General features: G+C 42.8%; 1 protein-coding gene across 3 annotated transcripts; it reads left to right on the top strand.

Annotated features, from left to right (window-relative positions):
* The first annotated feature begins 398 nt into the window (after positions 1 to 398).
* LOC134756386 (uncharacterized) lies at positions 399 to 9,190 on the top strand. Of its 3 annotated transcripts, none has more exons than XM_063695495.1 (3): positions 399 to 994; positions 1,348 to 1,433; positions 2,066 to 9,190. In XM_063695495.1, the coding sequence occupies exon 3, from the start codon at positions 7,776 to 7,778 to the stop codon at positions 9,090 to 9,092; it is 1,317 nt and encodes a 438-aa protein (XP_063551565.1). In that variant the 5' UTR covers positions 399 to 994; positions 1,348 to 1,433; positions 2,066 to 7,775; the 3' UTR covers positions 9,093 to 9,190. The 3 variants fall into 3 exon arrangements, with proteins under 3 accessions (XP_063551565.1, XP_063551563.1, XP_063551564.1); XM_063695493.1 differs by having other exon boundaries at positions 399 to 1,433; positions 2,066 to 2,188; positions 3,624 to 9,190; XM_063695494.1 differs by having other exon boundaries at positions 399 to 1,433.
* The last annotated feature ends 51,758 nt before the right edge of the window (positions 9,191 to 60,948 follow it).

Raw genomic sequence — 60,948 nt, 5'->3', positions numbered from 1 at the left:
AGGAGACACTCATGATGCGCCTTTTGGCCATAGGTAGTTATTTTCCACATGCATGGAGTGCCTTGTATTGAACCAGAACTAGTAATTATGATACCTTGCATTTATATAATGTTTTGCAGCTGTATTAATGTCTTCATATCAGTTCTCTCATTTGAGTCTCTGTTGTTTGCATGAGGTTGTATTACTAGCTCCATTTTGCCACTGAGGAAATTGAATTCAAAGAATTCAAAGGGCTTTAGAGATTTACTATGAGGAAATATTGGAGGCCAAGCTAAAACATAAGCTTCCAAACACTCAGCAAATCTTTCTTCCACCACACCACATTACTCTCAAGGAGGAGGGAGAGAAGAAATGAGTGAAAAAAGCCAAATTTTTTCCTTCAAAGGTAAGTAGTTAGAATCATCAGTTTTGGAATTTATTATCAGTAAATGAACCAAGGTGATCTTCCTGAGGCCAATTTAAAATCTAATTCAAATTATTTTAATTATTAAACAATAAGATGTCTTCCCTTTACGTTTAATTCAACAAGCATAAAGAACAGCATAAATTTTAATTATCTGAGAATAATTAGGAACACATTTCTTTCCTATCACTCTTAGGGCCAAATCACATTTCTAAAGTGAAACCTAATCTAAGAACTTTCCAATACAATATCATATAATTAGGTAATTTAAAAATATATTTTGAAAATGAAATCTCTAAGCATCATTCATTAACAGACTCTGATATTCCCTTCAGTCACTGTCATGGCTAAGAAAGCAACTCCAACCCACACACTGCAAATATGAAGGACCACGAAAGGCACGCAGGCTCTGGTTTGCGTAGTGAAGATGAGCGACCATGTTCCTAAGCATGAAGGACCACGAAAGGCACGCAGGCTCTGGTTTGCGTAGTGAAGATGAGCGTCCGTGTTCCTAAGCATGAAGGAGGACCACATGAGTATCCTGGACACCTACTGCATGAATGTATTCGCCCTTTCAGGTCTAGGGACCTGGTAACCATTTATTATTTGTACTCTGATTTTCTTCCATTTCTGTCTCCAGTCCATAAATGTAACTTAAGTGACTTATTAACACTGATGGTTTGATCACCAATAGCAAGTTCCAGTTTCAGTCTTAGTGTAGGTGCCCTTATTACAGACTTGAGATAAAGTCCAGGGCTAACCACTCTTACAAATTTACACTTTGCTAAAGGGTACCTTGGGACAGAGGGAGTGCAGAGCAGAGAAAACCTACCTGTGCAACTGAGAAGGCCGCTCAGGCCACGGGGACAGGGCAGGAATGCTCTCAGGAGTGTCCCCTGCACCTGAACTTGATTTCACGCCATCACCTTCCGCCTCTTAACCAGCATCTCCTGGACAGTCAGCCGAGTGTTTCCATGATACCAGCCATACCTGATGCCAGGAGACTCGCTACACTTGGAAGCTCTTCAAGGTGGGACTTTCTGTCTTGTTCAGTTTTTCATTCTCAGTAGTCAACACAGGACCTTATACTTAAAGGAAATAAGTATAATGTCCTAACAAGTGCTTCTGGAATAAATGATCGTGGCTGAAATGAGCATTTGAAATGACGATATATCTAGAAAGAACAGAAAATATACACTGGACGTATTTTAGGTGGCTGAGATTATTGAATGGGAAAATAGTGAGATCTTACAATTGAGTGGGTATCATAAATGCTTCCTGTATAATATCTGATTTTGCCCTTATCACAAAGAATTCATATAACCAAAACTATCTCCCTAAAAATGTCTTCCTAAACATGAAAACAAATTATTTGACTTCATAATGCCACTTTTTACCCCAAAGTGTCTGACCCTTTCACTAAACATTACTCGGTATTAAATAGTATAGATATAATTTATCTGAAATTCACTGAATATGATTTTCAAATGCTGTAATTCCTAAAAATAATATCTAGGCTGCCTTTAATTTCTCATGTCAGTAATAATTAATGTCCCTACAAAGCTTATGGGGAATCAGAAACATTTGTTTATAACATACTGAAGAATTTTTAAACAACCACAGAATATGAATATAATAAGATAAAATATTAAATATTTCCAGGCATGCTTATCTTTGTGAACTGAATCTTGGAGAAGGAGGATTGAAAATAAGAGCTATCTTTGAGGCTCTAACACCTACAAGAGACACCCTCCCTCTCCACCGTGGATCACCTGTCTCACCCATGTGAGTCTCCACACAGAAACCAGTCATGGCCCTGCCTTTGCCCCCCTTGAAATCACCCAAGAGGATGCTTCAAACTCAGGCAAGCACAACTGATACTCACTCTGCATGCGACAGCAGGGGAGTGACCTTACAAGAAACTAATGGGCCTCGCTTCCTGAGAATCACTGTCAGAGCCCGTAACATAAGATAAATCACAGCCAAGGATTTTTGAAAAGTTTCCTGATGAGAGAACCATGACCTTTTCAAGGGTAGTGATGGATTGATCAGGGCAAGCAATAGGTAGATTTTTTAAAACAAGCCTGGCAAAAAAACAATGATATATATCTACCAAAGTTGGCTAGAATACCTGGCTGATATCCCAGTCAGGAAACATAGGAAAAGGTTACATCCGTAGAAAAAAAACCAGCTTGTTAAGCAAAACAATGCAGTTAAAAACCAAGCTCACTGTAAGAAATGCCACGTGGGCCAGTGGGGACGGCCATGCCGAAAGCGCTAAGTGCTCCTGAAGCTGGGTGGCAGGTGTTTTCACACACAAAGGCCTTCCTTGCTGGGGCCATGGGATAAGCCTTTGAGTGGAGACTAGCAAGGAGCTTTGAAGTCTGCATTGGGGGTGGAAGGTGGCAATCCCATTAGACAGCTCTCCCTGGTGTGAATTTATGAAGCCCCATGCAGACTGTGACTTTTAAAATAATCACTTAGTTGGTTTTAGCACATATCGCAGGTTTCATTACAGGCTGCCCCTTAACGAGCATTGTAACCTGGAGGAAAGAATCCAAATTCTTTAGTCACCACCTAACTCCACATTCATTACCTTGTTGCCCAGGGTGGAGTCCAAAAGCAGCAACTATGTTTATTTCTCCATAGAAAACAAACGTTCACCAAGGCACGTCTGTTCTATTACTTTTTTATTCTTAACTAGACCGTTAATATAATTGTTGGTTGCATTGATTTCAACTTCCCCACACGATGCAATCGGCTTTCTGCCGTATTTCAATCACACTAACCAAGAGAGACATCAGACGTTCAAAATAGACTCTGGACCAAAACCGAGGGCAGGGGAGAGGTGAGCGGGCCAGGCACAGCTCTGCTGAAGCACTGGTTTGACATGTCGAGTTGAAGTGTTTCTACTCAAAACACCTGTCTCCCTGCCAAGGTGAAGGCTAGATGGTAAAAAAGAAAGTTCCCTTTTTTCTGATAAACTAGGCTCTCTCCATAGGAAGTGCCCTGAAGGCCCCCAGCTCCGACTCCGAGAGCAGAGCCCAGACTCTCCTACTTTGAACGGACATGAGCTCTATGCCTCTTGGGGTTTCTCTGCCTGCCCAGTCACCCTGGATAACGTGCTTGCCCTAGATTGTCTCCTAGGCCAAGTCCTCTCCAAGTTCTTGGCCCTTTGTCCTAAGGTTGTATCTCTTCCTCTCTCTTCCCTTGCTCCGAGGTGTGTCTCTGGATACACCCCCTGCAAACTACGCTTCCTGAGCTCGGCTGGCATCTGGCTGTGTTCAGCAAATGGGAAGCCCAGACAGGGGACCGGAGACCAGGAAGACGGGAGAACAAGGAGATTTCTCCTCCTTCAGCAGCCGCAGCAGCAACGGCGTGTCCTCCACAGTTAACTGGAAGAAAAAGCCTGAGTCCTGGTCTCCTCCTGGATTGCCAAAGGGTCTTCTTCTTAGACATGTAAATACACAAATATTCGCATTTTTTAGTAACCCTTTAAAGATTTAACTGCCGGAATTTAACACCAGTAAAAACAAATGTAGCAATATGAAATTGCAACTCACTGAGGGCATTACGATTCAGAAAGTGAAGAAATGCGGGGCCAGCTCCAGCCGCAGCGCGCCTGTCCCCGAGTCCGGCCGCAGCGCACCTGTCCCCAGATGTCCACCTCTAAGGCAGTGTTCTTCAACACGCACCACGCGCATCCTCAGCTGGGCATTTCCAGAGGGAGCAAGTCTCTGAGAGGCAGGTCTAGCGCTAAGCTTTCAACAAGTCGCAGGCTATACTTCCGAACACAAAGAAATGAGAATGACTTCACATCTCAGCAGAGCCAAAAGCAGTAGACAAATAAGCAACGATGAGATTTGTTTTTTTTTTTCTTCCCTCTTTCCGGACACTCACTCCTGCCTCCCATCGTACCGTCCTGGAAACAGGAAGAAGGTGTGTATCTTGGTACAAGCATCAACTATGCACAGGTCCACTTTAATAGGGGAAAGGACAGGGAGTGAGATAAAGAAATATGATGCGATGTCTCCAAAAGAGGAACATTACACTGGGAACATCCATACACGGTTCAAAATTGTATCCATATTTAGTTATTACTTAGAAATCATCAAGGAAATAAATGCTTTCTTTTTTTTTTTCTAGGACTTCTTTTAAGAGAGGTTAGGGAAAGCTTTCAGTTATATTTTCTGTCACCTTCTGCAATTTTAAATTGGATGAAATAGTGGGAGACTTTGTTTTTATGGCTTTCTTCTTTCAACTATTGTAACAAACAGCTACCTATGCTTAGCATGCTTAAAGGCTGGATGGGACCATCTCTATATTATGGCCCAAACAAAATTGGCTTCTGGAACAAGTGTGGCTGTTTTGAACTCGATCCTCTTGAGTCGGAGATGAGGTTGACAGAGGGAGGACCAACTGTGTATAAAGCTCCTTTAGGGAATATCCTGCTAATGTGATCTACATTTCAAAGTGGAAACCAAATATTCACTGCCACTGGAGTCTTGATATTTCTGGGATTATCAAAAGTACTTTCCTCTGACACAGGAGATATCATAACTTGACTTGGGGTTGAATTCAAATGCTGCCACAAAATAGCTGTGCATGACACCTCATCTTTTTTTCATCTTTAAGATGAAGTCCTGAAATTTCAGGACACTTCCAACTTCAAAACGTTCATTCCATGCAACAGAAAGGCAACACGTTGATGACTCCTGTCCTGAATCATATTCTATCTTGTACCTTTCTATCAGTCGGTAAAACTGCAGATGCTGACTTAGACAACAAGCTTTATATCATTGACTACCAAACAATGTCAGGTTGAACTTTGTACGGAGGGGTAGGTTGGTAAACACCTGGCCAGTGCGGTGAAGTGTGGCTGGTGTTGGAGGGAAAGGAAGAGGAGACGACAGTCACATTAGGAAGCTGCTCTGCCCTGAGATGAGCTCAGTGATTCACAAAACGCCATCGCCAAACCTGGCACCTACTGCCAGTCCCCAGTGACTCCCCGGGTAATAAAGAAATTCCAGGGCTCTTAAGAGTCATCGTCTGTTTGAGGGGTAGCTCTAATGTGCCTAGATCTAAACAGAACCACTTAAAATGCCGACAGAATAGAGAAACCTGTAGTGGAATCCCCTGACTTCCCAGCTTTCTAGGGCCTGCTCTGAAGATTCTGGTCCTGGTCCCCACCTACAGCTAAGAATAGATTTCAGAGGTCGAGGCAGGTGGATCACGAGGTCATGAGATCGAGACCATCCTGGCTAACACCGTGAAACCTCGTCTCTACTAAAAATACAAAACATTAGCTGGCTTGGTGGCGGGCGCCTGTATTCCCAGCTACTCGGGAGGCTGAGGCAGGAGAATGGCGTGAACCCAGGAGGCGGAGCTTGCAGTGAGCCCAGATCTCGCCACTGCACTCAAGACTGGGAGAGAGAGCAAGACTCCAACTCAAAAAAAGAATAGATGTCAGGTGGGCACAGGATCCAAACTGTGGACTAAAGTTGCCATTAGAAGCTTGCTCTGAAATTGCTTTACAATCCTGTACTCTTTCTATCCACCAATTTTGACACCAATGGAATATGAAACTTTACGTTTAAACTCAGTATCACCCTTTCATGTGAATTCAGAAATTCCAAGTTGGTGATCATTTTTATGTGACGTTAGCAACAATTAAACTAACGTCTCTTTGCCTGGACTTCTTTTCCAGAAAGTGTCCTATGTGGTGGAGGGTGGAGGAGTGAAAGGGGGCTAGGAAGAGAGTGTCTAATTTAGTCTTGAAATAATACAGTGGCTTCAATACTGTTGTGTACAGGGATCTTTACTGTTTTACATATTATTTCACATGTACATGGGCTCAATTACTTTTGAAACAAATTAGCCAAAAAAGACAACTGATGCTTAAGCCTATCACTTAGCTAAATACGTGTAAGAATAGCTGTAGCCAAAAAAGACAACTGATGCTTAAGCCTATCACTTAGCTAAATACATGTAAGAATAGCTGTATTTCAATAGGCATGAAGACAAGAATAAGGATGAGATCATGTCCTTGGGTGAAGCAAATTTTGGCTTAGTTCTCTATTGAATATTTTATCAGAGGAATCAAAAAGTTGAGAAGATTCTGTTCTGCCATGTAAACTAAAAGCCACCCAGTAGATGAGAAATTGAAAACCACAAAGCTTGGGGAAAAAAATGAATGCTTTAGAGCACAAATTTTTCCATTAAATTATGCCAATAAACTTAGGACCTTGAAAGTTACTATGCTTAAATATATTTCAAAAGGAAGAAAATGCTCTTTTCAAAGTAGGGACTAGAAATTGAATGTATAGAGTAGCAAGATTTTTTAATTCCACTAGCATAAATAAACCAATTTATTACTTCCTATTAATTCAATATCAATCTGTTTGAATTGAATGTACATTTATTAATATAGAAGATACCTTTGCAAATTACTCAAAATAAAAACAAGCCTAGGTATATGACTATCTCTATATTTTCTAAGCTTTCCAGATGCATACTTGTTTTCCCACTGGTTGTGTGAGAATACCAAACATTAATTGAGGGTTGTTATATCAAAAAGAGTAAGAACAACTCCTGAGATTCGAAAGCCATGGGAAGTTGCTGAGCTCAAGTATTCATCTCATACTAGTCAAAGTTAGGGATAGTAGAAGAGGAGGGGTTGGGTTAAAGTGTAGGACCCCATTTTGCTGCAATGATTGGAAGCTCCTAATTAACAGGAAGTATGGAGGGGAATAAAGTGAACTTATCATGGGGACCCTGGTGTTCCCTGTAGTGCTTTCTCCTCCTCTCTACTGGACACTCTTTTTCTTCTTTGTCTTTTTCCATTCAATAAAAGCAAGCCATTTATATGATTCAATAGACTGTGGATTGAGAATCAGAATTTTGGAGTTGTTAGTAATTAACAAAGTAATTATCCAAGCATTTAATTTCACTGGACATGATAGCAGTTGAAATGATGATTTCTTGTTATTTCTTGATTCTACATTTAAAGCACATTACTGTCCCATTTTATTTCAAGGAAGAATAAAATAGGAGAGAGAAATATAAAGCAAAGGGAAATGAAGAAAGAAGCTTAAAATGAAATGTGAGACATAATCCCAGGATTATCTTCAGAAAAATTCTTAAATCTTAGTTTGGTTGTGTACAGGTTAATCTATGTAGACCCTCCTTCTGGGATTTTCTTATCTGTAATAGAAATATTGATTCCACTATGACCTCTGTCTCTCTTGGCTGTTAGAACTCCAGATGCCAATAATGCAGGAAAAGGCACAAAGTGAACATCTTTGTCAAGAGCCATGGATACAGCAACCGCTCACTATATGGTGAAGGGAATACCCTTCTCTGTAGCTAAAAGATGACTCAATTTCTAAGTTGTTATTTCCACCCAAATATCACATTCTTCCAACTTTCCATCATCATCCACTCCTACCCCAGTGCAATTTATGCAAATGTCAGCACCCTACACCACCCCTTTCCTACACCAACCCTTTCCTACACCAAACCTTTCCTACACCAACCCTTTCCTACACCTCCCCTTTCCTACACCAACCCCTTCGTACACCAAATCTTTCCTACATCAACCCCTTCCTACACCACCCCTTTCCTACAACACCTCTTTCCTACACCAAACCTTTCCTACACCACGCCTTTCCTACACCAAACTTTTCCTATACCACCCCTTCCCTACACCACCCCTTTCCTACACCAACCCTTGCCTACACCAACACTTTCCTGCAACACCCTTTCCTACAACATCCCTTTCCTACACCACCCTTTCCTACACCACCCCTTTCCTACACCACCCTTTCCTACACCACCTCTTTCCTACACCACCCTTTCCTACACCACCCCTTTCCTACACCACCCTTTCCTACACCACCTTTTCCTACACCACCCCTTTCCTACACCACCCTTTCCTACACCACCCCTTTCCTACACCACCCTTTCCTACACCACCCCTTTCCTACACCACCTTTTCCTACACCACCTTTTCCTACACCACCCCTTTCCTATACCACCCTTTCCTACACCACCCCTTTCCTACACCACCCTTTCCTACACCACCTTTTCCTACACCACCCCTTTCCTATACCACCCTTTCCTACACCACCCCTTTCCTACACCACCCTTTCCTACACCACCTTTTCCTACACCACCCCTTTCCTATACCACCCTTTCCTACACCACCCCTTTCCTACACCACCCTTTCCTACACCACCCCTTTCCTACACCACCTTTTCCTACACCACCTTTTCCTACACTACCTCTTTCCTACACCACCCTTTCCTACACCACCCTTTCCTACACCACCCTTTCCTACACCACCTCTTTCCTACACCACCCCTTTCCTACACCACCCCTTTCCTACAACACCTCTTTACTACACCAAACCTTTCCTACACCACGCCTTTCTTACACCAAACTTTTCCTATACCATCCCTTCCCTACACCACCCCTTTCCTACACCAACCCTTGCCTACACCAACACTTTCCTGCAACACCCTTTCCTACAACATCCCTTTCCTACACCACCCCTTTCCTACACCACCCCTTTCCTGCACCAACCCTTTCCTACACCAACCCTCTTTTCCTGCCTGCTCATCATTCCCTCTTACACGTGTGTGGTCTCATTCACCCTGTGCTCCACTCCCTATCCCTATCCCTCACATGATCTAACTTACATACCAGGACTCCTTCTCTTTCACATGCCCCAATCCTTCCACCATCCCCACCCAAATCACCTCCCTCAATAAATACACAGAAGTTGGCCAGGCATGGCAGCTTACCCATGTAATCCCAGCACATTGGGAGGCAGAGGCAGGCAGATCACTTGAGGTCAGGAGCTCAAGACCAGCCTGGCCAACACGGTGAAACCCTGTCTCTACTAAATATACAAAAATAAGCTGGGCATGGTGGTGTGTGCCTGTAATCCCAGCTACTCGGGAGGCTGACATGAGAATCGTTTGAACCCAGGAGGTGGAGGTTGCAGTGAGCCGAGATCGCGCCACTTCACTTCAGCCTGGACAACAGAGCAAGAATCCATCTCAAAAAAATAAATTAAATAAATAAACAAATACACAGAAGTTATGCAGACAGCTGCACTATCATGAACAGATAACACATTAACTGACATTTTAGTAAGGACAAACCGGGAGTGAGTGTTCAGTGGCTGGAGCAAAGGAAGTCATGGAAATAAGTCAGTAGAAACGTTCCAGTTTTGGAAACATGGCATCATGCATGAGATGGGATTTCCAAGACTAGGAATCAGATTTAGTTTTCTTAGGCATGCTGGGACTAAGCATCCTTTCATAACACCAGTGTTTGTGGTATTGGGAATCCCAGTGACCTCACATTGCAATCCTTCATTACCATCATGTGCAAAGCAGCTTTGAAGATGTCTCTGCTCTGAATTGCATTGTCTTCACAGAAAAGTGTGGGGAAGATCCCACTTCTGAGGCTGCAGGACACACAGAATGAACTTTCCTCTGCCATTCCCTGTACGGTGCCATTGGTTGCTTTAAACACATTTTTATTAGAATTGAAACTTTAAACATAGCCTTGCCAGTAGCTTCAAAAAGACACCAGCTAATCTACAAGCATATATGGCCCACCATTTTCTCAAATAGCAATGAGAGTAAAATAAATAGGGTAATATGGTTTATCATTGCCTCAAGCAATGTGCAGAATTGTTAATAGTAGTAACTCCTCTCCCAGGAGGAAAAGAAAAATTTAAAATACGTGAAGCAGCCTTAACAACAACAACAAAAAAGCTAACAATGTATTTGTGTTTGAACACCTGCTAAATTCTCCCACTATTGCAGCCGGAAGCAATGCCACGCACAGCCAGATAATGTGGGCAGAGAGCACAGAGTCCAGGCACTGTTTAAATGCTGAGATAAGGGAACGTGAGTGCTTCTTTGCTTCAAATGTCCTAAATCAGCTTATTTTTAATTAGCAACAATCATCATACTCACACACATTGACATTGAAGCTTCCATAATAGTGTTCTTACATTTTCAATCTGGTTATTTGAATGAGAAAACAAATTCTCCTACTAGATATGTGCTCCAAAGTGAAATTTATGTTTTCTGTGGGATGAGGAATGCTTTCAAATGGAACATTTCTTGATTAAAGAGCCTGGACCATACAATTCATGTTGTGGGGAGGAAATGTGGCTTCAGAACATAATGAGAACTGGTTCCATCTGCAGCTTTTCCCGTTCTCATTACGATCTTCACTATGAGAACAGATTCATATTATGGCATTTTCAACTCCTATTGTCAGCTTCTGACACAATATGAGGTATTAGGACAGTAACTGGGGTGATGCCCAGTAAGTTCTGGCCACAAATCCTACACCAATATTACGGTATGCTTCTGGAAAGAGAAAGTACTTGGACCTATTGGCAAATCCCACCAGTCACAGAGCGATAAACAGGGAAGACTGGAATACCAGCCAATCAGATCAACAGATAGGATTTTAAAACACCAAGAGCGTATCACTTTGCATCTTGGAAAACAGTGACTATTTAAATTCTGATCTTGTATTCTCTAACAAATGAGAACAATGAATGTCGCACCCCAGGACATGCTCAGGACCAAAGCACAGTTCAAATTCTGGAAGGACATCACCATGATCCTAAAGTGGGAGGAAAAGCCTCCTCCCCAGTCCTCAGCACTGGACGTAGACAACAGCACACTGGAGTAGGTAGAAGGCAGCAAAATAGCTACTGAAGAGCCACACATGTTTTGGAAAGCAGGTGTATAGTTTACAACAGTTTTCTTTCCAGAGATACGATTTCTTTTTTCTATCAGAGTTTACAAATTTCAGACCCAATGTTGACTTCACTTGTTATTAGCTTCTGTGTGCCTTTTCCTCATTCATAAAGTGAAGATAACAGTACCTGCCTCGCATACCTAACAGAATCTTGGCAAGCATTAAATGAGATGGTATATATGCAAGCACTTCGATAAGTACAAAGTGTCTTTACAAACATGACACAGTCATTTAAAAATCATCCTTAAGTTAGGCACACACTGCAAAGTGAGGCCTTATTTGAGGATGTTGTTATAAAATTCATAACTGAGGCCTCCAATTTCAAGGCAAAGTGGTGACAGAAACCTGTGGTGTACAAAATCCCATCGAGGCAAGGGACAGGTATGGGACAGAAGGCTTCATGCACCCCTTCGGGCATGTCCTCTGCAAGCCTCCGGAGCAGGCCCAGAAGTCCTTCTTATGTGCTCTGTGATTTTCCTTCCAACCGCTTCCCTGACATGGTTGAAAGATGTGCACACCAAGGAAGATAATGCAAATGCTACGATGTAGTCACTTTGCAAATGCTGCAATGTTGTCACTTGCCACGTCAGCCAGCACTGGCTCTGGGAAAATGAAAAAGCCTCTGACACATTGAAACTTAGCAGCAACATTCTAATTGGGTTGAGGACAATATTCTTAATCCTCCCTAGAAAGATCAAATTAAATCAGCAGCAGGCTCTGCCTGACACAGCTCTGTGTCACTGACTGTTCCGAGGAAAAACCTAGAGAAGTCTGCAGCTCTTGACTTTGTAACTCGTGTCTTTCTATAGATATTCGGTGAGCAGTGATAAGACATCCCTGCATAAGGATTAGCTCAAGACAGGGAAACGCTGTTAGAGGAGAGACGTGGAGAACAGACACACATTTTGCCTGCCATTTAATTCAGCTAAAAGCCACCAAATTTCATGGCTAAACTTCAAACATGACTCAGTCGGAGCTTTGATTTTCCTTCCCTTTTCAGCAAGGCAACACATCTGTATATTTCAGCCCAAGCAGCTATGTATTTTAGTGAGTGTATAGTAAAAGCAGATTCTATTAATCATTAATAATTCAGAAATTAGGGCTGCATCCATTAAAAGTTCTACTTAATGGCAGTTAAAACTCGAGAGCAGTGGTTTGCAAACTTGACTGTGCATAAGAAACATCTGGAAAGCATAAAAAATGCAGATTCTAGGGGCCCACCTGCAGAGTCTCATTGAGTAGATCTGGAATGAAATCCCAGAAATTGCGTTTTTTAACAAGCACCCCAGGTGAAATGCATCCCACAGTCTCTCTATCTTAATGCGATTTTTATAATCCAAATTGCATTTAAATCATTTGAAGAAAATGGAAGTAGGGAGACAATCCAAAATGCATCTTGACAGTTTTGTAGATAGTCTTTCTCTGGCTTTTAGAGATTTTAAATCAAAATTTTATGGCATATCAAGCCATAATATGAATGCTTTTTTTTGAACCAAACAAATCAAACAAAGAAAAGATGTGTCCCCAGAAAATTATTCAGCTCCCCCAAAGCAAGCAACTTTTTAAGTGGGCTATTTCAAGGAGCTGAGTTTCATGTGCTCGTGTTAACAATCTTAGCCACATTATTTAATTTAAGCATAAAGCTTTAAGTTTTTGCATTCAGAATGGAAGTATAAAGGTCGTGCAACCAACTCAAGATGCTCACATATCCATGGCATATTCAATCAACAGTGAAATATGACTTCAACTGTTCTGCAATATGAACCTCAATATTTGCCATCATAGTACCTACATTTTTTTTATATTAAAAGTCCGAGACCCTAACTACTAACTTTACATAATAGTAACATTAAGCGCAGCAAATCTAACTAGACCAATGGTATATAACACTAGTCTGTATAGTAATTGCTCTTTTCAAATCAACTTCTTCTTGGTCTTGGGAGGAAATATTACATTGTCTTCAGCAACTTAGAAATCTGTGAGGTGTTGTTTTGTTTTGTTTTGTTTTGTTTTTTGTACTTGAAATTGGGTTTTACTTTCTACAGTTTTAAAATTTTTTTTTCTTTCTGCTTTTTCACTAGGCTTCATAGATCTCCCTTGCACATGTGCAATTTTGCTGTGAGCCAGAAATTTGCATAGTTCGTTCTTTGAATTTGGGTCTCATGCTTTCTGAGGTTGGCTTGTTGCCAAAACTTTCCGTTTAAATTTTTAGCTGCGTTTTAAGGTCTGAATTCTCATTTCTAGCACTTTTAATCAGGGACTTCATTTTTTTCTCCATTAACAAAAATTTTAATTTTCTACTGATACATAATGGATGTACATATTTTGGTAGTACATGTGATAATTTAATGCATTCATATAATTTGTAAAAATGAAACTAATGTATTTGAATATCAACACCTTAAATATTTGTCTGTTTTTTATGCTAGAAACACCTGAATGATTATCTTCTAACTATTCTGAACTGTACAGTAGCTTGTTGTAAACTATGATTTCTGGGCAAGACCAGCTCCACCGCTACATGATCAGTGTGGCTGCAGAGACAGGCACTTGGTTTTATTCTCTACTTCAAAGTCTTAGGATTCTTAATAATTTTTGAACAAGGTACCTCACATTTTCATCGAGCCTTGAAAATAGTGTATCCAGTTAGTTTCCTTAATAATATCGAGGTGTGATGTTTAATGTTTCTTTCAATAAACATTACCAGTGTGAATACGCTGCTCGGTGTGGCCATAATGCACTAACGCATTTTTGCTTTGTACCTATGTTATTGCCAACCACTGAACTAAAGAAGGGAATAAAGATATAATCCTTGCCCCCAAAGCATTGCAAACATAATGGAGGAACTTAGTGTCTCTGTATCAGATGGCATGCATTAAATATTCCCCATGAATACTCTTCCTGAATCCATAGTCACAATTTTATATGAATTTATTCATGCACTAACAGACACATTGTACCTATTATTCTAAATGCGTGGAGGTTGGGACGATGTCTAAAACTCAGGTCATATCAGGCATTTTGTATCATGGAAAAGAACAGAATGATTCACTATCTAGTTGATGATGGTGGAGTTGGGTGGACGTAGCTACAGCGGTTCACAGCGGCCCAAAGACTCTCTGGAAGTATTTTTCAGTAACACCAGGAGATGACCCTGAAGACACAAATAATTTTCTCTCCCTCCACTTGATACGGACACAGGTTTATCCATTAACAGGATTCCGGAGCTAACCAGAAGTACGTCTGATTTGGGTTTTACTCACACACGTGCTGGAAATCCGTGCATGAGCTTTGTGAGAAAGAGCACAAAGGAAACCAGCCTGAAATCTGCAGGGGCCACACAGTGCAAGCCAACAGCAGAGCTGACACAGATGCCAGAATGGTCAAAAAGGAACATTTACGAAGCAATTATTGCTATATCTCGCTTCTTCAAAAGGTTAAGTAGAGGCATGAGAGATTAAAAAGGCCCAAACTGAACTTTTAGGGAAGAAAACTACAGTTTCCTAAGGTCAAAAAATACACAAAGTGGAAATTACAGCAGATTAGACATTGCAGGAAAAAAATTGTAAATTTGAAAGTGTGACAATAAAAACTCCATAAGGTAACATAGAAAAAATAATAGTTAAAAAAACTGAGAGCATTAGTGGGGCTAATCACAGAATGTGAGACTACTCCAAGTAGTCCAATATACATGGAATTAAAATCCTCAAAGATGGAAAAAGCAGAAGTATTAAAACCACAGATCCCAGAAGTTGAGCCCCAAGCACAAGAACCAAGAAGAAAACGACACCAAGACATGTGAAAACCAAATTGCTCAAACCAGAAATAAAAAGAAGACGCTGAAAGCCAGGAGATGTGGGAGAGGGGAAGTCATGTACATATATATATATATATATATATATATTTTTTTTTTTTTTTTTTTTTTGAGGAGTCTTGCTCTGTCGCCAAGATGGGAGTGCATTGGTGCAATCTCCTCTCACTGCAACCTCTGCCTCCCAGGTTGAAGCAATTCTGCTGCCTCAGCCTCCCAAGTAGCTAGCACTACAGGCACCCGCCACCACGCCCAGCTGTATTTTTAGTAGAGACAGGGTTTCATCATGTTGGACAGGCTAGTCTTGAGCTCCTGACCTTGTGATCTGCCCGCCTCAGCCTCCCAAAGTATTGGGATTACAGGTGTGAGCCACCGCGCCTGCCTAGTTAGATTCTACACAGAGGAATGAAGATAAGGATGGCCGTCTATCTCTCATCTCAAACAAGGGAAGGGAAGAGACAGAGGAGCAAAATCTCTCCAGGATTGAAAGGAAAAAAGTCAACCTAAAATTCTCTACCAGAGAAAATATCTTTCAAAGATCAAGGTAAAATCGAGTTTTTCAGACATATAAATGAAGAAATAATTCGTTACCAGCAGAAGACACCACAAGAAATGTTGCAGATGGTGGATCCAGGAACACGGTTAGGACTGAATTGTCTTCAGGGATTATTGAACTAGTGTTTATCTTACTCCTAAATGAAGTGGTTCCAGTGGGCTGTTTTTCTTAATGTTTCAGTTTATGTTCCCAATGTTATAATTTTGTAGTTTTCACAAAACCACTAATAGCCTTTAGCCACCATTTCTCACACTTACCACTCTCCTTTTCTGTAACAGTCCCTCTTTTCTGTCCTAATTTGCTGCTTCTAATCAGTGGCCCTAGAAACCAGATAAGAACATGTATTCGAAATGCGAGTAAGTTAAAATAGCCCCATAAATTGTACCATAGATTTTGTGTGATATACTTAGTCACTCAGAAGTTTTTCCCAATCTATATTCTTAAAAATATGATATAACAATTATTATAAGGAAAACTATTACATACTGAATGGCCACTGTGTGTTAGTCATTATTCTAAATATTTCATTTATTATTTGTAATCTTTTTCATGGACTCTAGATTCTACTTCCAGAGTATATAATGTGTATGTAAAGAGACAGAATGATAAAGTGTTTTTTTTTCTTTTTTTGTTTTTTGAGATGGAGTCTCGCTCTGCCACCAGGCTGGAGTGTAGCGGCATGATCTCAGCTCACTGCAACCTCCACCTTCCTGGTTCAAGCGATTCTCCTGCCTCAACCTCCCAAGTAGCTGGGACTACAGGTGCACACCACCATGCCCAACTAATTTTTGTATTTTTAGTAGAGACGGGGTTTTACCATGTTGGCCAGGATGGTCTTGATCTCTTGACCTCGCGATCCACCTGCATCAGCCTCCCAAAGTGCTGGGATTACAGGAGTGAGCCACCATGCCCAGCTGGTAAATTGTTTTAAAGTACCAGCTTTGAACACAGATATCTCTGGTTAAAAATCACGGCTGTGTTGCTCCCGAGAACTAAACCTGTGAACAGGTTGCCCAGGCTCTGTTATTTATGTAGGCAACCCCAAGGCCAGTACATGACCCTGTGATTACTGGAAGCACAGTATATGACAGGGGATCCAAATGGTAAACTAAGGATGTTTAGAATTTATTTACCTAATGTCATAAAGTAAACACAGGAACACTAAAAATTACCACTGATTTAAAAGTTATCTCCCGACTGACTTGTCACTTTGATCTTATTTCACCAAATCATGAGGTCCAGGAAATAGAAAATTTCAAGTACATAAATCAGATTTCTCTGAGATACCTAGATTGATAATCGGCCTCTAATAATCTCCCAAGTATAGCAAGTGCCACACAGTTTCCTTAAGGAATCCCCAAAGTTGGCCAAGGAAATCAGAAAAGAAAATTGGGCCTAGCTGCATGATGGATGGGTTGGATTCCACCTGCCACTCCAAAGCATGCTGCTGGAATAATCTCCAGTGGCAGGGGCTTAGCAAGGAGCCATGACTCAAGTTCCACAACCAGCAGACATGCTGCTAAAATAACCCCTATTTTGGGCTGATCCTCAAGACAGTGAGAGGTGCACTGTGCAAGTTTGAAGGCACATTAATTTTATCAGTGTTCACTCAGCATTTTACTGGCAGCAGTCTGCAGGAATACCATGTCATTTTTGCTTTTCAGATGTGTATTGAATTTGCAGAAGGCCTCTTTTCCAAATGATCAATGAATTTCAACACCAGAGTCTTGGAGTCAGACAAGGAAACTTTCAGTACATAGGTAGACCTAACCCTTTGTTTGATTTCATTTGGACCTGAAATTAATATTGCTCTCATCACTGACACTGCAGTTCATGGAGTAATTTATACTCTGTGGGGTTATTATGACATCCCTTTCAGTGCAGCATCTCTGAAAGCTAAAAATGAAGAAGAGTGAAATATCTCTGAATACAAGCCAAAGAGTTACTCATTTCAATGTGTGTTGGGAGGATTTGTAATGGACTGAAGGCCAGGGACCAAGTCAACCCAAGAGGCCATTTCCTAACACCTCATACTGACTACTCATCATCTTCTTATGCCGATTCCCACATCTGTCTTGTACCTTCCTTTTTCTCTTCTTCTGTCTTTGTGTTTTTCTCTATTGATCTGTTATCACGCTCTATTCTTTTTTCTCTCTCCTTTTCTCTTTTCTTCCATTTCTTTGGCCCTTAGCACTTCTTTTTTTCTATCCTTCATTCTTTTTACTACTTTTCACATAATATAGAATTAAGTCTACATGTTGTATTCATCATGTTTTAGTGTCCTACTCTTCTGAAAATTGGAGCAAACGAAAAGGTTTGCCCATGTCTGAAAAATTAAGCAGTTTTTCATGTGGCCCATGATGCTTTTCTTTACAGTCAATGGCCACTTTATGAGGAAGCACAAATACAAAGCTGCTTTTCATTCAGGGCCCCCAGAAAGTCAAGACTAGTTGTATTAGTCCATTCTCATGCTGCTAATAAACACATACTAGAGACAGGGTAATTTAGAAAGAAAAGAGATTTAATTGACTCATAGTTCCTCAGGACTGGGGAGGATTCTGGAAACTTACTATCATGACAAAAGGGGAAGCAAACACTTCCTTCTTCACATGGTGGCAGGAAGGGGAAGTGCTGAGCAAAAGGGGAAAAGCCCCTTACAAAACCATCAGATCTCATGAAAACGTACTCACTGTCACAAGAAGTGTAGCATGGGGGTAACCACGCCCATGATTCAATTACCTCCCACCAGGTCACTTCCACAACACCTGGGGATTGTGGGAACTACAATTCAAGATGAGATTTGGATGGGGACACAGAGCCAAACCATATCACTAATCTTAGTCTCAATTTTCCCGTCATCAGAATACTGTCAGCACTTACTCTAATACCCTATGCGTTCATGTCCCTTTTGTAATTCACTCTTTCTAAAGAACATTCTTCTCTTTGGCTACACAGCCTATCTTTCCATCTTTTTTTTTTTTTTTAAGTATAACTTATGTAAAAACTTTAAGGCTTCTGTGTCTTTTCTAAATTTTCACTGGCTCTCTGAGGGGTCATCTCAGGTGCCAACGAAGGCAGTCTTCAGTCTGGATTCCTTTCAAGGATGTGAATATTATCTCTTCAAAATACATTAGGTAATGTCTGCCTACTTTGGATTTTGTGACGGCTTGAAACAATGCAGTCCACATTTTAACTGACAAGTTTAGAGGAGTCAGTGGTATTTGAGCTTTCTGTGCCTCAAAAACTCACCATCTCACACTGTTCATTGTCACCAGATCTAATTGTGTCTCAGGTGACTTCATAATGTTCTCAAGGCCATGTGCTGAGGCAGGAGGAAAGGACACACCCCAGAGGCAGGACTGTGAGTTTGAAGTCACTGCCAGCATCTGCCCATTGCACTGTGCCCAGGACTCCTGTTTCCATGGCCTGGGCTGGACCATGCTGTAGCCCTGGGCGCTGCCTGCACCTGAGAATTATCCAAAGCACCTGCAAAATGTGTGAATCCCTTGCCCTTAGCCTAAGGAATTTCAATTTATAAATTATTTCTGCCTGTGGGTCTCGAACATGGATAATTTAAAAATCTTCTTAAGAAATGCTGATGTGCAACCAGGGTTAAGGACCACAGAGCGAGAATGCCCAGAAGGCTTGGCAGAACTCAGATCCTTGGGCCCTGGGTTAAGGACCACAGAGCGAGAATGCCCAGAATGCTTGGCGGAACTCAGATCCCTGGACCCTGGGTTAAGGGCCACTGAGGGAGAATGCCCAGAAGGCTTGGTGGAACTCAGATCCCTGGACTCTGGACCATCATAGCAGTCACAGATCCAGGATGAGGCCACAGATGAATCCCCAGCTGAGGTGATGCTGCTGGCCTGGGACCACACGTCGAGGACCACTCAGCTAGAAGATGCTTAGCACTTCTCTGCCTCTTTTTAAAATTCCTTCTTCTGGGAAGAGAGACTGATCTTACCATTGAGTGTGGGAGAAGAAACGGCATGATTAGCAGAATGCCATCCCCTCTCTCTTTTCAAATGTGTGAGCCTGGAGAGAGTTCTCTTCAATGTGTGAGCCTGGAGAGAGTTCTCTTCAATGTGTGAGCCTGGAGAGAGGATGCTTTTTTATCCACTGTGAGGATGGTTTTTCAGGGCAAGCTCTGTCTGCATGTGCGGGGGGACAACCTCCAATTTTGTTCTGTTTTCCTTTGTTTTGTTTTGCTTTGCTCTTCTTTGCTTTGAGAAGCCTTAGCGTAGACCTAGGGGAAGTGTTAGACCATAGAGCTAAAGTCATCTTCTTTGGCATGATTAGAATTTTCAAAATACATAACAAATATTTTAAAATTTTGATCTCCATTTATCTGTTTCTGGGTCCTCTCTCAATATATTGTGAATGCAAGATGGAAAAAATTAGTGTTACATGTCAGCTTTCTAAAACCCCAACATAATCCTATCTCTTTTCAAATGGTTTCACTTCTTGGCCCTTTGAAAGCAATATAAACAATTTCACTGACTTAGTAAGCAGGGCTCTAAGAACTAAAGAGAAAACACGCCAATGCTGGATGGCATCAATTCTTTGAAAGAGGAAGGAGGCAAATAGACATGACACATCCACAATAAACAGTCACTAAAATGTATGAGAATGCTCCGTGCTGCGCCTCTCTGCAGGCTTTCACCTTATTTAGCTCCAATTTTCTAAGACTACTACAAGAAAATGTACAAGAGAGGTCCCCTGGACACTAGCTAGTAAGAGCACCAAATCACACATATTTATGGAACCCTAATTAATAATAATAATAGTTGTCTCTTCAAACCCCTGCTGTAAGCCATGTATTGTCTTAATTAACCACCTTCTGCTCTGTATCATTCTACTAAAGCACCTGCATAAGTAGGTATTACTTAGTAAGGAAACTGGGGTATAGCTAGCTGGATTAATACCTGGCAAGAAATAGGAAGTGAAGATGGGATTTGCTCCTTGTGTGTCTGGGTGGAAAGCAAAGGCTGTTTCCGCAGTGCACTGTGTATGGAAACTTGCAGCCAAACACCATTATAAAGGCTGTGAAAGATGCAGAGAAATGCAACACTTCTTATTAGTTTCCTAATCTCAAAATGCAGGTAGCCTAGTTAAGGAGATAAAATTACATATAAGAAAAATTAAGTAACAACACAAGATCTGAAGACTAATATAGTATCTTTGACTCCAATCTAAAAATATTCCAAAAATGGTGAAATGATTGGGAGAATTCCAAATGCAAACAATTGGAGTACTATAAAATGTGGTTGATCCCACAGAATCCAGTCTGCTTCAGGAAATACTTTTCCTAATTGGAGCCTCTGAGAGACTGAAATCCATTCTGTGAAGTGTATTCTAGCTCTTCCATAGTCTCCCAGTGACTCTTGCCTCAGAAGGCTCTGTTAATTTGGTTGATCGCTTCTGGTTTTTCTCTATATTTCATATATTGATCAAATTTTGTAATACAATCTTCAGATCCACACTACCCAAAAGAAAAACACGCTTCCTGCTATCATTTTTTTTATTTCCCTCTAAATAAGTAGGAGCATGGTACTTTGATCGATAAGAATGAAAAAAATTATTAGGGAACTTGCCATCATATTCCAGGAGAAATGGAGTATGGCATGCACCCAGCACTGACCTTCAATCAGAATTAAAACACATCAGAGAAAAGGAATTGTATAGAATTGCTGGGATCAAATGTAACACAAAAACATCGGAACTATAATAGGATCATGAAGCACAATCACCACTAAAGTCCATCTCATGATTCAGCAGCAGGAGCAGGGGAGCACAGCAGAAAGAAGCGTGGGTGAAGGGATCCGAGAGTCAATCCTACCTGGCAAACAGGAGTGTGATCCTGGCATCCAGTTTATATCTCAGAGTCTTTGTTCCCAGGTAGAACTGGGAGACTGAGCTAGATCAGGGGTTTTTAGAAATCAGTTGAAGGGATCGTGAACTTAATGAAAGAATGAATCTTTATTTCCTATAATCTTTAACTAAAATGTATAGCACTTCCTCCAATTATGAATGTAAGTCATAAACCACAATACTACTAACCGTACATGTGATACTGTTCCAATACAAATTACAGATATTTTCACATTAGTATAATTTTTAGTTATCTCAAAATATCATTTATGATCACTAGCTCTTCAAATTTACAAAGATCATCTCAGTCACAGCTGTTTCCCTTTACTTAATGCATTGGGAAAGAAGCACATGCATAACTGTATCATAACATCCTTAAAAATGAATTGATTAGTGTTTGAGCATAATTGGCTTCCTCTATAATCAAACGTGTGCTAGCTGACCCTTTCTGAAATGTTTTTCTTAGATGTGACTTTATCAGATTGCCTATATGGTCCCCTTAGACAGTGCCTAAGGGCCATTTCCTTGAACATGGTGGAATTCTCAGCCTCCTGTCTCAGAAGCAGAGATGCCTAACTGGCTGGGATGCATTTCAAGGATAAGCAAGAGCAGGAGACTGGAGTAACTGCCATATGGTGGGAGGTGACAACTGGAAACAACAGTGGTATTAAATTGATCCAAATGCAGCCTCAGGGCATGTTAGTAACTAGGAAATACTAAGAGGGAACAGAGTAAGATGGGACAACTCAGATCATCAGTAAGAAATGCCTGGCCAGGGCCAGGTGTGGTGGCTCATGCCTGTAATCCCAGCACTTTGGGACATCGAGGCGTGCGGATCATTTGAGGTCAGGAGTTCAAGACCAGTCTGGCCAATATGGTCAAACTCCATCTCTACTAAACATACAAAAGTTGAACCCGGGAGGCAGAGGTTGCAGTGAGCTGAGATCATGCCACTGCACTCCAGCCTGGGCCACAGAGTGAGACTCCATCTCAGAAACAAAAAAGAAAGAAAAAAAGAAAACAAAAACAGAAATGCTCAGCCAGCAAATGCACCAGGCAGCCAGACCGATACAGGTTCCAGAGCAGCCTACTCTGTCAAAAAGTACAACAGTGTGGTACTCCCAGCACTCATTGACAATCATTTCCTCACATGGGCTGTTAAGTAATAGAAAGTAACAGGTGAAAAAGCACAAGAAACGCTATGGTTACACAGATTACAACTTTGGTGGAAGCGTATGTATGATGAGAGCTAGAACTGCATGCTCGGTTATGTTAAATCCGTGGCCATTGTCTAAGTGCTTATGGTAAAACCACAGTGTGCTAGAGGTATGAGCCTACTGAAATGAGACGTGTGAACTTCTCAGAAAATCTATCCCAGCTTCTGCTGGCAAAGAAAACAACTAAAAGAGTCATCTACAAAGAGATGCATGAGTTAGCTGAGGTGGCTCCTAGCAGTGAGACAGAGGTGTAGAAGGGAATGTGTGAGTGGTGTCTCCAGCATCAAGGTGTTAGGTGAAAGTGCAGAGATTCTGAATCAGGAGATCTGGAGAATCAGGGGATCTGAAATGGGATCTTCAAAACCTGCATTCACTGGGCACCCCAGACATATTAGGATGCAGGGGATCTGCAAACCACTTTGAAAGAAACCAGTTGCGGCTCCTGGCTGAGGTATTTTGAGTCTGAAAAGCAAAGCAAAACACCATCGTTGTGAGCCCCTACATACTGCAGCTCAGCCCCAGCAGGTGCAGGACGCTGTATGTGGGTAAAAGACTAGTTATGTGTTCAAAATACAGTGATGAAGAGGCCAATGAGAAGGTGGTTGTAAATGAAGAGATAAAGAGCATGGTGCAACAAAGGGTGATAAGATCCTCTCTCAGCCATCACACAATTTGCTTTCTTCAGCCAGCTCTGTCAAAAGTATCCCCTATTAGAAACGCTGTCCCCTTAGAGAGTAGTTTGTTGAAGCTTTCTAACAGAAAAAGAAAAGGCTCGGACACTAGCAGCCCTGCAGGAAACAGTTGTATTCAAAGCAGACGTGAAAACCCTGTATCATGTGATGCACTGCCGATGCAACAGCACCTTCAAGCACTAACTTCGATAGACCCTCAGCCTCTGGGATGACCTGGCATTTCCCTCTATCTACGTGAACTCGCTGAGGCCCCCTTTAACAATTTAGTAACTCCTTTTGGCATGGTGCACTGGCCCAGTGGACTAAGTGTCCTATTGAAGAATGCAATAGAAGCAGACAGCGAGATTGGCCTCAACAGGGTTGCAGAAAGCCCTGTCTCAGCCTGGTCATGAATTCAGGTCAACCAGTGCCACTTTTATGAAAAGAACTGTAGAAGGGAAATCCTTGGAAACAAATACACTGACAAATCAGTCCATTGTGTGACTTCTTCAGAACAAAACCTGCACTTGGAACTCAGAGAAAGGAGAAAATCACAGCCTTTCATGTAAATTATATCTGAGAAATAAAACCTTTGAATTTGAAAGAAGGCTCACTAGATAATACCACTGGGAGGATACCAGGAATTAGTATTTTTTTGACCACATAAGTGCCAAGCTTCGAGCTAGGTGCTTTGAACAGATGAGAGCTCATCTCATCTGTTGGTAACACTACCAACAATTCAGCTCAAAGAATCACATTGTCAGAGCTGGAAGGGTCCTCAGAGATTATCAGGTCCAAACTGTTCATTTGCATGTGAAAAACGTGAGACCATGGCAGGACACAGTGGCTCACACCTGTAACCCCAGCACTTTTGGAGGCCAGGAGGGCAGATCATGAGGTCAGGAGTTCGAGACCAGCCTGACCAATGTGGTGAAACCCCATCTTTCCTAAAAACACAAAAATTAGCTGGGCATCCCAGCTACTCAGGAGGCTGAGGCAGGAGAATCTTTTGAACCCAGGAGGCAGATGTTGCAGTGAGCCGAGATCATGTCACAGCACTCCAGCCTGGTGAAAGAGCAAAACTCCATCTCAAAAAAAAAAAAAAAAAAAAGGAAAAACCTGAGACTAAGAGAAGATAAGTAGCAGAACAGAACTCAATGTCTTCTTGTGCTTCTCTGACTTAACATCTTTCCAATGCACCATGCGGCCTCCCACATGAGCAATCAGATATGTACGTCACTAGACCCTAAGAAAGTAAGCTCTTCATTAAGCTCTTTAAAGTTAAAATGCATTTGTGGATATAAGCCTCAGTCCAGAAATTAATGTGAATAAGTCGTGTTTCTTATTTTTTTTAAATAGTTAGCTTGTGATTCTATTGGAATAAAGAAAAATCAATGTCAGTATTTCCTCCCTACCTTTCTAGAAGTTGTATCTAAGTTCCAGGGCACCATGGTTTGGGGAAGCACCTGGTCCTAGATGTCATCTGTTCACTTCAGCATCCAATGAGATGCTGCCATCCTCTTGGGGTGCTCCCTCATCCACACACACACACATGCCACCTATGGTCACACACTTCTGTACATGTGTTCTCTTTCTGGTTGGTGGATCTCTTGACTGCTTCTATACCACAGATGGAGACACAGGATCTGGCCTTACATTTCTGTGCCACCCAACATTATGGGAGACTTCATGACTGTTTCTATGGCATTTATGCCCAGGCTCTCTGCAGCCCTCTCCCTCCACCTCCTCACCACTCTTTCCAGACAGAGGTCATCTCTGCTCTCAGATCTCACACAGCTTTCTCAGGATTTGCAGACAACCCAGAGCTGTGGCTGATAGACAAAAAGCAGGCCTTTCCTCTCTAGGAACCCCTACCTAACACTAGTGTGCCCTGCTCCACATAGAGGGGCTCTTCCAGTCTTGGAAATGGGAGAGAAGGAACCCTTTTCTTCTCTTTGCTTCCTGGAGTCCTCTTCTGATTCCCTAACAGCATTGATGCTTATAATAAACTCAAGGAAGCCAGACTTTTCTAGATTTTCCACACTGTCATATCTTGCCACTGAAGCAAGGACCACAGAATGGTCCACAGGCTTGGATTCAGCAGGCTTGGATAAGGGGGGAGCAGAAGGGCTACAAATAAATGATTCCATGTACTCACTTCTGCTGTGGTTTATCACAAAGACCAAAGCCAATGGAAAATGAGGAAAGAGCAACAGAGATCCCTGGGGGAGGGGGGCCATTTGAAATGTATCAGGCTATAAGAAATGGTGCTTTTAAAAACATATTGAATAACATGATGGAGAGAAAGATTTTCTTATTTTTGTTTTTGTTTTTGTTTGAGACAGAGTCTGGCTCTGTCTCCCAGGCTGGAGTGCAGTGGCACAATCTCGGCTCACTGCAACCTCGGCCTCCTGGGTTCAAGCGATTATCCTGCCTCAGCCTCCCAAGTAGCTGGGATTACAGGTGCCCGCCACCATGCCTGGCTAATTTTTGTATTTTTAGTAGAGACGGGGTTTTGCCATGTTGGCCAGGCTGGTCTCAAACTCCTGACCTCAGGTGATCTGCCTGTGTCGCCCTCCCAAAGTGCTGGGATTATAGGTGTGAGGAACTGTGCCCGGCCAAGATTTTAAACAAATATAAGCAGCTTACCTTTAATATCAGAGAATCATTTTATTTCTCCTTCTTCTTTGCTGACCTTCCACACCCCATTCCTGTGTCTGGTGTGCCTTCCCTGAGGGCTTAGCCATTCCTGCCATCTCAACCTTTGAAAAGCCCAAGCTGAGCGGGAAGCACCTCATATTGATCTGCCCAGTTATGGCCTATGGAGGCGCTGGAGGTCCTGTTAGAACAGGATGGGCTATCACTTAATTTAACTCTTACTCAATCTACAAGAGGGTTACATTCTCAACAACTGGAAAATATTATGAACAGACTTCTGAATCCTGTGGTTTATCTGAGAATTATTATAATTATTTTAAATAAATTTAAATTTTCCATTTGTTGCCATAACAGCATTTAGAGACCTGCTAGTTTTGGGGTGTTTACTAGATCTTTGTTGATAAGCTTAATGATGAAGGGGAGCATTAGGGCTTTCTGATGATGCTTTCTAGAAATTTTAAACATACTTTAAAATATGACATTCATTTCTGCCTGAAGACCAAAGTAGGTTTTGCAGAGGCAAATTGAGAGCACGTTTAAAGATTCATCTTGTGCCTAGGTTTAACAGCCTCCCAGGATGTCAACTGGAAGATCATGCCACTCCTGACAATGAGAAGGTAATAACGAATTTTCAACCAACTCCACATTCATCCTGACACATCCCTTTGGCACATTTTTAAGGTGAAACTTGTGACTCCATAACGTTTTCTTTTTAGGCAAGGGCTTCTGTGGTGGTAATCATGACGTAAAGAGCCCAATTCTACAGTCTTCAGAGAGCCAGGATTCCTGCCCAAAGTTAGATAGGCAGCATTTGAAGCAAAGTTTACTTCACGCAGTTCCTATTGAAACAGCCTTTCAATAGGAGAAGAAACACCCTATCTGGAGCAATCCAATGCTTGTGGGCACCTTAGTGAACACATTTGGCCAACTCAGTGCAGAAATTGCTGTTTGCAACATGGCCCCAAAATATGCTTTGCATAGGGGAATGCTGACTTTACATAATATCCACTAAATAAATGTTAGCTCTCACAGTACAACTTTCATTACACAGCCTGAGGCTCTGTTTTCCTGCTGGAGAAATTTCTACCACTGACATAGATTTGTAAATACTTCTAGTTCTTGTTTCTTGTCTGTTCTCCCTCAAGAAGAACTTACTTGTGAGAAAGATACTCAATTCTACTTCCTCACAAACACTTTAAATGAGGTGCATTGTTCTGGATTTTGTAGTGGTGGTAGTTGTTTCAGTTTAGTTTTAATTATTTCTTGTCATTTTTTGACAAGCATACTAGCCACTTAATACCAAAACCATTTTTTTCTTAGGCCCTTTGATGTCTCCCGCTGAAAGATTCTTTCCATTTAAAATCAAAAACCATTAAAAGTTGTATGCTAGGTAGCTTAGTACATGAAAGTACGTCCCTGCTGCTCCTCTAAGTTTTCTATCTGTACGCTGTTAAGGAGTGGAAGGCCTGATAAAGCATGTGCATGCATGCATGGATATAGATATGCATGGGTGTACAGCTGTCATCTATATGTGCATATCTCTACATGCAGGATGTCAATTCAGATGTTAGAGGCAGGTCACAGTGGCTCATGCCTGTAACTCCAGCAATTTGTGAGGCTGAGGTGGGAGAATCCCTTATGCAGGAGTTCAAGACCAGCCTGGGCAACATAGTAATAGTAAGACCTTGTCTCTACAAGAAATAAAAAATAAAAAATTTAGCCTGGTACAGTGGTGTGCACCTGCAGTCCTAGTGACTTGGGAGGCTGAGGAGGGAGGATCGCTTGAGCCCAAAAGTTGGAGGTTACAGTGAGCTATGATAATGCCAGTGCACTCTAGCCTGGGCAACAGAGCTACATCTTGTCTTAAAAAAAATTAAAAAGTGTTATTGTCTAAGAGATGGGATGAGATCATATATTCTTTTTATCATTAAAAACTTTTGTTTTCTAAATTTCCTATGAGGAATATTTATTTCTTTATAAACAGTATAAACAACTAGCTTTAAAAAATAGTGTGTCTAGCCTATGAAGAAAGAACAAGTAATAATCCTCATTCTACAGCAATGGTAATTTCCCCAAGATCATTAACTCTTCCAAACCTGTTTTCCCTGGATCTCAAATTGGAGCCTAGAGAAGGCATTTTTGCTAAAGGTTAGTTTGCCGCAAGGGCTCAGATCAATGAAATTTTTCTCAGCTTGAGTTTGGCTGAAAGGCTGGTTTTGGGGGTGTGTGGGTTGGTGAGAGGGCAAAGTCTTAGTCTATACTTATAAATAAATAAATATATATATATATTTACATAAATACATTACACATGTATATATTAACAAATATATATTATTTCTGTACAATATTTTACATATATATGTAACTTGATAAACTTTTGGTATGTATGGGAGTGGGTTACCTAAAAGCATATTATACAGAATTGTTCTCTCTTTCTACCAGTGTGAGGTCATACTGTGCACACTGCTTTAGAGTCTCTCCTTTGTACTGTGAACACTTCCAATGACATCAAATATTTGTGTAAATAACAATTCTAAAGTTGCCTAACAGATATATCAAATTACTTATTGCATCCTTAGGTTTAATCTTTTATATAATTTCAAATTTTTCTCCATTACAAATAGGACCACCATGAGCACCCTTACGTGAATACGCTTTTGTAAATATCAAAGAGATTTCCCCTAAGATCAGTCTCTGAAGTGGCACTGGTGATGAAAGGATGTGAACATGGGATTGAAATGTACAAGCCGATGTTGGGTTTCAGTTTCTCACTAATGCTAAGCCCTGAGACATTCCTCTAACACAGCATAGTCATTTAGAGTCAGGCAGACCTGGGTTCAAATCCCACTTCCAACTCCCTAGCTTGATGGCCTTTATACAACGTGGTCTCTAAACTTTAGTTCCTTCATATGGAAAATGGGGTAACGACCACCTTTCACGGCTGTTGTGGGAACTACATGAGACCATGTGCAGAAGCTTCTGAGCACAGTTCCTTTACTATACCTCAAGAGTCAAGAGCTATTTCACCAAGAATTTGCTTGAGGTGAAGGCTAGAAATCTAAATGATTCAAATTTTTAAAGTTGGGGTTCTTTCCTGACATTTTAGTAAAACTTACCACATGTGAGTACATGTCTTCCAGGAGTAGAACAGCTCACTTTGACCTGAGAGATTGTCAATGAGGTATTCAGGCTCTGTAGTTACAAGCATAATCTTCGGTGTGGTCAATGGAATGACTGACTCCAATTCATCCTGCCTTCCTCATCCTGACTCAGATTACCTATGGGTGAACGCACCTCCTCCCTCACTGACTCTGAGCTTAGCCTTCTGACTTGCTTTGGGCAATGACACATGAGTAGACTTCCAGTACACCGTGTCCAACCAGTGGCTCCCAAAGAGCTCATCAGGTGCAGCTTGCCTTCCATGCCATGAGAGGAACATGCCCCTGGGCCTTCTCTCCAATCTGGGTCTGGATATGAAAGGCACATAGAAGAGTCCTAACTCAACCACAGGCAGCCCGCACAGCAACATGGGAGAACAGAACGTTTGTTATTGTAAGTCACAACATGCGGAGCCCTAGCAGGCTGACACCCTGGCTGTTAAATTCCACCCACAGAGGCATGCTGGACCGCAGAACAGAACAGAGACAGCGAAGGAAAGGAAAATGCCTTTGGAGGGGGTGTATTTGTCCAGAGACATTTACTAAAACTAGGTCCACTACAATGCCCCAGCCCTTCTTTCCCCATAATAAAGGCATGACACCACAGGGTGCCAGCCAGGACAATATACTTGAGAATCTAGAGCCAAGGTGCACAGGCTGGTAATGGAAGTGTGCCTTGTCGCTGCGGTTATTTCTCTCCAGGGGTGATTTACAAGGTGATAAAAGACTTCAAGATGCAAAAAGTACTTAGGCTGTTAAAAACCAGCCTTTTATGATCCCTTGTTCCTTATAGTACTTGTTTTTTCATTAATCAAATGCTTATTCTATTAGAAGTCCCAAACCTGTAAGATGGTGGGACATTTCATTTTTATTGTCCTGAAGTGGCATTAAAATCCACATGGTCCTCAGCAGGCCACTGGTGAATTCCTCATGTTCAAACTCATTCCACCCTCTGTCTTCTCTGATCCTATCTATTTTGTATGACTCTTTTAGAAGAATTTTTTTTCTTTTTGTGTTCATGCTGGGATAGATGCTGAACTGTTAGCCAAAAGCCTTTTTTTTCTTCCCCTGCCTGTATTTGAAGTCTGGAGCCAGTCGCTGATGTCATTCTCAAGCCCATGTTTTTGCACTGTGGACCTCATCTCTTTTGGCCTCTTCTGCTGGCTCTGTCTTACCATCAGTGGGCAAAATTCCATGTTCCCATTTGGTTAGCCCAGAGCAAAGCCTGTCCTTGTCCTCTCCCTTGTCTATGGTGGGTTTCATCAAGGAATCTCTTACTGTATGTTTTAATGACCAAAATGATGAAAATTTGTCATTTAGATTGATATTTTCTAGTTTTTAAGACTATTCAGAGTAAATTAATGATTATTTGTAAATATCAATAGTACAATTTGTAATCATTATATAACAGCATCTCCAATCACGTTTTAGAAATAAATGGAGTATGTATTCAGTAGATAGACAAACCGATAGAGCACAGATCAACTAATAGAGATAGCATTGCCATTAAATTATAATAGATCAACTAATAGAGATAACATTGCCATTAAATTATAACTCATAAATGCTTTTAGAAAAAGTTTCCAGACAACTGCCATCTCTACCTTATTAATGCCTAGCCTGTAAAAGCAAGGAATTAAAGAATTTCTAAAGAAACGGCAGACTCCATGTCTGTTTTTAGAAGTAAAGTTTTCTTAGAGCCCAGCCACATCTATTGGATTATGTGTTTGTGGCTGCTTTCACAACACAAAAGCAGAGTGAAGTAGTTGCAACAACTTAACTATATGGCCTTCAAAGCCAAAAATGTGAGCAATAAATTATTTTTTAATTTTTCTACTGTTATTTTTATGTGTAGGAAATGGTCTGCTTTGCTTAAAACTTGCGGCTCCTCTACTCACTGATCATATCTTTAATTAGCTCACTTTTCCCAAAATGTTTTTCCATCTTTTGTTTTTTATGCTTTCTTATCCTGCCTAAGCCACACCCTATCTGTTTTTCTGAACAAGCTTAAGCCCCACTTGCTGGATGACAGCTGTAACCAACGGTGTGACTTCCTTTCAAATCTCTAACTGTGCTTCACTATCTGTCCCATGCACATGGGCTCTTGACTCCTCACTAAGTATTTGCACAGCACCTACTGAGTACTGAGCCTTATTCTAGATCCTAGGAATATGAAAGCAAGCATCTAGATGTGAGCCCTGCCCTCAGTGGGTAGATGTTTGTTGGAGGAAGAGGCACAACCACATCACCACAAGGTAGTGAATTCCAGATATTACAAAAGAGGAGTTGCTATGGAGGAACCAACAGCAGGGACATCTTCCCTCCTTGAGGAAATCAGATCTGCCCTCAGGGAGAAGTAGAAACTGAAGAATGAGGAGCAGTTAGCTGATGAATGAAAGAAGTGGGGGCTGGGGGTGCTGTGGGGAGGGCTGGATGAGGAAGGGGAGGTTGGTACCATAGGAGAGAAGCATATTTCAAGGACACGATATGGGAGGGAGTATGGCATGTTTAAGAAGCTAAGTGATAGGTTACAGTGAGTGTCACGATCTTGGGGACAGAGTGCGAAACAATTTACGGAAGCCTATGCAATCCTTGTGGTTTTCATCTCTGGAGTACGCTGGAATGGCTTCTGAGCCAGGCAATGATGAGATCAGATATTTATTTATTTATTTATTCATTTATTTTTGAGACAGAGTCTCGGTGTGTCACCCAGGCTGGAGTGCAGTGGTGCAATCTCAGCTCACTGCAACCTCTGCTTCGGAGTTCAAGTGATTCTCCTGCCTCAGTCTCCTGAGTAGCTGGGACTACAGGCACCCACCAACATGTCTGGCTAATTTTTGTATTTGTAGTACAGACAGGGTTTCACCATGTTTGCCAGGCTGGTCTTGAACTCCTGACCTCAAGTGATCCGCCTGCCTCAGCCTCCCAAAGTGCTGGGATTACAGGCGTCAGCCACTGCACCCAGTTGATATGATCAGATTTTATGTTAGAAAATGCACACTCGGGGCCGGGCGAGGTGTCTCATTCCTGTAATCCCAGCACTTTGGGAGGCCAAAGTGGGCAGATCACAAGGTCAGGAGATTGAGACCATCCTGGCCAATATGGTGAAACCCTTTCTCAACTAAAAATACAAAAATTAGTTGGTCATGATGGTGGGTGCCTGTAATCCCAGCTACTCAGGAGGCTGAGGCAGGAGAATCACTTGAACCAGGAAGTCAGAGATTGCAGTGAGTCAAGATTGGGCCACTGCATCCCAACCTGGTGACAGAGCGAGACTCTGTTTCAAAAAAAAGAAAGAAAGAAAGAAAGAAAAAAAGAAAGAAAGAAAGAAAGAAAGAAAGAAAAGAAAAGAAAAAAGAAAATGCATGCTCAGTTGCCTCCATAGAGAGAAGAGATGGGAGTGAGACTGAGGGAAGACCAGCCAGGAGGCTGCTGTGTCCAGTGAAGGCTGAGGAGAGCTGAGAGGGCCGGGCAGGGGAAATGGAGGGGAGAGAATAGGTTTGAGAGGTTTTGGAGAAAGAGCCCATAGCACATGAGATGGCTGTATGGAATGAGGGAGAGAGAAGAGTCTGGAAAGTCCCTGGTTTCTAGTTGGACAACCTGGTGATGATGCTACTTACTATGACAGGGACACAAAAGCGGAAGGTAGAGATGCGGGCAGGGGATGGGGAACTGCAATTAGATAAGATTGCTTTAAGCTTCATGCAGCTGTGAGATCTCCAAGCCACGGTGCCCAGGGCCAGTCAGAGCTGGCCCCTGACACTCAGGAACATGCAGTCCTGGGCATCACCCACTTCAGTAGAGCTGTGGAGTCTAGGTCCCCTCTGCCAAGCTGGCAGAAGCTATGACCATATACACCAAATTTGCATATAATTTCAAGGAACTCACAGGCCCAAAAGTTTATCCATGGACTCTGGGTTCATAATTTCTGCTATGGATGATAATAGAAGCCGTACGACTGGATGAGATGATCCTGGGAGAGAATAGAAGAGGGAATGTAGGACTGAGCCCCAGGGAAGCCCAGGGCTAAAGGAACCAGCAGAGGGAAGAGGAGAGAAGAAGACTTCAAAGCAGACCAGGAAAGAAGAGCTGACGTGGTGAAAGAACAACTAAAAAAGGAAAAAAGGAGCCATGTCCTAGAGGGAAGGTGCATTTGCATCAGTGGCATTCGGTCCATTATTTCCACATAATAAGTTGGCGAGCTCTTTAGAGGCAGGGCTCCTTCTTCTTTTGTATCCCTGTTATCTCAAAATTGATGCTCATATCACAAACACTCAATTGACACAGTGTATTTAAATAAGATTGCAGATAATGAGGAATTAGTAGGTTAGGCCTGACATACCTTGAAAATAGTCAAACAACAATTAAGCTAGGAAATGAATACTGTGACTATATGGAGGCTTCGCTAACACAGCCTAGAACATAGTCTGCCTTCAATACATGTCTGTGGGATCAGCATGGAACGTTTCTATGGATTAACACAAGCCGTGTCACTTTAGCACGGGAGGACACTAACTCCATGGGACCCTCACGTGCAGCCGTGGGGTCACTGAGCCAGGAATCAGGAAAACTGGATTCCAGGCTCGATTCTGCCACTAAGCAATAGTGTTACTTTGGGCTAGTTTCTACATGCCCCTGAGTCTGAGGTTCAAGTTTCGAAGCTTGGTATTTTTCCCTCTATGCCTTCCTATTGACCATCAGGGCTCCTGCAGGTGCTAAGGTGGATGATGGGTGCTGGCAGCCAACAGCCTATAAATTTCAAGGCACCTCCTGTACATTGCAGCACAAAAGCTATTGTTATCAAGCATTGCAAATCTGCCAACATGTTCTTAGGTTTACAAAAGATGGATCATTTCTTTTCTAAATAGTGTTTGTACTGATTATTTTGGCCAATGAGCAGTTTCTAAGAGTGGGTGACTGTGATTAATTGCCAAATGGTTCTAATCTATTATCTAACAACATTCTTCTAATGGAAAAGGGAAAATGAGTAAATTTGCCACTAATGTAAACCTAACATAAGTAGTAATTAATTTTCTTTATAAAAAGCTGAGCTCATTGACTATATTGAAAGTATAAGCAGGAAAGTAAAACATGACCCTAACAACAAACAGATGGCATTCCCCTTCATGTGCCTGCACACACTTTTGAAGTTTGAGAGAAACCACACAACACTCATGCTTTCAATTATGTTTCCAACAGAGACAGACCCCAAATGTATTTTTTCTTTATAACTGATTGCTCTTCCACATCAGTCCATATGCCTGAGCTGGAAGTTTACCTCAGCAAAGGAAAGAGAAAGAAACCTCAGCAACCTCCTGACTTGGCACCCTCAGAAATACTAGAATAAATTTAAATCATTATTTGGCTAAGTCCCTTCTCCTCCTTTATTTTCTTCAAGGGAAAATAAAGGTACTTAAAGAAACTGGATCCAATTAAACTAACTTTGTCTTTTCTTTTTCTACTGGAGAAATTTGCTACACTGATAAATATTAAACACATATGGACTGTTGTTTCTTTCTCTGTATCTTCCTGACTGTATCTTTTCTGCCCAGGCTGAAGGAACATCCACAGATACAGACGTGGCATGTTTATTATCCTTGCCTGGAGCTTCTAAGTCGTGCACAGTATCCACTGTGGTTTCTTTGGAAGTAGAGAAAAAGAGAAATAAGTAATTGGAAATGTGTAAAAATAATTCAAAGGATTAGTAAGAAAAATGCATTTGGGTTCATTTACTTACTCATTCAAAAAGCATTTAGGGAGTGCTTCATTTGTTCGGGTACTTTTCTAGGGCTTGGAAATATGGCAGTGAGGATGACAGATGGGCTGTTTGTTGCCTTCAATTACCTTTTATTCTACTACGAGTAGAGAGACAATGGACAGGCCAGCAAATACTCAGTCAGGATAATTGTAGATGGTGGGAAGTGTGGTGGAGAAAATAAAAAGGGTAATGTGATAGGGACTGCACACTTGGTAAGGTGGCTGGGAAACTCTCTGGGAAGCAGTGCTTGAGAGGGAATGAATGAGAGTCGGCCATGCAGACAGCAGGGCAGGCTGGCGATGGGGAGAGAGGTTCAGGCCCGGTGGGAACAACTACAAAGATCATATGGTGGGCAGAGCGCTCTGCATTTCTAGTAGGCACATCCAAAGATGACAACGACTGGTCAACTGTTTCCAGGTATCATTTGTTTTAGCTACGTAGTGATCTAGGAGTTAAGAAGAAATCACTTAGGCAGACAGAAAGGGTAGGGGAGTCCTTGGTAAGGCCTTTGTTTTCAATGAAAAGCAGCCCCACATCATATTCTATCAAAGAGCAGCCTGTAAAGTTGAGCTGCAGACATAGACTAGCCACCTGGGAGCTTGCATGGTGAACACTGGCAGGAACTAGGGACTAGACATGTTCAAGATGGGCTCCAACTTCCCTTCTCTTTACTAGACATGTTCAAGATGGGCTCCATCTTCCCTTCTCTTTGTCAACCACCTGTACTGTAAGGAGCAGACAAAATGGCACTGATCAACCGGAAAGGCCATTTGCATAATAAGATTGGGGTAGGGCGACCAGCCTTCCCGCTCACTATGTAAATGTCATACCTGATGGAACCAATCCCTGAGCCCTAAGGAAATCAGACCCCGCCTCCTCAAACCTGATGATAAAGTTCGGTGCATCAGCCACCCGTCCCCTCAAAGGCCCCTTTCTCTGTGGAGAGAGCTGTTTTCTCTTTCTCTTCTCTTCTGCCTTTTAAACCTCCACTCCTAAACTCCTCGTGTGTGTCCCTGTCCCAAATTTTCCTGGCACGCAACAAGAAACCCCAGGGTATATACCCCAGACAATGTAGCCACTTCAGTCGCATATCTTAATCCCCTAAGAACTCCCAATATCCCCATTTTACAGGAGAGGAAACCAATGGCCAGAGAGATGCAGCTTTCCAAGATCACCCAGGAAATAAAGGATGGAGCTAAGAGTGGGTCACTTCCCGACTCAATTTATGCTACCTTGTCTCAGAAGAGGATGCCTCTGAGGCGGGCCTGTGGTTGCCCCTGCAGGACCAAGACAATGGGGCCAGCTGGATTCCACTTTATACAACCAGTATGGTCTGTGTCTGTTTGGATTTCTATCTCAGAATGCAATAGACAGAGTGGCTTATAAGCAATGAAGGATTTATTTATCACAGTTGTGGAGGTGAAGGAGTCCAAGGTCAAGGTGCAGGGAGATTTGGAATCTGGTGAGGGCTACTGTCCTGGCTTCTGGATGGTGCCTTCTCACTGTGGCCTCTTGTGGCTGAAGGGGACAGGAGCCCTCTCCTTTATAAGGGCAATAAGCCCTTCCTGGCCTAATCGTCTTCCAAAGGCCGTGCTGCCTAATACTGTCTTCCTGGGGATTAGAGTTTTAACATGAATTTGGGAGGGACTTAAACATTCAGTCCAGAGCGGATATTATGTCCCAGAATCCTCTAGCTGCGATGGAGCCACACCGACCTGTGTGGTCTCCGCACCTCCGCAGTGCAGGCCAGGCGTCTTCTGACTCAGCTCCAGCCGCAGAGCCCTGCTGCTCTCACAAACAGCCCTGCTGTCTGCGAACGTAAAAGCACAGCCTCCAACTGGGGAGAGTGCGAAGGACGTTTTCACAGGTACACCGTTTTAGTCATAATTTATTATGCTTTTGATTATGAAGACATTTGAATGGCTCAAACCATGATGCCAAGGAAGGAATAACATGTAAAATACATTTACTCGATATCATGCTCTGAAATCCCTCAAGCTCCTACACAGAAAAAATAAATTATACTTGTGAATAAAGCCTGTGGTAGGAGGAGGTACTGTTTCCAATCTGTCACGGTTCCAGCTTCTCAGGCCTTGCAGTCTCAACAGCACTGACCCCAGTAGCTGCCTCCTGTGGACTCTTGACTTGCCACAGAAGCTGATTTTTTTTCCCAATTAAATATTCAAGGTTTGCTGATGATTTATTGATGTAACAATCATACATTGTGGTGCCTTATAAATACACAGTATCGTAATAGCAAACATAGGTGCCAAGTCAAATGAGACATGTCCCTGAGCTCAAGAAGCTCATGGGTGTGATGGTGGAAAAAAGAGGCTTATTGTGGCAGATGGTAGCATAAAAGGAAGCTCATAGGGGGTGATGGTGGTAGAAAAAGAGGCTCATGGGGTGAGTTTTAATGAGTATCCTGACAACAGAAGCACCAGGAGTCATGAAGATCTAGGATTGCAGGAAGGCCCCTGCACTGCATGACCTCACTTTTCTCTTCTTTCTTTCTTTTTTTGTAGGTATGGGGTCTTGTTTTGCCACCCAGGCTGGGGTGCAGTAGCGTGATGATGGCTCACTGCAGCCTGGGACTCCTGGGCTGAAATGATCCTCCCACCTCAGCCTCCCAAGTAGGTGGGACCACAGGCACATACCACCACATCCAGCTAATCTTTTATTTATTTTTTGGAGTGATGACATCACACCGTGTTGCCCAGGCTGGTCTGCAATTCCTGGCCTCAAGTGATCCTCCTGCCTTGGCTTCCCAACATGCTGGAATTACAGGCGTGACCCACTGCATCCAGCATCACCTCGCTTCTCTATGTTAACCTGTGGCAGTCTGATACCTGCTCCCAGGCCACCTCCAGGTCTGTTCTTGGTGAGCCAAACTGCCTGAATGAGTGATCATTTGGGTCATCAGGAACTTGACCATATTGCCTGTCAGTTTTGTTTCAACGGCTCTTCATGTTTCAGTTCTTTTGCAGGCCCCCTCCTTTTCGAAGATCTTTCTTTCCATGCTTTTGCCTGACTTCATGGCTCCTTGCTCCCCGCATCACGCCGTGGTTGTGCCTGGATGCGTGATGATGTACTGACCACATGCTGCGGCAATCACTGTTCGTGAAGCTGCCTCCCCTCCTAGACTGAAAACTCTTCGAAGATGGGACCATATGGTTTCTTATCACCAAAACCAACATAATAGCAAAGAGTAGGCATTTGATAAGTGTTTATAAAAGGAAAATATACAAATAATACCTGTCTACCCAAATAAGTGATTGTATTTTTCCGGATGCATATGATCAAAACCCACAGTGTCTGTGCTTTGTAACCCTGTCCCCAAGCCCTGGGCTCAACAATACAGCTAACACAACTTACTGCATTTGAGTGTAAAGGTTAGTGTATAGCCCTAGGAAATCATTTTCACCCACAGCATGAGTGGTGCATATTCACATCCACTGTGACAGCTCCATGCATGTTATCACCCTGAAGACCTTCCAGTGGGACAAGATGTGGAGGTGGAAGGCAGTGCTATTGATGATCCCGACCCTGTGTAGGCCTAGGCTAATGTAGGTGTTTGTGACTTTGTTTATGATGAGCTAGTTTACAGAGTCAAAAAAAATTAAATACAAAAAGGCTGAAAGAATAAAGATATAAAGAAAGAAAATATTTTTGTACAGCTGTACAATGTGTTTGCATTTTAAGCTAAGTGTAATTACGAATCATTTTTGTAATTAAAAAGTTTGACATTACAGTAAGCAAAGGTTAATCATTATTGAAGGAAGAAAAAGTATTTCTTATAAATTTAGTGTAGCATGAGTGTCTAGTGTTTATAAGGGGGTGCACAATAGCATCCCAGGCCTACACATCCACTCGCCATTCACTCAGAGACTCACCCCAGCAACTTCCAGTCCTGCTAGCTCCATTCGTGGTAAGTGCCCTATAAAAGTGTACCATTTTCCACTTTTTATACCATGTTTTTACTGTACCTTTTCTCTGTTTATTATGTTTAGATACATAAATACGTACCATTATGTTCCAGCTGCCTGCAGTGTTCAGTAGTGTCCCCTGCTGGGCAGGTGTGTATCCCGGGAGCAACAGGCTGTACCATGTGGCCCGGGTGTGGAGGAGGCTGTGCCGTCTGGGTTTGTATGAGTGCACTCTATGATGTTCACACAACGGCAAAATCACCTAAGGATGCATTTCTCAGAACATATTCCCTTCATTAAGTGACACGTGACTGTACATATAATTAGATTATTCTAGAGGTGACTAAAATTACTATTTGGAAATGTTAATTAAGCAACACATGTGACAAATATATACCAAGATTTCTGTGAAATTCAGCCCTCCGTGGCTGAGGTCCGCAATACACAGCCGTCTCTAAGTACCTGGCTTGAGAGTTCCCGCAAGGCAGTAGCCTTGGCTTTGGCCTCTGTGTACCCTATCACCCTGCACAGTTTCTGATACGTTGAAGGCTTCCAGTAAAGGAAACACTAACACTTAATAGTATGTATGAGGAATCCAGAGTTCTTTGTTTATTTACAGTTTTAAACAATGAAGTCCACAAAAACTAAAAGAGTAAGAGGTTGCCTGTTTATTAAAAGCAGCATTCTATTAGGAAAGCATGTATGTACTGCTGCTGGTGCCTTTGCCGACTTTGAGTGTGTGTGTGCGTGTGTGTGTCAAACTGTGGGAGTGAACTGCAGCACACAAATCACCACCCAGAGGGGGCTTCTCCAAGTGCGCAAGCTCAGCAGAGGAAGCCTCAGCCCTGCGGAAGCTCAGGGAGGGTGAGGGCGCGAGCTCAGCAGAGGAGGCCTCAGCCCCACCGAAGCTCAGGGAGGGTGAGGGCGCGAGCTCAGCAGAGGAGGCCTCAGCCCCACCGAAACTCAGGGAGGGTGAGGGCGCCAGCTCAGAAGAGGTGGCCTCAGCCCCGCCCAAACTCAGGGAGGGTGAGGGCGCGAGCTCAGCAGAGGAGGCCTCAGCCCCGCCGAAGCTCAGGGAGGGTGAGGGCGCGAGCTCAGCAGAGGAAGCCGCAGCCCTGGGGAAGCGGAAGCTCAGGGAGGGTGAGGGCGCGAGCTCAGCAGAGGAAGCCGCAGCCCTGGGGAAGCGGAAGCTCAGGGAGGGTGAGGGCGCGAGCTCCGCGGAGGAAGCCTCAGCCCTTCAGAAGCTCAGGGAGGGCGAGGGAACAAGCTCAGCAGAGGCACTCTCAGCCCTGCGGAAGCTCACGGAGGGTGAAGGCGCAAGCTCAGCGGAGGAACCCTCAGCCCTGCGGGGGAACCCTCAGCCCTGTGGAAGCTCACGGAGAGTAAGGGCACAAGCTCAGCAGAGGAAGCCTCAGCCCTGCCAAAGCGGAAGCTCAGGGAAGGTGAAGGCACAAGCTCAGCAGAGGAAGCCTCAGTCCTGCGGAAGCGGAAGCGGAAGCTCAGGGAGGGTGAGGGCGCGAGCTCAGCAGAGGAAGTCTCAGCCCTGTCGAAGTTCAGGGAGGGCCAGGGCGCGAGCTCAGCAGACGAAGTCTCAGCCCTGCGGAAGCTCAGGGAGGGCGAGGGCGCGAGCTCAGCAGAGGAAGCCTCAGCCCTGTCGAAGCGGCAGCTCAGGGAGGGCGAGGGCGGGAGCTCAGCAGAGGAAGCCTCAGCCCCGCCCAAGCTCAGGGAGGGTGAGGGCGCGAGCTCAGCAGAGGAGGCCTCAGCTCAGCGGAAGCTCAGGGAGGGTGAGGGCGCAAGCTCAGGGAGGGTGAGGGCGCGAGCTCAGCAGAGGAGGCCTCAGCTCTGCGGAAGCTCAGGGAGGGTGAGGGCGCGGGCTCAGCAGAGGAGGCCTCAGCCCTGCGGAAGCTCAGGGAGGGTGAGGGCACGAGCTCCGCAGAGGAGGCCTCAGCCCTGCGGAAGCTCAGGGAGGGTGAGGGTGCGGGCTCAGCAGAGGAAGCCGCAGCCCTGGGGAAGCGGAAGCTCAGGGAGGGTGAGGGCGCGAGCTCAGCAGAGGAAGCCTCAGCCCTTCAGAAGCTCAGGGAGGGTGAGGGCGCAAGCTCAGCAGAGGCACTCTAAGCCCTGCGGAAGCTCACGGAGGGTGAAGGCGCAAGCTCAGCGGAGGAACCCTCAGCCCTGCCAAAGCGGAAGCTCAGGGAAGGTGAAGGCACAAGCTCAGCAGAGGAAGCCTCAGTCCTGTGGAAGCGGAAGCGGAAGCTCAGGGAGGGTGAGGGCGCGAGCTCAGCAGAGGAAGTCTCAGCCCTGTCGAAGTTCAGGGAGGGCCAGGGCGCGAGCTCAGCAGAGGAAGCCTCAGCCCCGCGGAAGCTCAGGGAGGGCGAGGGCGCGAGCTCAGCAGAGGAAGCCTCAGCCCTGCCGAAGCAGAAGCTCAGGGAGGGTGAGGGCGCAAGCTCAGCAGAGGAAGTCTCAGCCCTGTAAAAGCTCAGGGAGGGCGAGAGCGCGAGCTCAGCAGAGGAGGCCTCAGCCCTGCGGAAGCTCAGAGAGGGTGAGGTTGGAGGCTGGGAGATATTTCCTCACAGCTCCTCTTGTGCCTTCTCTCTCTTCCCTCCCTACTTGACCCTGCCCACTCCTTCAGTCCCTCATTGTAGCCCACTGTCTTTTCAAAGGTACATCATTCTTACATTTGGATTTTAAAATGTGTGACGAAAGCTAGAATGCAACCCAGGAGCTCCAGGAGCTCTGCACTAACAGGAGAGGGCTCCTTCTGGTTTCCATGTTCCACACACCTTTTTCATTAGGCCAAAAGTCACCAAGGATGCAATGGGAGCTGGACTATGCTGTTCCCTTTGACAACATGATTTCACAGAGTGCTTCCTGCGCCGATGCAGAGAATGTCGCCAGATTCGTGAGCAATAATGGTATGAACAGCCATTAATTAGAGAGGGAGATTGGCTTAAACAAAAGGGGATTACATTTAGACCCACTCATTATCTTTTCCACTGTTAGCTCTATTGAACTCCATTGTGGGTGGGATAAGAACAAGAGAAATGGGGATTGTGTGGAGTATGAATCAATTAACACATATATGCCTGCTGTGTGCACACATTGCCCTTTAAGAGATAAAGAAAAATGAGACATGATGGTATAGAACATACACACACAGAGGTAAAGACGAAAAAGACAGACTCAGATTCCACCTTTTTCTTGATTATGGAACCTTGTTTTTTCTCTATACTTAGCTGTAGCCCCTCTCCTCCTCTCATACATACAGTTCTACATAGAAACTTTTTCTTCTGCCCTAAAATCAGTAAGCTCTCTTGGGACAGTTTGCAAAGTATTAGATTTTACCCAATTGGAATTGTTCGCATAGGGCATGGCAGAGTGGTTCTCATTCCTATCAGACCAAGGCCCTCTTTAAGACATAAAACTGTTTGTGTTTTACCTTGAAATGAAATCATTAGATAATGTAATTTACCTGAACACCAACTTTAATAACAACATAAGAAAACTCTCAAGCATTGTTTATATAATAGTGAACATAGCTGCTTTCCAAATTACAAAAAGAAAACAAAAATCAATATAATGCCGCAACAGTGAATATAGAAGAGAAATAAAAGGAAGAAAAATAACATTTAAGGAATAGTAAGTGTGTATTTAATTTCTCTGATTCTTTTCTTTGTTTCATACAAGATGGGTAATTTTTAGATTATCTCTTATTGAAATGATGAGTAGTAGATTGTCTTTAAAATATTTTGACATACTATTAACCAGAAAATCAAATGATAATAATTTCTGCACCTTTGCTGGGACACACACTTTTTTGATCATCAGATGGACTTTTCCTCATGAAAAATGTGCAAATGCACACAACACTTACACACAAACGTTTCTGTATGTTCTGTGACCTAGATCCCCCTGGCATCCCAATGACGAGGACTTCAGCATCACTTTCAAATGCAAACTGACTATGCTTACTACACCCTTCCTTCCATTGTCCATCATCCAAACTGACTATGCTCACTACACCCTTCCTTCCATTGTCCGTCATTCAAACTATGCTCACTACACCCCTTCCCTCCATTGTCCATCATTCAAACTGACTATGCTCACTACACCCTTCCTTCCATTGTCTATCATTCAAACTGACTATGCTCGCTACAGCCTTCCTATCATTGTCCATCATTCGAACTGACTATGCTTACTACACCCTTCCTTCCATTGTCTATCATTCCAACTGACTATGCTCACTACACCCCTTCCTTCCATTGTCCATCATTCAAACTATACTCACTACACCCTTTCCTCCATTGTCCCATCATTCAACTAGACATGTATTCAGATATTTAAGGTTATCTACAAAGGTTTAATTTGTTTTTCCTAATGTCTGTCTACCCCTTCCCTCAATTGTCCCATCATTCAACTCTATACATATTCAGATATTTAAGGTTATCTGTAAAGGTTGAATTTGTTTCTCCAAATGTCTCTGTACAGGTACAATATTAAGAAATTGTCATCTAAAGTCCATATTTTTAAAAATCATTATAAATATATAATAATTTTATGAGCACACCAAAGTACAGTAATTCCTTCTCATCATGGTTCTCTTTATGCAAAATTCGAATGGGTACCGATTTCTGTTTGAATACCTTTTTTTCCTAAATGTGGGAGTTATATTTATATATATATATATATATATATATACACGTATACATATTAATCCACTCAAGTTGCCACCATGTCGTATAATGGAATATCTCTCCAGGTTGAAGAGATCTCTGATTATTCATCTCTGTCTTCATTCTCTCTGTTGCAATCTACCCAACTGGTAATATATTATCTTTAATTTTATTTTCTTTTATTACATTTCATTATGTGTTTAACTAGTCATTTAACTAGCATTTATATAGCATATATGTGGGGCTTATTATATGCCAGGAATTGTTCCAAGCACTTTACTGATACTAATTCATTAACTCCTTCCAATAATTTTATGAGATAATTGCAATTGTTATCTCGGTTTTACAGATGAAGCAACTGAGGGACAAGAGGTTAAATAATGTGCCCAAGATCGTAAAGCTAGTTACCACCAGAGCTGTAATCATAGTTGTAATCAGAGCCCAGTTAGTCTGGCTCCAGAGTTACTCCTTAAAATCGATTATCACTCACTTTTCTGTTGTGTGTGTGTGTGGTGTGTGTGTGTGTGTGTGGTGTGTGTGTGTGCTCACATGCTGCTTAGGTAGTCCCCACGATATTGACCAGGAAGTGAATTCTGGATTTTAGTTGTTTTACACAGGAAATGTCATGCTGTCCTTTAGAGATATCCATTACATCTTGGACCTAAACATGAAACTCTCTTTCTGCCAAACAAGATTTCAAATGCCGATCCAATGACCATAGAATAGAATGTGCTCATGGTGGCTGAGGAAATGCAGAACCAGGGAGAGTATTGGAAAGAGTCCTCTAATTAGATAGACGGAAAACTGCAGCATCAAAAAACACGGTATGATCCTTAAGACGTGTGTTTAAAAAAAGCTTCATGAAAATAAACTGGTAAAAAACACTAAACACTTTAAGGAACTACTTTGAATGTGTACAGAAAGAGTAGGCCTTCCAATAAAGTTTGGTTGATTTGCTACAAGTTTGTAAAGATATGAAAAGGTTCCAATACAATGTTACTAGCGTCCTTTCTTGGAAAGAACCTAGAAAGTATGTTCAGGAGCATGGGATCCCCTTGCAATGCTGTGTGCTTAGATTCTATGGATCTCGAGTATAAGACCCTGCACGTGCGTGAAACTCCAACACTGCACCCCAGCCAGCCTAGGGAATGAGATCCATGTGCTGCCGGAGGAAGAGGTTACAGAGAGTTACTTTCCCAGTAATAGTCCACAAATTTCCCTTCCTGCTCCCTCAACACTCATACAACCTCTGATCATTATCATAAAGTCACCTTGAGAATAAAAGTAAATGCGAATCAAACTTACGGATTTGTAACAGGAAAAAATGTGGCAATAGCCTGATTTTCACTATCCCTCCCAAGAACAAATAATAAAATCCACAAGAAGGGCAACCATATTCGTAATCCACACCCTCCACATAACTAAGAAACCAAGGGCTGTGATCTTCATATTACCTTTAATTCCACTGGAGCTCCCACTGCCCACCCAATGCCACAAGATTCCATGAAAAAAAAATAGAGTGAAGTGATGCACTCAGACAAAGCACAGACAATCTCACCTCAGAAGGAGGTGCAGGGTACAGATACTTCACGGAACTGGAGGCAGGGAAGAGGCTTGTAAATGTGCAGGACCAAAAGCAGTAAGCCCCATGTTTCACCTATGGGAGAGTCAGACATAAGGAAAAGAGGGGCACCCCTGGGAAGGGAGGCCCTGACAGAATAAAAAAGTGAAACCTGAGTATCCTGCAGAGACAAAAGCAAAACAAAAGCACTAATCCTTCTCCACAATTGTCCAATAAGAAAACAGTGCATTCAGGGGGCAGAACCAATAGAAAAGTTCATACTGAAATCCATGCAAAATGGATACAAAGAGGAAAAACAAACCACACCCAAATGGAACTACCCTAAAACAATTAAGGTAAATCAAACCGTTTTTGCTGTTACCCAATTTAAAAAATACACCCACACAAACAATAAATCTGTAACACAACACTCCAAAGTGAATTAAATATCCTCAAAGAAGCATTTGAAAGACAAAGGCCACTGTGAGCCATAAATACAAAAATAAGAACAGAAAAAGATAAATATTTATATACGTAGTATATTTGTATTTAATTTTGTTGATTAAACTCAGAATAAAAATAGGAGAAAAGGAGATGTTTTGAATAGAAACTAGATTTTGCCTCATTAAAATACACTGTAAATCCTGTAAAACTAAATTAGTGTGGAATTAGTGTATGAAAAGGCCAATGGGATAGAATAGAAAATCAAGAAATAGATCCATCTCCAATGGAAATCTGATATACTCTAATGGTTGTACTCAAATTACTGCAGCAAAGATGGTCTTTTCACTAAATAAAGTTGAGGCAATTGAATAGTAATTTAGAAAAATACATAATTAGATCAGTTCCTTACACCATTCAAAAGAATATCATCCCAAGTGTCAAAGGTCTAAATGTAACAAAATTATACAAGTACCGAAAAAAGTTGAATTTAACCTTTTAAAAAATGCATATAACATAAACTTTACCATTTTAATCATTTTGAAGTGTGCAATTCAGTGTCATTAAGTACATTCACAGTGTTTACAACTGCCACCACTACCTGTTTCCAGAACTTTATCATCATCCCAGACAGAAACTCTGTACCTGTTAACCTGGGTCTAGGGGAGGTCTTCTGACCCTTACTCAAATCCAGATGTGATAAAGCACTGGTAACTGATTATTTAACAATAAAATGTTGTACAGGGCAAAGTTGAAAGACAAATAAACTATAACAAAACATTGGTAACCTAAATTCACAAAATGTTAATCCTCCTTTTAAAAAATATTTTTAAAAATAGAGGGAAATGAACAGCACTTCTATATGAATGAACAAAAGATAGGAAAAGGCAATTTACAACCAGACATATAAAAGAACCTGAAAGTATATGGAAAGATGTTTTCAAGTTCCCTCATAATAAGATAACTGAACATTAAAGCTACACTGCGATACAGGCTCTTACCCATCAGATGAGCAAAAAAATCAAGTTTGACAGTGCATACAACTAGTGAAACTGTAGGGGGGAAAGTCCACTCACGCACTCTTGGTGGGAATGCAAAACGATACAGTCCCTATGAAGGAAAGCATACACACACACACACACAAATACATATATACACACATACATATATACATACATATATACACACATATATGCATATATACACATATACATATATACTTATGTATACATATATGCACATGTATATATGTACGTATATATACACACAGATATACGTATATACATATGTATATATACACATATATATATTATAGATATATGTATTTTATTTTTTTACATGGAGTTTTGCTCTTGTTGCCTGCGCTGGAGTGCAGTGGCGCGATCTCAGCTCCCTTCTGCCTCTCGGATTCAAGCCATTCTGCTGTCTCAGCCTTGTGAGTAACTGGGATTACAGGAGCCCGCCACTGCGCCTGGCTAAATTTTTTTGTATTTTTAGTAGAGACGGGGTTTCACCACGTTGGTCTCGAACTCCTAACCTCAAGTGATTAGCCCACCTTGGCCCTCCAAAGTGGTGGGATTACAGGCATGAGCCATCGTGCCTGGCTAGAAAGCAATATTGCTTTTCCATTTACCCTCATTCTAGCAACCCCACTTCTGGGAAATTTCCTGGAAAAACCTCTTCCAACCACGCTAAAGTACACATGCATGAGGGCATAACTTGTAGCATGACTTTTACTGCAATCGTTTGGAATTACTGAAGTGTCCAAGCATAGACGATCGGCTGAATAAACTACAGTATATACACACAATGGAGTATTTCGAAACTATAAAAATGAATGAGGTTAATCTCTGCAAAAGGAAGTAGAGCAGTTTCCAAGAGCTATTATTAAAGGATAAAAGGAAAATGCATGAAAGCATATGCTACCTTCATGTAAGAAAAATATATGTAAGATAAAAACACACAGGTGTATAGTTTTGCAAAAAGAAACATAAGATTAAAAAAACAGGAAACAATCTAGTTGGTTATCTAGGAGGGTAGAGAGAACAGAGTAGAAGTAATGCAGGAGGGGGACACTTCTCTGACTATACCTATAAGCAAAGATACCCCAACAGCAGAAAGCACATCTGGGACCCAGATCGTCAATACTCTTCCCCACTAAAAGGAACCAGGGCTTCTGAGAGAAATAGCCAATTCCAGGGCTGGGACAGGAAAACTGCAAGATGAGCCTGGAATACCTTTCTATGCCATATATTAAGGAAGTATTCAAAGGATTGATGGGGCATTTTGTAAAACTACGGGGAGCAATTTGAAGGGATTTATGCTGGCTAAATTTGGGACAGTTTGAGCACCAAGAGAACTAAAAAACGTACTAAATTACCCATTGAACAATTAAGAATCCATGTGCTTTTACGTATAATAAAGAGCATTAAACGAAGACATACCTTAGTAGGAGGAAGGAGGGGGGCTCTTGCTCACAGTGGAGCACCAGGTGTTGACCTGCTAAACATGGAGAAAGTAGGAGGAAGGAGGGGGCTCTTGTTCACACTGGAGCACCAGGTGTTGACCTGCTAAACATGGAGAAAGTAGGAGGAAGGAGGGGGGCTCTTGCTCACACTGGAGCACCAGGTGTTGATCTGCTAAACATGGAGAAAGTAGGAGGAAGGAGGGGGGCTCTTGCTCACACTGGAGCACCAGGTGTTGACCTGCTAAACATGGAGAAAAGATGGGAGTGAGAGAATCGTGGTTTTTCACTCATCACAGTAAGCCTTAGTTCAGGTAAGAAGCATCAGTGGATGCCAAATTTCAGGGGAAATCTTGATGAAGCATGGGATATTTTTATAGTTTTCAGAACTTAGGATGTTTCCCACAGATTATTGATTGCAAGAGAAAACACGTAATTTTATCATGGAGAAACTGGACACCAAGTTGACATCTTAACAACATCAGCAGCACTGATGAGGGACATTGTGCGTCCCCAGCTGCGAGGCCCTGAAAACAACCCAGCATCATGTCGGTACTACCGCGGCGTCACGTTGGTACTATCGCATTCAGGAACACAGCCTGTTTCTGGTCACGGGAAAACTGCAGACAAATCCAAAATGAGGAATCATCTTCTAAAAAGGGAGGGTTATATTGTTCACAAGGTTAATATAACAGTAAGAAGAAATGCTGTGAAAAAGTTTCAGAATAAAGGACACTAAAGAGGCATGACAGCTAACTGCAATCCTCATCTTAACTGGAGCCCGTCCTGAAGGGAAACAAATCCTAGTAAAGATATTATTGGGTCATTTGATGAATTAGATCTCAGACAGCAGGTTATATACGAGTATATGAGAATGTGTATATATTATATGTTGTAAACATGCAAATATGTAAAAATAAATGCATATACAAATAAGTGTAGAGGTATATAAGTATACATATAAATATGTGTGTGAGAAAAAATAATTAAAGAATTGGTATAATATTAACACATGTAGTGAATCTGGGTAAAGTGTATAAGTGTTCTTTGTATTTTCATTGCAAATTTTCTGTAAGTATTGTTCTCAAATAAAAAAGTTTTAAAAAATAAATATGTAGAAATGTATTATTATATGGTCTCCATTATTTATAATTTACAACCTGTTTCATTTTATTTTACCAAATGTAAATTTAAAAAAAAAATCCCACACACTCCCTATGCTAATTTTTCCTTGAATTTTTGTCATTCTGATCTTATCTTTCCACTCCATTCTACTTGTCCCCAAAAAGACTTAGTTCCTCAGTTATGATAGTTACATCCTAAAGATTTTTAGGAACCTATAGTTACGTTGCTACAAATGGATTACCATATATTCTGGTTCTTTGGTTATTGTTTCTCAGCTTTGAATTTGTCACGGTCAGATGCTGAAATTAGGACTTGACAAGCTTCCCTCCTTGTCAACGGCATCCAGGTTGGTCCTGCCAGGGTCAGGAGCACCGGAGGGAGCCTGGGAGGCAGGTGGTGGGAGAAGGGACCAGTTCCTACTGGCGTTGTCATCTACCCAGGCTGCTCAGCAGTACCCTTCGCCCTGGCAGCAGCGGTCAGTAGCCATAACATCAGTTCCCATGCCTGGCTTCTTTTTGTGCTCCCGGAGACACCCTCCCCATGAGCCTCTCAAAGGCCTGAGCACCAGCTGGGTAGTGCCCCTTCTTGGGGGACTGAGCCCCAGCTCTGGGGACCCCTCCTCCAGCTTCTGGATTCTAGTAACCCCAGCTTCTTTCCTTTGTTCCTCAGCCCTAGACAGCTGGTGGCTGCCCCTGCAATTTCACGCTCTGCAATACCTCAGTTCCCCCTTTTTATTCTATTTAGTCAATTTCCCACATTTAAATCTCTGTGTACTAAAATAATTAGTGTTGTTTCTATTTTCTTGCTGGACCCTGAATACTGGTTTACCATATACAGTAGATTCTTTATGCTTTTAGGAGACCAAAACAAGTTTTTGAAAGGTGCTAACAATGACCTCTATGGATACATTTATATTTTCCTCAAATTGTCTATTTTTGTCTCAGCCCCCTAAAATGAAAAAAACCTTTATTTTCATATCTGTCTTCATAGCTTTAAAGTGTCCAGAAATTGATATAAATATCCAGCATAATCCTCCCTAACAGTTCATTTTTGAAGACTTGGAAAATCGTCTTTTTGGTAGCAACTCTGATAGGCACCTTGGACTGATACTAACAAGGCAACCTAGGACCCACCTGAGCCCTGAGCCCACCATCCTGAGTGATCCATGAACTTCAGAGCAGACCCCCAGTGATGGCTTCAAGGAACATGTCCAATCAGTTAATAGGGAAAAAGATTTATCTGTTGGTCAGACATCATTACATTAGTAAGTCATCAAATGTGAAGTGTACGTTCATTCATTCAACAGATATTTATGTAAGTCCCTGTGTGTCCACTGTTCCAAAGAGAATGAGGCAAAACGTCCGCCCTCATGGGCCTTACGTTCTAGTAGGAAACATTTGCAAGATAAATAAGTGTAGTTTACAACATGTCAGGGAATAAACAGTGAGAAGGAAAATAAAGCAGGAAGAAGGGATGAGACGGGGCAGCATTTTAGATCGGTAGTTTTTAAACAAACAGATCATTGTTTTCTATAAATATTTATTCCAAAATACTACATAACAGATATCTTTCTTCTGTTTCCTGGTCTTCTCCTTTCTCTTCAACATAGCTAATTTAAAAGGACATTTTGATCCCTAATTAACATTTCGCCCTGATATCCAGACAATATCTATCCTGTGAATCCCTATGCGTTCGCAAGTTACTCTTCGACGCAGCCGTTCCCAGTGGCCTCGATTTCCATTCCACATTCACACTTTAGAGTCCTCTGTCTTCTACTAAGCACTCCAGAAAGCTTTGGGAGGGAGAGGTAAAGTTGCTGATACTGTAGACCTTGCTGGCACATTTCCTAGGGTGCTGAAGCACCACCCTTGGGCTCCTGAATGACAGGAGAAAGAAAACAGTTAACTCACTGTGAGCCTTGGATGGTGGAATAATAATCACGGCATTTGGGGATAGCTGCGGATGCTGAATCTGAGCCCCTCACTTCTACGCTGGGTAAGCTGAGGTGTGTCACTGCAGGACAGCTCTCCAGGTGGCCTTGGAAGATGTCCTGGGAATGCAACACTCTGAGATAAGGGTGAGCAGGCTGGAATTCTCAGACTCTGTTCCCACCCTCCCCTAGAAACGGGACGTCCTTCAATTCTGGAGCTCCTTGCATCATGTTCCCCCGTGGTGTAAAACCCAAGGTGGGCTGCTTTTCAGGGTCACTCATCTACAGCACAACGGGGGCACACACAGTCAAAGCTCCATCCACCCCGGCAGCTTTCTGAGTCTCGAGGAAGCAGCTCCCACAAACTCCTGTTGTTCCTTGCTGCCTATCCACAAGTATCAAATCTGCGTCATGTGAGTTGATGCCTGGGAGTGTGCTCTCCCTCCACAGACTCAGGCACGCCAGTCACCGCTCACAGTGAGCCTGCCTCACAGGTCATTCTTTTAATTTGTAAAATGAAAATGCTTTTATCTTCCCTTCAGGATACTGTGAGGGTTACATAGAATAATTTACACAATGTCATTAAAACACATATGAACACTTCAACAAATGTTGATTCCGTTCACCCCTACTCACCCCCGCCAGCTCATGCAAACTTTTCTTCTTTGTGAGCAAAAAGAAAAAAAAATAAATACACACTGTGAACTGACAGAGAGATTCCAGGTGGCTGGTGTTGGGTGCCTAAAAGGTCACCAAATTAATGGTTCTACTGTTTAAAACTCGTTTTCGAATCGCTGTGAATGGGCAGATGAGACATTCATAGACTGGAGTTGCAGCCTGGGCAACACATTGATCAAATAGGTGAGATTAATTATTTCCATCCCCTTCAAACCCTTAATGAATGCTTTTCGGGAGACGAGAATTGTGGGGAGGGATTTTCTGCACAAACGCGGAATCAAGTTAGAGCAGCCAGATCACATCAAGTTTTGTGTCTTTCAACTTTTGAAAGACAACCTTTAAGACTGCAACAGGGGTACCTGGACAAAAAAGAGATAGTCTTATGACAGTATAGATGAGGAAGAGGCAGGCTAGTCGGCAATACTCTTTGACCAGGCCCAAGGATGGAGGCTGAGTAAACAAGGTCAGCCAGCATCCGCAAGAAGGAGGACCCCGAACAAAATCAATCGACTCATCTTTGCAGCTCTCACAACTATGTCCTGGAACATTTAGATTCCATATCTCCTTTTTTACAAAGCTAATTGTGGTCTGCTTTGTAGATGTGGTGAAGAAATATAAAATAAATATGTAAACAGGCTTGCATATTTTTTGAATTAGAATGCAGGTCCTCCTAGACTTCCAGTGGGGTTACAGCCTGATAAACTAATCATAAGTCTAAAATATCATAAATCAAAATGCATTTAATACTTTGATAAACCCATGATAAACTCAAAATATCCTAAGGTAAACCATTGTAAGTCCAGATGCTCCTTGACCTACGATGGGGTTACGTCCCAATAAACCTATTGTAAGTCAAAAAATTCTAAATTCAAGTTAGTCAGGGTTTGTGTTTCTTTCTCTTAGTTCTCCAGACATTCATGTTGAAGGACCTAGAGAGGAACGCAGGGGAGATTTTAGAGAGACATAAAGGAAGTTTGCAAAAACATATCCTTTATGTCCCATGGTTTCTTTTATGAACGTAAACTTTTTACTTAGTATAATATGCATCCAGAGATGTGGACGGATTATAAGTGGTACAGCTCAACAAACTTGCACAAAACAAACACAGCCATCTAGTCAGCACCTGGATCAAGAAACAGAGAGCATTACTGTGCCCCCAAAACCTTCCTGGTGCCCTTCCCGACACTACCCTAAACAGGAGTAGCTACTACTCTGAGCCTCTAAGACCATAGTATTGTTTTACCAGTTCCTTTTTTTTTTTTTTTTTTTAAGACGGAGTCTCACTCTGTCAACAGGATGGAGTTCAGTGGCGTGATCTCGGCTCACTGCAAACTCTACCTCCCGAGTTCAAGCAATTCCCACCTCAGCCTCCCGAGTAGTTGGGACTACAGGCACGTACCACCACACTCGGTTAATTTTTTGTAGTTTCAGTAGAGACGGGGTTTCACTATGTTGGCCAGGCTGGTCTCGAGCTCCTGACCTCGTGATCTGCCCACCTCGGCCTCCCAAAGTGCTGGGATTACAGGCATGAGCCACCACACCCAGCCAGTTTTACCATTTCTTAAACTTAAGTCAATGTAATTGTACAGTATGTACTGTTGTATGTGCTTCTTGTCTACAACATGGCATTTGTGAGATGCACCTGTGCTGCAGCGTGTGGTCGTTTGTTCATGCTCATTGCTGCATTGTATCCCAGCTTCAAAAAAAGTCCACTCTGCTGTTGATGGGCACCTGGTAGTTTCCAGTTGGGAGCTATTGCAAAGAGTGCTGCTATAAACATTTTAATAATATCTATCTTTTGGTGATCACATGCACACATTTCCATTGGGAATATGCCTAGGATTGGAATTCTTGGGTTCAGTTATGCCCAGCTTTAGTAAATACAACAGGGCACACCCCCAGGAGCAGAGTAGGAGAGTCCCAACTGCTCCACATCCTAGCCAACACTTAATACTGTCTGCATTTTCCATCTTAGCCATTCTAGTTGGTGTCACATATATTTTAAAAGAGTATAATCAAGAAAAATGGATTATAAGAGATAAAAGTAATATAACTGACCACTGTGTGGTGGGCCTGGATACCCACATTTTAAACAAACTCCAATTGCTTTTGGTGCAGATTGTAATGGTACAACAATTACAGAAGCACTGTACCAGGGGAGGAAAACTACAGTTTTTGAAAATTGGTATGTGGTAGGCACTAGATTGAGTGATTTTACTATGTATTTCAAAATAACCTAGATTGATTAATGTTATTTGCCTCCATTTACAGAGGTGCAATGAAGATTCAGAAAGTCAGGCATTTTTCCCATGTTACACATCTTGTTAATCGTAGGGCCAGTGATTCAAACCCAGATCTTTCCTCCCCTGAGCCTATAACAACCAAGAGGCAATCAATCTCTTCAGTGCAATTGTTTCTGAGCAGCCATGTCTTGGGTGTGGAATCCCAGATTTGGGTAAAAACTATATCTTTTCAAGATGTGAAATTGTCTTTCCACAAAAAACGGTCATAGCCAATCTTTATGCAGCAATAGCACAAGTTTTGTGCAGCTCTAGTGAGTATTGAAAAGTTCATAAAGGGCCTGGAAACAGGTATTTACTGACATGCCACCTGGTCACGTCCTGGGCCCCGCATAGTTTGTTGTTTGAATCAGTGTGTGGGTGAGTGTGTGTGCCAAAGGGCAGGCTTGTAAAAATTGAAGGTTCATTAGTTATTCAATACTGCCAGACAAGGTACCCCAAATCGGACTGACTTACATTTCTCACAGCTCTCTGGGTGGGCCAAGAGGTGCTTTTGCTGATCTTGCATGGGTTCAGCTGTGTTGGATTAGGCTGAGCTCAGCTGGGTGAACCGCAAGAGCTCCTCCTTTCCAGGTTGTCTTTCAATCTCAAAGAGGATCATTGACTTCCTCTCATGAAGGCAGCGACGTCCCAGGAAAGTGAAGGCAGAAGAGGCAAGGCCTCTTGGGGGTCTTCCACCGCATTCTGTTAGTCACCGCGAATCACAAGTTCAGCCCAGAGTGAAGGGGTGGAGAAATAGATCATGCCCTGATAGCATGGCCATGCTTTTCAGTCAGCCACAGTGGATGAAAACCTGGATATGCCAGCACAAAGGAGAGCTGAATAAACATTAATATTTTACCGGTATCATAACTACTACTAAAATCATTAAATATAAAGAAAGCAGTGGTTTTTTAAATTACGTTTCTTAGCATCAATTAAGGCCCTTGAATAAATATCAGCCCAGTGCCAAGTGCACATGTATTCGTTAAAATCCAGGTACTAATATTACCACGAAAACCAAACTGAAATTCCCAGCAGCGCGTCTCTAAGCTGCCTTGATGCCATTTCTCTCCCTGACCGCGGTCAAGGCCCCAGTAACGTCTTAATGCGACTGCCGGCACTTGTTTTCGCATACCTGGACATTTCTGGGTTTCTTTTTCTATTTTCCTTCCAACGCTTCTCTCCCCACTCAGCTATCTGTAGTTATAACTGGCAATAAATACTCATTGCTTCAAGTTGGCTTTCTTTCTGGTACCCCGACCCTTGAGAGATGATGATACTTGATTTTCTCTTTTTCTTTGATTTCTGACCCCCTGTCCATCTTTAACCACATCTTGTTGCCTATGTCTCATCTCCTCCTCCATGAGATGGGCCACCCCACTCCATTCCTGCATGGAACCTTAGTCCCCGGACTCTGCCTAGCTCAGGGTTAGGGGTCAGACACTTGCTGAGAATGGCAGTTCAGACTCCAACACACTCTCTCAGGACCCACTGGATAACTGCAAGGAAAACACACACAAAATAAAACACGACCCAGCAATTCCATACGTGTGCAAGCTATGACTGCATTCAAGAAGGCCAAACTTACTAGAAGGCATTCACATGAGCATAAATAATAGAATCTAAATCGAAATAGTCATAGTAAAAACTGTGTTCCAAGTTTTTGAACTTTTCATGTTTATTACTTCGAAAGTACTTGGTTTAGATGGTGCCTAATGAAACAAGAGGATGTAATGATGGTGGATATTAAAGTTCATAAGTTGAGGTTAACTTGACCCAAATGGAAGCTAATGTGCTGTTATGGAGGATAGTACAGAGGAAGAATTTAGAAAGATAACCTCAGTGCTATGTGCAGAAGCCACTACTGGCCCCATTTCTAGGGCACTTCGATGAGAGAGTAAGTAAATGGAAATATCTGAACATAAGAAAGAAGAAGCAACAGACTTGAAGACAAGCCAGCCATAAGTGGAAAAGTGCAGAAAAAGGATAAAAATGACCAGAGTTTGCATTTTATGTCACGACTTACATATATGAAAAAGCTGGGAAAAGGACAGGGGAACACAATTCTGCTTTTATGATGAAGTGGAGATATGTGTAGCAGATGCACCTGTGGAAATCACTTAAGCAAAGCCTGAGAATGTACCTGCACCAGTTCTGTGTAAACTGCATGCTTTTGACAAATGACAGTGCTCCTCCTGTCCAGCCTGCCACCACTCAACGGCCCTGTATGAAAGTTTCCTTAATAAACCCCGTGTCCTGTTCACTGGATCCAGGTCTTTTCTTCAGCCTCTTGAACCTGGTGCCATCCCTACCAAAGCCAATAAGGATCCAGCACAACTGGTGAGGAAGCCAGTAAGTCAGAGCAAACCCCGTGAATACCAAGATGATAGCATCAGGGAAGGGGAGATCCACGGGGGAGACCCTGGGCCAGCTGTCCATGCCTATGATCAGGGAAGGGGAGATCCGCGGGGGAGACCCTGGGCTGGCTGTCCATGCCTATGATCAGGGAAGGGGAGATCCGCGGGGGAGACCCTGGGCTGGCTGTCCATGCCTGTGATCAGGAAAGGGAGATCCACGGAGGAAACCCTGGGTCAGCTGTCCATGCCTATGATCAGGGAAGGGGACATCCACGGGAGAGACCCTGGGCTGGCTGTCCATGTCTATGTGGGCCTTATAGCCACTATCCTTAATGGATGAGGCCAAATGAGTTAGTATGATAACCCCCTGAAAATGCTGAGAGGTCTGGAAGAGCTGTGGCAGGGGGCATATCTATCTAAGCAAGGTTAGATGCCCAAGTTTTGGCAGCCACAACGGGCGGTTGCTCCTGACTACACTCCAAACAGATACTGAGGCTCAGCTCACAGCACAGGCAAAGGTGCATCAAGTACAAGACAATTTATGACCAGAAAGAGATACAAGATTATCTCAGGTTGAAACATCAGAGACTTACTGTCCTGCCTGCGAGAAGAGGGTGGCAAAATGGAGATCCTGGATCATTGGGTAGCCCATTTGAAGGGCCGCTGACTGCTACATCTACTAGTCAGGGCTATCATGACCCAATCATCCTGGGGCCTTAAGTCCTAGGGCCCCATGGAGAGCCCCGCTGGGAGGAGAGTGAGGACAAGGACTGAGATAAGTCCACAGAGGTTCCCAGCCCCCGATGCACATCTAGTGGTCACCACCAAGATAAAGGCAGGCCAATCACTCCCTCAGGCAGTAGACCCACAAAACTCTCCCCTGCCTGAAAGATGGCAGCACAACAGCTCAAGGCAGCACCACTGTGGAACTGTCTCCCCTGCCTGAAAGATGGCGGCATGACACAGCACAGGGCGGCACCACTGTGGAACTCTCTCTCCTGCCTGAAAGATGGCAGCATGACACAGCACAAGGCAGCACCACTGTGGAACTGTCTCCCCTGCCTGAAAGATGGCAGCACGACACAGCACAGGGCGGCACCACTGTGGAACCCTCTCCCCTGCCTGAAAGATGGCAGCATGACACAGTACAGGGCGGCACCACTGTGGAACTGGTGGAGTTGGGAAATAGTTTCAGGAGGAAGAGGGAGAGCTGATCACGGGTGGCTTCTACCACTAGGGGACATGAGGTGCTGTATCTCTGCATTTGAGGTGAGTGGAATGGTGACCACCACAAGCCACCTGGTCCTGAGGCAGTACCGCTGCAGCTCCAGTAATGAGGATTGAGCCATCCCTATGGTAGCTGGGTGGTTCTGGCTGCAAGGGGAACTGGCCAAATGAGTGAGACACCACCCCCACCCCTTCTCCTCTGCAATGCCAGCCTACGACGAAAATGCCAGACATCCTCTGGGAATTAAGAAGGAAGCATGCTATCTATGCTGAGCAGACATCCCCACATCTCCTCTGCAACGCCAGACTATGATGAAAATGCCAGACATCCTCTGGGAATTAAGAAGGAAGCGTCCTGTCTATGCTGAGCAGACATCCCCACGTCTCCTCTGCAATGCCAGACTATGACGAAAGTGCCAGACATCCTCTGGGAATTAAGAAGGAAGCATGCTATCTACGCTGAGCACTATCTAGTTTCCAAAAATCAGCTTTTGTTCACTGGCGACATGAAAGATGTCATCTTAGAGCCAGCATCCAGTCAGTGGTACGGTGCGCTAGTGTCTCTCCTGAACCCTTAGGCAGGACAGCCAGTGTCTCCAGTGGCCCGAGCAGCCACTGACTTAGGAGACATGAAGAAACTGCATGGGCAAGGGGTACATGCTACAAGGATGAAAGTCAAGGGCGCCAAAGGAAAGGGGGCAACCAAAGGGCCAGCAGGGTGACCCACTGGATGTGACACTAGTCACTTGGTAATATGCGAAATATTTTCGCTCCCTCAAACATAAGAACAACGGGCCTTTACCATCTTCCCCTAGAAATGTCATCCCAGAGGGGGAGGGTACATGTTTTCCATTAACTTCGAGTGTTTTTCCAGCTTGCAAACTGCAACAATCACCTTGCTGTCTCACCTGGAAAACAGAGGATGGGTGGTCAACACAAAGTCCAGGGGCCAGGCTTATCAATCAAATACCTGGGTGTCATCTTGTTGGATGGTGTGCAGCAAACCTCTTTGCCAACTGGGTGCAGACGGTGGCATCTCTCCAGAAAAAATCCAGACTGTTGGGTGTGCGAAGAGCTGTCCTCTCCACCGCAGGCCTGCCACTGAGCATGTGAGGTCAACTCCCAAGCACTTGGGAAAACGTTATGACTGTTATTGTATTAGTTATTCTGTTTTGTTGTAATTTGTGTTGCTGCTGTGAGATCTGGCTGCAATATTCCTCCCCATACCTGGCCCAGGGAAATCATGGAGGAATGACACGGTGAGAATGTGAGCGGCATTCCAGGGTCTGCTGGGGAGGAGGGTACGGTAGACACACCTGACAGGAATAACTTAATTTAAGCATACCCTGAGCATGCAGACTCACCTAGTCTGTATAAACTGCATGCTTTTTATAAATGGTAGCACTTCTGCTGTCCAGCCTCCCACCAGTGGACTGCCCTGTATGTAAGTCCCCTCAGTAAACTCTATGTCTCATTCACTGGCTCCAGGTCTCTTCTTCAGTCTCTTGAACTTGGTGCCATCCTTACTGAAGACAACAGGGATGCAGCATGGTAAGACGTCCTTTAGACAATAGAAGAAAAAAAAATTGAGGACTGAAAAAAATGAGAAGCCTGACTAAATAAAAATTATATCTAGGAATCTGTTGTTTTGTTGGTAAAACAAGATTGTTCCAATATTTTTCATGTTTAAATGAATATCTAAAAATGCTATGACTAAAAGAAATACAAACTTCAAGGTATATTGTTAATATTCTTCTTCCTCTTGATAATTAGTTCCTAGAAATTTCCAATCAGCTTTGTATTTGAAGAAAAGAGCTATGCATATTTATATTAACAGAAAGAGAAACCAGTAAAATAGAATTAATTGAAAATGGTAGCATTTCTTCTAATATATATTTTTAAATGTTTGAAGTGATATTAAGAGAAAGTTTAATGTAGCAATGGCCATTTAACCTACCACTCATGGTGACTTCCTTATGGCAATCTGAACTTGCTAGACAAGGGCAACAAGTTCTGTGTTCAGTATCCAGTTTGGGATTCCTCTGTCATACCTCTCCTTCACCTGTGCTTTTCCAGATATTGTTTCTAGAGAAGTTTGGCATGGAAGGAACTTTGTCTTATGTAAATGAGAGGAAATGGCTCTCACATCAATGTCATTTTGCATATGACATGTGGGCATATTTTACCTTCAACAGAACAAATGCTTTCTTTTTTTTTTTACTTCTTTATCTACAATTATGAACTATAGGCAGAGTTTCAGACACTTGCAAATATAGCAACAAAACTGAAAATGCATTTAGTATACCTTTTAGCACTTAAGTTAGAGGTTACAAGAGAGCAGGCCTCAGAGTCCGAGAGATTCCAGTTCCACCTGAAATGCTGAAAATCGTTCTGGAGAGTGAACAGGTGAGTGTGTTGCGTCCCTGTCCTGGTTTCAGTTCTCTTGGAAGTTATGTGAGGATCTGGTCTCACACCTTACCCCGAGAGAGCCCTGAAGGGCCCAGGATGTCCACAAAGAAGCTGAGGGGGCTGGACATGCACCTGGCAGAGGCCTCCACAGCCCCTGTGAAGCCTGCTGTGGACTCATTTCAATCAAGCATCCTCACCACCTTCTCCAGTTTTCATCACCTCCCTTGAAAGAAACACAGTTTATTACTCTCATAGCAGCCTTCACGGTGCATGAGCTGGAAACAGACTGTGCAAGACTCTCCAGGGTGTAAACAGTCTATTCTTGTGCTTCTCTGAGTATTTGGAGGAAAAGAACCAGATTTGGAGGAGGTTGGTTGGTTTCTTGTTTGGTTTTGTTTTTCCTAATCTATTGCAGACCAACACTATTAAAAACTACAAAATAAATGAATTGCTAAAACAGACCACATTTTTACTTCATATGGCAACATCAAATTTCTTTACAAGTTTCTAAATGCTCAGTTTCTGGACTTATCATTCCTAATGTTAGGTCCCCAGGTCCACAAAGGACTCCTGGTCACTGTCTCCAGATCATTCTTTGAATAGCACTGGTCTAGTCCAAAGCTGCCTGGTTAGAGAGTCCCCACCCTACTAGAGGAAGAAGGGGCAGGCCACAGCAGCAGGGCACAGCCAGGGCCTGCCCACTGCCAGGTGTGCTTCATCTGAGAGACGTGGCGTGCGTCCACACTGCACACCACAGAGGTGGCTTCAGTGCCATAAATGTAGAGAGAGTCAAGTCTCCATGGCACAATCCATCATAGCAAATTTTTCCATCAGAGCCTGTCTTCTAACCAAGGCTACAAAGTCAATATTCCTACAGGGGTAACAGTTTCTTGCATTTTTCCCTATCATAACATTTTCATATCATAACACAGTCATAAAAATAATTAATTCCACAAGGCATTCATCTCATTTATATCT

The sequence above is a fragment of the Gorilla gorilla genome, chromosome 12 (genome assembly GCF_029281585.2).
Source record: "Gorilla gorilla gorilla isolate KB3781 chromosome 12, NHGRI_mGorGor1-v2.1_pri, whole genome shotgun sequence".
Lineage (NCBI taxonomy): Eukaryota > Metazoa > Chordata > Mammalia > Primates > Hominidae > Gorilla > Gorilla gorilla.
This window is presented reverse-complemented; position numbering and strand designations above follow the sequence as displayed.

Bases quoted from the DNA above. Each gene is read 5' to 3' on its own strand.
- LOC134756386 (XM_063695495.1), top strand. From the start codon at position 7,776: ATGACTCAATTTCTAAGTTGTTATTTCCACCCAAATATCACATTCTTC.